General features: G+C 45.2%; 4 protein-coding genes across 12 annotated transcripts; all 4 read right to left on the reverse strand.

The window, feature by feature from the left end:
• Positions 1 to 5,229: 5,229 nt before the first annotated feature.
• LOC117193771 lies at positions 5,230 to 9,927 on the reverse strand. Of its 2 annotated transcripts, XM_033398498.1 has the most exons (3): positions 9,791 to 9,927; positions 5,366 to 5,648; positions 5,230 to 5,269 (listed from the first exon to the last, which is right to left on the reverse strand). In XM_033398498.1, exons 1-3 carry the CDS (start codon positions 9,845 to 9,847, stop codon positions 5,244 to 5,246), a joined length of 366 nt encoding a protein of 121 aa, XP_033254389.1. In that variant the 5' UTR covers positions 9,848 to 9,927; the 3' UTR covers positions 5,230 to 5,243. The 2 variants fall into 2 exon arrangements, 1 of the variants encoding a protein (XP_033254389.1); XR_004474686.1 differs by lacking the exons at positions 5,230 to 5,269; positions 5,366 to 5,648 and adding an exon at positions 9,711 to 9,728.
• Positions 9,928 to 35,234: 25,307 nt separating this feature from the next.
• LOC117194132 lies at positions 35,235 to 36,825 on the reverse strand. Of its 4 annotated transcripts, XM_033398780.1 has the most exons (5): positions 36,751 to 36,825; positions 36,062 to 36,105; positions 35,834 to 35,979; positions 35,694 to 35,776; positions 35,235 to 35,636 (listed from the first exon to the last, which is right to left on the reverse strand). In XM_033398780.1, the coding sequence occupies exons 3-5, from the start codon at positions 35,943 to 35,945 to the stop codon at positions 35,385 to 35,387; spliced, it is 447 nt and encodes a 148-aa protein (XP_033254671.1). In that variant the 5' UTR covers positions 35,946 to 35,979; positions 36,062 to 36,105; positions 36,751 to 36,825; the 3' UTR covers positions 35,235 to 35,384. The 4 variants fall into 4 exon arrangements, 3 of the variants coding, with proteins under 3 accessions (XP_033254671.1, XP_033254672.1, XP_033254673.1); XR_004474748.1 differs by lacking the exons at positions 36,062 to 36,105; positions 36,751 to 36,825 and having other exon boundaries at positions 35,235 to 35,434; positions 35,492 to 35,643; positions 35,834 to 36,029; XM_033398781.1 differs by lacking the exons at positions 36,062 to 36,105; positions 36,751 to 36,825 and having other exon boundaries at positions 35,235 to 35,434; positions 35,492 to 35,636; positions 35,834 to 36,031.
• On the reverse strand, positions 36,183 to 36,974 carry LOC117194133. The gene is made up of 4 exons (XM_033398783.1): positions 36,751 to 36,974; positions 36,598 to 36,686; positions 36,402 to 36,534; positions 36,183 to 36,341 (listed from the first exon to the last, which is right to left on the reverse strand). The coding sequence occupies exons 1-4, from the start codon at positions 36,872 to 36,874 to the stop codon at positions 36,271 to 36,273; spliced, it is 417 nt and encodes a 138-aa protein (XP_033254674.1). The 5' UTR covers positions 36,875 to 36,974; the 3' UTR covers positions 36,183 to 36,270.
• Positions 36,975 to 41,252: 4,278 nt separating this feature from the next.
• On the reverse strand, positions 41,253 to 42,187 carry LOC117192970. 5 transcript variants are annotated; one of them, XM_033397690.1, is made up of 4 exons: positions 42,088 to 42,187; positions 41,860 to 42,005; positions 41,720 to 41,802; positions 41,253 to 41,661 (listed from the first exon to the last, which is right to left on the reverse strand). In XM_033397690.1, the coding sequence occupies exons 2-4, from the start codon at positions 41,969 to 41,971 to the stop codon at positions 41,410 to 41,412; spliced, it is 447 nt and encodes a 148-aa protein (XP_033253581.1). In that variant the 5' UTR covers positions 41,972 to 42,005; positions 42,088 to 42,187; the 3' UTR covers positions 41,253 to 41,409. The 5 variants fall into 5 exon arrangements, 4 of the variants coding, with proteins under 4 accessions (XP_033253581.1, XP_033253582.1, XP_033253580.1 ...); XM_033397691.1 differs by lacking the exon at positions 42,088 to 42,187 and having other exon boundaries at positions 41,253 to 41,459; positions 41,517 to 41,661; positions 41,860 to 42,057; XR_004474470.1 differs by lacking the exon at positions 42,088 to 42,187 and having other exon boundaries at positions 41,254 to 41,459; positions 41,517 to 41,668; positions 41,860 to 42,053.
• Positions 42,188 to 62,082: the final 19,895 nt, after the last annotated feature.

The following is a 62,082-nucleotide window of genomic DNA, read 5'->3' on the forward strand; positions in this document are numbered from 1 at the left end:
GATACGTCAAGCTCTCGGATTTTATGGCAATGTTCAAATCGGTGATTGAAGCGGATGCGGATCTCAGTGACATCGAGAAATTCCAGCACCTTCGCTCTTGCCTCGCTGATGCGGCTTTGTATTCGGTTCGATCGTTAGAGCTCTCCAGTGCCAATTATCGTGCGGCTCTGGATATACTTAATAAACGCTTTAATAACAAAAGACTTGTTTTCCAGGCACACATCAAGAAGATTCTTGGGCTAAAGAGGGTAGACTCGGCCTTCTGCTAAAAGGCTTCGGGAGTTTTCGGATGCAGTCAATTTACACATGCGAGCGTTGCAGACATTGGGAACTGCTGAGGAGATTTCAGGATTCATGGTCATCAACATGCTGCTGCAGAAGTTGGATTCGAAGACGCAAACCAAATGGGAGGAGCACACATCGTCGGATGCTATACCTACCGCAGAGGAATTCTTCGAATTCTTGCAGCAACGCTGCCAGAAAATGGAGCGGTTGGAATATGCTACAGCGACACACGCTAGTAGCGATCAGGTGGGAAAAAACCATTCCTATACGCAGGTTAAGAAAACGTTTGTAGCTTCCAACTCTTCCGCCGACCCGTCTGTATGCGTCTTTTGCCACTCAGCGGGCCATGGAATATACTCGTGCAAGATATTCGGAAATCTCTCACCGTTGCTGCGCCACAAAGAAGTGAAGAAGCTTTCCCTATGCTTCAATTGCCTAAAGCCGGGGCACCGGACCCGCGCATGCAATAGTGGAAAATGTCGAGTATGCGGCGGTAGGCATCATAGTTTGTTGCACTTCGATAGTATACAGCCCACAACACAAGGCTGCCCAGGTATTACTCCTCCCGATCTGGCTGTTCAACCGGACACTCTTTCCGTTGCTCAAAATTCTGCTAGCAGCTCGTCTCTACCTTCGTCCTACCTCCCTTCCTGCCCAAGGTCTTCACTCTGATGTCGTGCTTCTGGCTACAGCCGTGGTTCTCGTAAGGAATCGGTCTGGCGTTTTAGTTCCTTGTCGTGCCATCTTAGATTCAGGATCGCAGCTGCATCTCGTCACATCCAGGTTCGCCCAGCAGCTTCAGCTTAGGAGAACTCAATCGTCTGCACTTGTGTCTGGGCTGGGCGATACCAGCGTTTCTACTGAGGGATCCACCATAAGCATTTGTATGCATTCTCGCACCTCTGCTTACACAACTACACTTACTGCTCTCATCGCCCCCACGATTACCGATTCTCAACCAAGTATGACAGTAAATGTATCCGATTGGCGTATTCCATCTAACATTCAGCTTGCTGATCCTGCATTTTTCAATCCTCAACGGGTTGATCTTCTCATTGGTGCGAGCGTTTTTTATGATCTCCTCTGCGTAGGGCAAATCAACCTCCCCGATGGACTGCCTCTTCTGCAGAAGACCCGGCTTGGGTGGATCGTATCTGGCGGTAGACAGAAGGTATCAAGCTCGGCGCTTTTGGCTACGCACAATTGTCCAGATTCGATAGCTGAGATGGAAGCAAGGTTGGATAAGGTTCGTCTGCCGCTAAATAACAATACTGATCGTTTAGGAGAATCTTATGCTCAGGCTTATCGACGGTTCATCAGTCTGGAGCGAAAACTGGAGCGTAATCCTACACTCAAGGAGCGGTATTCCGCCTTTATGAGGGAGTACATTGATTTGCATCATATGCACCAAGTCAACCCTGATTCCCGTAGCCTCTGCAAATATTTCTTGCCTCATCACTGTGTCCTAAATTAGGACAGTACGACGACAAAACTCCGTGTCGTTTTCGATGGATCCGCAGCTACATCAACTGGATATTCTCTAAATGATGTGATGATGACAGGCCCTGTTATTCAGCCTGCATTGTTAAACATATTGATTCGCTTTCGATTCGCTTTCTCGGCTTAGCGTGGGACCCTGCTTCGGATCAGCAGCTTTTTGCCTTGTCCGCACTCGACACAAACTCAAAGCCATCAAAGCGGTCGGTTTTATCTACGATTGCGCGGTTCTACGACCCTCTTGGATTGATAAATCCAGTCATTGTCAGGTGCAAAATCTTCCTTCAGCAGCTTTGGAGAGAAAATTTGGATTGGGATGAAAGCCTACCCTCAGCGTTGCATTTAACTTGGATGGACTTGAGAAATAGTTTGGCAAGCATTTCTCGGATCTCATTTCCTCGCTTGGTTCTTCGTTCTAGTGTGGCTACAGAAGTTCACGGATTCTGTGATGCCAGCTTAGAAGCATATGGCGCTTGCGTGTATGTCGTGTCCAGGGAAGCCCAGTCTTCGAGCCACGTTTTGTGCTCAAAGTCGCGAGTGGCGCCGCTAAAGACTATATCGATTCCTAAGCTGGAATTAAGTGGAGCCCATTTGCTTGCGAAAATCATTCAGAATGTAAAGGACATGGGAATCTTTACAGGTCGGTTCTATTGCTGGTCGGATTCGTCAACAGCATTATCTTGGATTAGGGACGAGCCAGCTAAACTTCAAGTTTTCGTGGCAAATCGAGTGGCATCAATTCAGGAGTTGACGGCAGCCATGGAATGGCGCTATGTTCCCACATCTTTAAATCCTGCTGATATTCTCTCGAGAGGCTCGCTTCCCAACCATCTTATCCAGTCAGAGCTATGGTTTCACGGCCCATCCTTTTTGCTAGGCTCCAAGGATAAGTGGCCTGTATCTCCATCTAACAACATAGCAACTTTGGAGCTTCGCAAGAGAGGATTGCTAATCACGTCTCCACATGCCGATCTCACGTCCGGATGCAAATTTGCGAATTCATTCTTTCGCATGCAGCGCACATTCGCCTACATGCATAAATTTATACATCGTCTTAGGCATCCAGGACTCACCGTTTCTGATATTCGGCAAGGAACGCATCTTCTAATTCGACACATTCAGCTGGCAAATTTGTGGATGGACATAAAGGAGATTCGGCGCAATGGTCAAGTCATGAAATCCAGTTCTATTAGTTCGCTCAACCCGTTCATCGATCATTCTGGACTACTTAGAGTTGGAGGTCGTCTTGGCAACTCATCGCTAGGATTTGACGCTCAGCACCCGCTCATTCTGCCAAAGGGACATTCCATTACCTTTGCGCTGATAAGATATTATCATGAAAGAAACCTCCATGCCGGACCTCGCGCCTTGCTATCCAAAATTCGGCTGGAATATTGGCCCATTGGAGGTGTTAAGGCAGTGTCAAGGGTCGTCAGCAGATGTGTGAGATGCTTCAGGACTAGGCCGCGCATGGTCGAACATATCATGGGAGACCTACCTAAGGAACGTTTGGAAGGATCTCGAGCTTTTGAAGTCACTGGAGTAGATTACTGTGGACCTTTTTTCTACCGATCAGAAATCCGCACGAGGCCTCCGATCAAGTGCTGCATTAGCGTATTCATCTGTTTCACTTCTAAGGCTATACACATGGAGCTCGTAAAGGATTTGACCACCGCATCGTTTCTAGGCGCACTAAAGCGTTTTACTTCCACTCGAGGAAGGCCAAGTCAAATTTGGTCGGACAATGCGACAAACTTCGTTAGGGCCAAGAACGAGCTTCTGGAGCTAAAGAAGCTTTGTCTGAGCGAACCGCATATGAAGGAGGTCCGCGTTTCATCCCACCTCGCTCTCCGCATTTTGGTGGGTTGTGGGAAGCGGCCGTGAAGACCGCAAAATATCACCTGTACCGCTCAGTTGGACCATCTGTGCTTAGCTTCGACGAGCTGCGCACTCTGATCTGTCAGATCACTGCAATTGTTAACTCTCGCCCTTTGCTCTCGCTTTCAGAAAATCCTGATGATTTAGACGTTTTGACTCCTGCTCATCTGCTTTTAGGCGGCCCCCATGAGCAAATCCTCGAGCCTGACGTAACGAAGCTGAACTACAATCGTCTGGATGGCTGGCAGCGGGTCACCCAACTACAGCAAATATTTTGGAGCCGTTGGCGCGAAGAGTATCTCACTCTTTTGCAAGAGCGCGCGAAGTGGCGTACCCCCGCGCAAAACATCTGCAAGAACGACCTCGTTCTGGTGAAGGACGAAAATCTTCCTCCAATGCGTTGGCCACTGGCTAGAGTGGTCGATGTCGTTTTGGGCAAGGACGGAGTGTGACGCGTCGCTGACCTGAAGACATCCTCAGGAAACATCAGGAGGGCCGTCACTCGGCTATGTTTGCTGCCCCTTAAGGAATCTGTTGAGAGACTAGCTCCCAACGGGGGGAGTATGTTCGGGCCAGCCGCTGAAGAATAACCGTAACTTTAACATTATTATTGTATGAGCAGAGAGAGCCGCCTATGTTGTAAAACGTTGACGTTCTGCAGAGCTGCTGCGCTCTCCCGCTAAAGGGGCTCTCTGCCGCCGCCACTTCCGCAACTACTTTGATCTGCTGCCGCCACTTCGGCAATCACTTTGATCTAACTCCGTCGTCTATAGTTTAGTTCTATGCTAACCCCTCTGCGCATTGGTTGCATATCGATCTCGCATAAGGTTTATCTGGCAATAGCAAGCAATCGGCTTCCGCTAAGCCACCAAGATTAAATACGTATTATAAAGTTTAACCCGAAATCTCTTTTCATTTTTGAAACACATAGGTGCCAAAAAAGCTTGGCATCTCAAACAGTAAGACTGCCGTTCAAATCAGATCCCAGTATTTTAGGCAACTCCTTTGAAGTGGCTAAACGGCGGTTTTTATCGCTTGAAAAAAGCGATAAACTCGATAACTCGTGACCCCGAGTTACAGAAAATGTACTTGGAGTTCATGGAAGAGTACCTCTCCTTGGGTCACATGTCTACCACAGACAACACAATCCCCAAGACTCCACATTATTTCATTCCACATCAGTGTGTGTTGAGGCCCCAAAGCACGTCGACCAAGCTCCGCGTCGTGTTCGATGCGTCTTGTAAAACGTCCTCTCAGGTGGCCTTGAACGACATATTGATGGTCGGTCCTACGGTACAGGATGAGCTGTATTCGACATTGCTCCGATTCAGACTACACAGGTACGCCTTGACAGCCGATGTCAAGAAGATGTATCGCCAAGTCTGGGTCGCTGATGCGGATAGACAATTCCAGCTCATAGTGTGGAGAAGAGACCCGTCTGAGTCCTTGAGAATATACCAGCTCAACACCGTAACATATGGGACTGCACCAGCCCCATTTTTGGCTATTCGGTGTTTGAAGAGGTTGAGTGAGTCTGCAAAACTCTCATTCCCTAAAGCTGCTGAAGTTATTGACTCCGACTTCTATGTCGATGACATGTTGACTGGTGCTGGTTGCGTAGAGGAGTTAAAGACAATTAAGTCTGATGTGGCTCAGGTTCTTCAAACCGCTGGGTGTGATATGAACAAATGGTTTTCGAACTCACCTGAGGTCACCGCATCCGAGAGCACAGTTAAACCGATAACGATCTCGGACTCAGAGTCAACTAAGGCGTTAGGAATATCGTGGCTGCCACACGAAGACGTCTTTAAGTTCCAAATTGCCACGTCAGTTATGGGTCTCCGAGCGACAAAACGGAACATATTATCGGTGACATCAAAGCTGTTTGACCCCCTTGGCTTGTTAAGTCCTTTAGTAATTAAGCGAAAGATCCTACTGCAGGAGATTTGGCTCAACAAGCTAAATTGGGATGAGTCAATTCCAATGAACTTGGAAACAGCATGGAACTTATTAAAAGAATCCTTGGGTCAGTTGGAGAAGATTACCATACCTCGATTTGTGCATACTGATCCCATGTCACCGATTCAAGTACATGCCTTTGCCGACGCATACATGAGAGCTTATGGAGCCTGCGTCTATATCCGTAGAAGGACTGCAGAAGGTTTCAAGGTCTCTTTGTTGACTGCAAAGTCGAAAGTAGCGCCACTCAAGACGAAAACGCTCCCAAGGCTTGAGTTATGTGCCGCTCACCTTCTAGCAGACCTTTGTCACCGAATCAAATCACTGCTCAAGGTTCCAATTGAGAAAATGATATTCTGGTCAGATTCAGAAGTTACTCTTCATTGGATCAGATCCCACCCTTCGTCGTTGTCAACATTCGTTGCGAACCGAGTAGCAGAGATTCAAGAGTGGTCAAGTGAAGCTACGTGGCGGCATGTGCCAACAAAACAAAACCCAGCAGACATAGTTTCGAGAGGTTGTGACGTAGAGGAAATCGTGCAGTCGATCTGGTTTGGTGGACCAGAGTTCTTAAAGTTTGAAGAAGAGAGCTGGCCCAGAAATCCACACTTCGAGCTTTCCGAAGAAGAGATACAGATGGAAAGTCGGAAGAAATCGGTCGGACTGACCGTCGCGGCCAAGCCAAATTATTAAGTGGATGTAATCGAGGGATACTCGTCACACCTCAAACTGCTAAGAGTGTTCGTTTTCGTGTTCCGCTTCATCCGAAAATGCAAAGACAAAAGTCTCAACTTTGGAAAAATTCCGTCATCCGTAGAATACGACGAGGCGTTTCTAAAAATAGTCGAAATACCCAGAAAAATGAGTCTCAAGAAGATATTGAAAGGGTTCGTAAAGGCACCAAGTTAGGCCCCAGTCTTCAGCGCTTGAATCCCTTCATCCATGAAGAGGCTGGGACATGGTGCTCTTTTTCGTTGTTGCAAGTTGGGGGGCGACTAGTTAACGCTCCTATGTCATATAATGCCAAGTTTCCCTTGTTATTGACAAAACGCTCGCAGTTTGTGCAGACATACGTTCACTATCTGCATCAAACGAATTTTCATGCCAGCCCAAGAGCACTCGTGAGTATCCTTAGACAGCGCATTTGGATAGTGAATGCTCAGGCGGTCTGCAGGGCGACAGTTAGTCTCCGATTTGACGACTAATTCCTTCTTGTTGGCATTCCAAAGGTTCGTCGGTCGTCGAGGATGTCCGCAACGCGTGAACTGCGACAACGCGACAAATTTCGTCGGAGCAAGCCGCCACTTCAGCGAACTGCGTAGGAAGATAGAGGCGGAAGCGGACGCGATACGCGAATTTTCGTCAAGAAGCGGGTGCGAGTTTGCCTTCATACCGCCTCGAGCACCGCACATGGGCGGACTTTGGGAGGCCGGTGTGAAGTCTGCCAAGGGCTTACTCCTACGGGCAGTCGGAAGCGCTCTCCTCACCGCAGAGGAGCTGGAGACCGTGCTGGTCGGGATCGAGGCGGTACTCAACTCGCGCCCGCTAGGACCCCTAAGCCCAGACCCAAGCGACGGAGACGCGCTGACTCCCGGGCACCTGCTGACAGGCGGGCCGGTCATCGCACCCCCAGCACCCAGGACCCCGGACCAGGAGGGTCTGAGCTCCTTAAAGCGATGGCGGCTTGTCTCGTCAGCCAGGCAAATGTTCTGGCAGCGATGGTCCCGGGAGTATGTGCTGGGATTGCAAATAAGATGCAAGTGGCACCAGGAGGAGCCAAACATAAAGGAAGGCGACCTCGTAATCGTCGCCGAGGACAACCTGCCCCCTCAACAGTGGCTCCTCGGAAGGGTGGTCGGAACAACCGCCGGGCAGGACGGAAGGGTCAGAGTGGTCGACCTAAGGACGAGCAGCGGAGCCACGTTCAGGAGGCCAATCCACAAGTTGGCGCTTCTGCCTCTGGTTTGAAGCCTTCCAGGCCTTCAACGGGGCCGGTGTAGCGCCATTTGGCTAATAATAATTGTTATTAGGATAGGATTAGGATAATCCATGAAAACGAACGCACACACTCCTTTTTTTCGTCGTATTAAAATTCAAAATTGCAGTCACCCAAGTTGTTTCGGTATCTTTATTTAGAAAAACTATTCTAAAATTTCAAAGACCTATGACGGAAACAGACTTAGAAAGATGGCCCTCCCCAGACCACCCAAATTTGGCTAACGCCGCATTATGTTACGTAGACAGCTGGTAGGTATACACATATACGAAAAGAATCCCCAAATCCTGTTTTAAATAGTCACCAAACGCTGTCGGAAGCAAGTGGAGAGTTCAAACCCACGCCCACGATATCAGCTCCCCGGCTCATTTACATATTCAATCATGAGACTTTTAAAAACGATCTTCATGAACCACGAGCTGGCAGCGAGAAGGATGTAAAAGCGCTGCGCAAGACATTCGAGAAACTCCAGTGCCAGATAATAGAAATAAAGGATCCTACATTGGCTGCGGTAAAGGAGAAAATAAGTGAAAGTGAGTAGTGCCGAGAACCACTCAAATTCCAATATCGTAATAATTAAACGAGGGGGAACGTTGTGAGTTGCTGTGGACACCGCAACTCTACAGTTATACCCGATACTAAGTCAGTATGGCTCTCCTCCGGCAGACGCCGCTAATATTAAACGACACGACAAAGAGTGCGTGCGAGAGAGACAGAAAATCAGTCTGAGAGTGACGTCGGGCGCTGCTTAGCCACTGCAAATTGATTTGTTCCTTTTGGCTATAGAAATTATCTGATCTAAACCAGATTCAGCAATCTGATAGATATGGTCGTTATCTATGATTCTGCGTTTTTAGTTTTCTCGAATGTGCAATATTGTGGATGCAACAGCTTTTCGTCCTTTGTGGGGGCGGAAGGGGGTGGGGCGAAATTCTGAGATATACGTTTTATAGTGAGATCTAACAGAAGTGCGGATACCAAATTTGGTTACTCTATCCTTAATAGTCACTGAGATTTGTGGATGCCCCAGATTTTCGTCCTTTGCGGGGGCGGAAGAGGGTGTGGCGAAATTTGGACACGAAACGGTCAAGGTCCGATATCACAGGAGTGTGGATACCAAATTTGGTTGCTCTGGCTCTTATAGGTTCTGAGATCCTTGAACTCATATTTTGCAATTGGCAAAACCGAACATGAAACCTGTGTATTAGAGAGAGACAGAGCGAGAAAGAATGAAATTGTTTTCTTGATTCTGGCTATAATAATTATACGATCTGGTTGAGATTTTACACTCTAGAACATATAGTCATTTTCTACGATTCTGCGTTTTTGGTTTTATCGTATCTTTAAAAATGTGGATGCCACAGATTTTCGTCCTTTGTGGGGGCGGAAGTGGGCGGGGCGAAGTTTTGAAATATTTTTGTAGCAGTGACATTTCACAGAAATCTGGATCCAAAACATCGTTGCTCTAGCTCTAATAGTCTTTTAGCAAGAACATGTATCGCCAAGTCTGGGTCGCTGATGCGGATAGACAATTCCAGCTCATAGTGTGGAGAAGAGACCCGTCTGAGTTCTTGAGAATATACCAGCTCAACACCGTAACATATGGGACTGGACCAGCCCCATTTTTGGCTATTCGGTGTTTGAAGAGGTTGAGTGAGTCTGCAAAACTCTCATTCCCTAAAGCTGCTGAAGTTATTGACTCCGACTTCTATGTCGATGACATGTTGACTGGTGCTAGTTGCGTAGAGGAGTTAAAGATAATTAAGTCTGATGTGGCTCAGGTTCTTCAAACCGCTGGGTTTGAATTGACTAAATGGTTTTCGAACTCGCCTGAGGTCACCGCATCCGAGAGCACAGTTAAACCGATAACGATCTCGGACTCAGAGTCAACTAAGGCGTTAGGAATATCGTGGCTGCCACACGAACACGTCTTTAAGTTCCAAATTGCCACGTCAGTTATGGGTCTCCGAGCGACAAAACGGAACATATTATCGGTGACATCAAAGCTCTTTGACCCCCTTGGCTTGTTAAGTCCTTTAGTAATTAAGGGAAAGATCCTACTGCAGGAGCTTTGGCTCAACAAGCTAGATTGGGATGAGTCAATTCCAATGAACTTGGAAACAGCATGGAACTTATTAAAAGAATCCTTGTGTCAGTTGGAGAAGATTACCATACCTCGATTTGTGCATACTGATCCCATGTCACCGATTCACCGAGCCTTTGCCGACGCATCCATGAGAGCTTATGGAGCCTGCGTCTATATCCGTAGAAAGACTGCAGAAGGTTTCAAGGTCTCTTTGTTGACTGCAAAGTCGAAAGTAGTGCCACTCAAGACGAAAACGCTCCCAAGGCTTGAGCTATGTGCCGCTCACCTTCTAGCAGACCTTTGTCACCGAATCAAATCACTGCTCAAGGTTCCAATTGAGAAAATGATATTCTGGTCAGATTCAGAAGTTACTCTTCATTGGATCAGATCCCACCCTTCGTCGTTGTCAACATTCGTTGCGAACCGAGTAGCAGAGATTCAAGAGTGGTCAAGTGAAGCTACGTGGCGGCATGTGCCAACAAAACAAAACCCAGCAGACATAGTTTCGAGAGGTTGTGACGTAGAGGAAATCGTGCAGTCGATCTGGTTTGGTGGACCAGAGTTCTTAAAGTTTGAAGAAGAGAGCTGGCCCAGAAATCCACACTTCGAGCTTTCCGAAGAAGAGATACAGATGGAAAGTCGGAAGAAATCGGTCGGACTGACCGTCGCGGCCAAGCCAAATTATTTAGTGGATGTAATCGAGGGATACTCGTCACACCTCAAACTGCTTAGAGTGTTCGTTTTCGTGTTCCGCTTCATCCGAAAATGAAAAGACAAAAGTCTCAACTTTGGAAAAATTCCGTCTTCCGTAGAATACGACGAGGCGTTTCTAAAAATAGTCGAAATACCCAGAAAAATGAGTCTCAAGAAGATATTGAAAGGGTTCGTAAAGGCACCAAGTTAGGCCCCAGTCTTCAGCGCTTGAATCCCTTCATCCATGAAGAGGCTGGGACATGGTGCTCTTTTTCGTTGTTGCGAGTTGGGGGGCGACTAGTTAACGCTCCTATGTCATATAATGCCAAGTTTCCCTTGTTATTGACAAAACGCTCGCAGTTTGTGCAGACATACGTTCGCTATCTGCATCAAACGAATTTTCATGCCGGCCCACGAGCACTCGTTAGTATCCTTAGACAGCGCATTTGGATAGTGAATGCTCAGGCGGTCTGCAGGGCGACAGTTAGGTCGTGTATTCGTTGCTTTAAATTCAAGCCGCTACTCCAGACCCAAATGATGGGCAACTTACCCGCAGACCGGCTCCGTGCTCTCCGCCCATTTTCAGTATGTGGCGTTGATTTTTGTGGCCCAGTCTATACGACTCTGAAAATTCGTGGAAGGCCCCCTTATAAGTCCTACATAGCGTTATTTGTCTGTTTTGCGTCCAAGGCGGTTCATTTAGAAATTGTCTCCGATTTGACGACTAATTCCTTCTTGTTGGCATTCCAAAGGTTCGTCGGTCGTCGAGGATGTCCGCAACGCGTGAACTGCGACAACGCGACAAATTTCGTCGGAGCAAGTCGCCACTTCAGCGAACTGCGGAGGAAGATAGAGGCGGAAGCGGACGCGATACGCGAATTTGCGTCAAGAAGCGGGTGCGAGTTTGCCTTCATACCGCCTCGAGCACCGCACATGGGCGGACTTTGGGAGGCCGGTGTGAAGTCTGCCAAGGGCCTACTCCTACGGGCAGTCGGAAGCGCTCTCCTCACCGCAGAGGAGCTGGAGACCGTGCTGGTCGGGATCGAGGCGGTACTCAACTCGCGCCCGCTAGGACCCCTAAGCCCAGACCCAAGCGACGGAGACGCGCTGACTCCCGGGCATCTGCTGACAGGCGGGCCGCTCATCGCACCCCCAGCACCCAGGACCTTAGACCAGGAGGGTCTGAGCTGCTTAAAGCGATGGCGGCTTGTCTCGTCAGCCAGGCAAATGTTCTGGCAGCGATGGTCCCGGGAGTATGTGCTGGGATTGCAAATAAGATGCAAGTGGCACCAGGAGGAGCCAAACATAAAGGAAGGCGACCTCGTAATCGTCGCCGAGGACAACCTGCCCCCTCAACAGTGGCTCCTCGGAAGGGTGGTCGGAACAACCGCCGGGCAGGACGGAAGGGTCAGAGTGGTCGAACTAAGGACGAGCAGCGGAGCCACGTTCAGGAGGCCAATCCACAAGTTGGCGCTTCTGCCTCTGGTTTGAAGCCTTCCAGGCCTTCAACGGGGCCGGTGTAGCGCCATTTAGCTTATAATAATTGTTATTAGGATAGTATTTCATGATATCTAGTGTAAGTTAGGCTAGGGCAAAGCGGGAGCGCAATAAAAGCTCGCTCTCTCGCTCTTGGCGAATTCGCCCCGCTTTGCCACCGTAGGTAAGGTAGGCACAGAAGAAATTGTTTTAATATATGAAGGAAGTCGAGAAAAATTCATTTTTTCGTCGTATTAAAATTCAAAATTGCAGTCACCCAAGTTGTTTCGGTATTTTTATTTAGAACGAGGGGGAACGTTGTGAGTTGCTGCGGACACCGCAACTCTACGGTTATACCCGATACTAAGTCAGTATAACTCTCCTCCGGCACACGCCGCTAATATTAAACGACACGACAAAGAGTGCGTGCGAGAGAGACAGAAAATCAGTCTGAGCGTGACGTCGGGCGCTGCGTAGCCACTGCAAATTGATTTGTTCCTATTGGCTATAAAAATGATCTGATCTGATCCAGATTCAGCAATCTGATAGATATGGTCATTATCTATGATTCTGAGTTTTTAGTTTTCTCGAATGTGCAATATTGTGGATGCAACAGATTTTCGTCCTTTGTGTGAGCGAAAGGGTGTGGGGCGAAATTTTGAAATATTTTTGTAGCAGTGACATATCACAGAAGTCTGGATCCAAAACATCGTTGCTCTAGCTCTTATAGTCTTTGAGCACTAGGCGCTGAAGGGGACGGACAGACGGACAGACGGACAGACATGGCTCAATCGACTCGGCTATTGATGCTGATCAAGAATATATATACTTTATGGGGTCGGAAAAGATTCCTTCTGGACGTTACACACATCCACTTTTACCACAAATCTAATATACCCCAATACTCATTTTGAGTATCGGGTATAAAAAATATTCTAAAATTTCAAAGACCTATGACGGAAACAGACTTAGAAAGATGGCCCTCCCCAGACCACGCAAATTTGGCGAACGCCGCATGATGTTACGTAGACAGCTGGTAGGTATACACATATACGAAAAGAATCCCCAAATCCTGTTTTAAATAGTCACCAAACGCTGTCGGAAGCAAGTGGAGAGTTCAAAGCCACGCCCACGATATCAGCTCCCCGGCTCATTTACATATTCAATCATGAGACTTTTAAAAACGATCTTCATGAACCACGAGCTGGCAGCGAGAAGGATGTACAAGCGCTGCGCAAGACATTCAAAAAACTCCAGTGCCAGATAACAGAAATAAAGGATCCTACATTGGCTGCGGTAAAGGAGAAAATAAGTGAAAGTCAGTAGTGCCGAGAACCACTCAAATTCCAATATCGTAATAATTAAACGAGGGGGAACGTTGTCCGATAACGATCTCGGACTCAGAGTCAACTAAGGCGTTAGGAATATCGTGGCTGCCACACGAAGACGTCTTTAAGTTCCAAATTGCCACGTCAGTTATGGGTCTCCGAGCGACAAAACGGATCATATTATCGGTGACATCAAAGCTGTTTGATCCCCTTGGCTTGTTAAGTCCTTTAGTAATTAAGGGAAAGATCCTACTGCAGGAGCTTTGGCTCAACAAGCTAGATTGGGATGAGTCAATTCCAATGAACTTGGAAACAGCATGGAACTTATTAAAAGAATCCTTGGGTCAGTTGGAGAAGATTACCATACCACGATTTGTGCATACTGATCCCATGTCACCGATTCAAGTACATGCCTTTGCCGACGCATCCATGAGAGCTTATGGAGCCTGCGTCTATATCCGTAGAAAGACTGCAGAAGGTTTCAAGGTCTCTTTGTTGACTGCAAAGTCGAAAGTAGCGCCACTCAAGACGAAAACGCTCTCAAGGCTTGAGTTATGTGCCGCTCACCTTCTAGCAGACCTTTGTCACCGAATCAAATCACTGCTCAAGGTTCCAATTGAGAAAATGAAATTCTGGTCAGATTCAGAAGTTACTCTTCATTGGATCAGATCCCACCCTTCGTCGTTGTCAACATTCGTTGCGAACCGAGTAGCAGAGATTCAAGAGTGGTCAAGTGAAGCTACGTGGCGGCATGTGCCAACAAAACAAAACCCAGCAGACATAGTTTCGAGAGGTTGTGACGTAGAGAAAATCGTGCAGTCGATCTGGTTTGGTGGACCAGAGTTCTTAAAGTTTGAAGAAGAGAGCTGGCCCAGAAATCCACACTTCGAGCTTTCCGAAGAAGAGATACAGATGGAAAGTCGGAAGAAATCGGTCGGACTGACCGTCGCGGCCAAGCCAAATTATTTAGTGGATGTAATCGAGGGATACTCGTCACACCTCAAACTGCTAAGAGTGTTCGTTTTCGTGTTCCGCTTCATCCGAAAATGCAAAGACAAAAGTCTCAACTTTGGAAAAATTCCGTCATCCGTAGAATACGACGAGGCGTTTCTAAAAATAGTCGAAATACCCAGAAAAATGAGTCTCAAGAAGATATTTAAAGGGTTCGTAAAGGCACCAAGTTAGGCCCCAGTCTTCAGCGCTTGAATCCCTTCATCCATGAAGAGGCTGGGACATGGTGCTCTTTTTCGTTGTTGCAAGTTGGGGGGCGACTAGTTAACGCTCCTATGTAATATAATGCGAAGTTTCCCTTGTTATTGACAAAACGCTCGCAGTTTGTGCAGACATACGTTCGCTATCTGCATCAAACGAATTTTCATGCCGGCCCACGAGCACTCGTTAGTATCCTTAGACAGCGCATTTGGATAGTGAATGCTCAGGCGGTCTGCAGGGCGACAGTTAGGTCGTGTATTCGTTGCTTTAAATGCAAGCCGCTACTCCAGACCCAAATGATGGGCAACTTACCCGCAGACCGGCTCCGTGCTCTCCGCCCATTTTCAGTATGTGGCGTTGATTTTTGTGGCCCAGTCTATACGACTCTGAAAATTCGTGGAAGGCCCCCTTATAAGTCCTACATAGCGTTATTTGTCTGTTTTGCGTCCAAGGCGGTTCATTTAGAAATTGTCTCCGATTTGACGACTAATTCCTTCTTGTTGGCATTCCAAAGGTTCGTCGGTCGTCGAGGATGTCCGCAACGCGTGAACTGCGACAACGCGACAAATTTCGTCGGATCAAGTCGCCACTTCAGCGAACTGCGGAGGAAGATAGAGGCGGAAGCGGACGCGATACGCGAATTTGCGTCAAGAAGCGGGTGCAAGTTTGCCTTCATACCGCCTCGAGCACTGCACATGGGCGGACTTTGGGAGGCCGGTGTGAAGTCTGCCAAGGGCCTACTCCTACGGGCAGTCGGAAGCGCTCTCCTCACCGCAGAGGAGCTGGAGACCGTGCTGGTCGGGATCGAGGCGGTACTCAACTCGCGCCCGCTAGGACCCCTAAGCCCAGACCCAAGCGACGGAGACGCGCTGACTCCCGGGCACCTGCTGACAGGCGGGCCGGTCATCGCACCCCCAGCACCCAGGACCCCGGACCAGGAGGCTCTGAGCTGCTTAAAGCGATGGCGGCTTGTCTCGTCAGCCAGGCAAATGTTCTGTCAGCGATGGTCCCGGGAGTATGTGCTGGGATTGCAAATAAGATGCAAGTGGCACCAGGAGGAGCCAAACATAAAGGAAGGCGACCTCGTAGTCGTCGCCGAGGACAACCTGCCCCCTCAACAGTGGCTCCTCGGAAGGGTGGTCGGAACAACCGCCGGGCAGGACGGAAGGGTCAGAGTGGTCGACCTAAGGACGAGCAGCGGAGCCACGTTCAGGAGGCCAATCCACAAGTTGGCGCTTCTGCCACTGGTTTGAAGCCTTCCAGGCCTTCAACGGGGCCGGTGTAGCGCCATTTGGCTAATAATAATTGTTATTAGGATAGTGTTTCATGAAATCTAGTGTAAGTTAGGCTAGGGCAAAGCGGAAGCGCAATAAAAGCTCGCTCTCTCGCTCTTGGCGAATTCGCCCCGCTTTGCCACCGTAGGTAAGGTAGGCACAGAAGAAATTGTTTTAATATATGAAGGAAGTCGAGAAAAATCCATGAAAACGAACGCACACACTCCTTTTTTTCGTCGTATTAAAATTCAAAATTGCAGTCTCCCAAGTTGTTTCGGTATCTTTATTTAGAAAAACTATTCTAAAATTTCAAAGACCTATGACGGAAACAGACTTAAAAAGATGGCCCTCCCCAGACCACCCAAATTTGGTGAACGCCGCATGATGTTACGTAGACAGCTGGTAGGTATACACATATACGAAAAGAATCCCCAAATCCTGTTTTAAATAGTCACCAAACACTGTCGGAAGCAAGTGGAGAGTTCAAACCCACGCCCACGATATCAGCTCCCCGGCTCATTTACATATTCAATCATGAGACTTTTAAAAACGATCTTCATGAACCACGAGCTGGCAGCGAGAAGGATGTACAAGCGCTGCGCAAGACATTCGAGAAACTCCAGTGCCAGATAATAGAAATAAAGGATTCTACATTGGCTGCGGTAAAGGAGAAAATAAGTGAAAGTGAGTAGTGCCGAGAACCACTCAAATTCCAATGTCGTAATAATTAAACGAGGGGGAACGTTGTGAGTTGCTGTGGACACCGCAACTCTACAGTTATACCCGATACTAAGTCAGTATGGCTCTCCTCCGGCAGACGCCGCTAATATTAAACGACACGACAAAGAGTGCGTGCGAGAGAGACAGAAAATCAGTCTGAGAATGACGTCGGGCGCTGCGTAGCCACTGCAAATTGATTTGTTCCTTTTGGCTATAGAAATTATCTGATCTAAACCAGATTCAGCAATCTGATAGATATGGTCGTTATCTATGATTCTGCGTTTTTAGTTTTCTCGAATGTGCAATATTGTGGATGCAACAGATTTTCGTCCTTTGTGGGGGCGGAAGGGGGTGGGGCGAAATTCTGAGATATACGTTTTATAGTGAGATCTAACAGAAGTGCGGATACCAAATTTGGTTACTCTATCCTTAATAGTCACTGAGATTTGTGGATGCCCCAGATTTTCGTCCTTTGCGGGGGCGGAAAGGGGTGTGGCGAAATTTGGACACGAAACGGTCAAGGTCCGATATCACAGGAGTGTGGATACCAAATTTGGTTGCTCTGGCTCTTATAGGTTCTGAGATCCTTGAACTCATATTTTGCAATTGGCAAAACCGAACATGAAACCTGTGTGTTAGAGAGAGACAGAGCGAGAAAGAATGAAATTGTTTTCTTGATTCTGGCTATAATAATTATACGATCTGGTTGAGATTTTACGCTCTAGAACATATAGTCATCTTCTACGATTCTGCGTTTTTGGTTTTATCGTATCTTTAAAAATGTGGATGCCACAGATTTTCGTTTTTTGTGGGGGCGGAAGTGGGCGGGGCGAAGTTTTGAAATATTTTTGTAGCAGTGACATTTCACAGAAGTCTGGATCCAAAACATCGTTGCTCTAGCTCTAATAGTCTTTGAGCAAGAAGATGTATCGCCAAGTCTGGGTCGCTGATGCGGATAGACAATTCCAGCTCATAGTGTGGAGAAGAGACCCGTCTGAGTCCTTGAGAATATACCAGCTCAACACCGTAACATATGGGACTGGACCAGCCCCATTTTTGGCTATTCGGTGTTTGAAGAGGTTGAGTGAGTCTGCAAAACTCTCATTCCCTAAAGCTGCTGAAGTTATTGACTCTGACTTCTATGTCGATGACATGTTGACTGGTGCTGGTTGCGTAGAGGAGTTAAAGACAATTAAGTCTGATGTGGCTCAGGTTCTTCAAACCGCTGGGTTTGAATTGACTAAATGGTTTTCGAACTCACCTGAGGTCACCGCATCCGAGAGCACAGTTAAACCGATAACGATCTCGGACTCAGAGTCAACTAAGGCGTTAGGAATATCGTGGCTGCCACACGAAGACGTCTTTAAGTTCCAAATTGCCACGTCAGTTATGGGTCTCCGAGCGACAAAACGGAACATATTATCGGTGACATCAAAGCTCTTTGACCCCCTTGGCTTGTTAAGTCGTTTAGTAATTAAGGGAAAGATCCTACTGCAGGAGCTTTGGCTCAACAAGCTAGATTGGGATGAGTCAATTTCAATGAACTTGGAAACAGCATGGAACTTATTAAAAGAATCCTTGGGTCAGTTGGAGAAGATTACCATACCTCGATTTGTGCATACTGATCCCATGTCACCGATTCAAGTACATGCCTTTGCCGACGCATCCATGAGAGCTTATGGAGCCTGCGTCTATATCCGTAGAAAGACTGCAGAAGGTTTCAAGGTCTCTTTGTTGACTGCAAAGTCGAAAGTAGCGCCACTCAAGACGAAAACGCTCCCAAGGCTTGAGTTATGTGCCGCTCACCTTCTAGCAGACCTTTGTCACCGAATCAAATCACTGCTCAAGGTTCCAATTGAGAAAATGATATTCTGGTCAGATTCAGAAGTTACTCTTCATTGGATCAGATCCCACCCTTCGTCGTTGTCAACATTCGTTGCGAACCGAGTAGCAGAGATTCAAGATTGGTCAAGTGAAGCTACGTGGCGGCATGTGCCAACAAAACAAAACCCAGCAGACATAGTTTCGAGAGGTTGTGACGTAGAGGAAATCGTGCAGTCGATCTCGTTTGGTGGACCAGAGTTCTTAAAGTTTGAAGAAGAGAGCTGGCCCAGAAATCCACACTTCGAGCTTTCCGAAGAAGAGATACAGATGGAAAGTTGGAAGAAATCGGTCGGACTGACCGTCGCGGCCAAGCCAAATTATTTAGTGGATGTAATCGAGGGATACTCGTCACACCTCAAACTGCTTAGAGTGTTCGTTTTCGTGTTCCGCTTCATCCGAAAATGCAAAGACAAAAGTCTCAACTTTGGAAAAATTCCGTCATCCGTAGAATACGACGAGGCGTTTCTAAAAATAGTCGAAATAACCCAGAAAAATGAGTCTCAAGAAGATATTGAAAGGGTTCGTAAAGGCACCAAGTTAGGCCCCAGTCTTCAGCGCTTGAATCCCTTAATCCATGAAGAGGCTGGGACATGGTGCTCTTTTTCGTTGTTGCGAGTTGGGGGCGACTAGTTAACGCTCCTATGTCATATAATGCCAAGTTTCCCTTGTTATTGACAAAACGCTCGCAGTTTGTGCAGACATACGTTCGCTATCTGCATCAAACGAATTTTCATGCCGGCCCACGAGCACTCGTTAGTATCCTTAGACAGCGCATTTGGATAGTGAATGCTCAGGCGGTCTGCAGGGCGACAGTTAGGTCGTGTATTCGTTGCTTTAAATGCAAGCCGCTACTCCAGACCCAAATGATGGGCAACTTACCCGCAGACCGGCTGCGTGCTCTCCGCCCATTTTCAGTATGTGGCGTTGATTTTTGTGGCCCAGTCTATACGACTCTGAAAATTCGTGGAAGGCCCCCTTATAAGTCCTACATAGCGTTATTTGTCTGTTTTGCGTCCAAGGCGGTTCATTTAGAAATTGTCTCCGATTTGACGACTAATTCCTTCTTGTTGGCATTCCAAAGGTTCGTCGGTCGTCGAGGATGTCCGCAACGCGTGAACTGCGACAACGCGACAAATTTCGTCGGAGCAAGTCGCCACTTCAGCGAACTGCGGAGGAAGATAGAGGCGGAAGCGGACGCGATACGCGAATTTGCGTCAAGAAGCGGGTGCGAGTTTGCCTTCATACCGCCTCGAGCACCGCACATGGGCGGACTTTGGGAGGCCGGTGTGAAGTCTGCCAAGGGCCTACTCCTACGGGCAGTCGGAAGCGCTCTCCTCACCGCAGAGGAGCTGGAGACCGTGCTGGTCGGGATCGAGGCGGTACTCAACTCGCGCCCGCTAGGACCCCTAAGCCCAGACCCAAGCGACGGAGACGCGCTGACTCCCGGGCATCTGCTGACAGGCGGGCCGCTCATCGCACCCCCAGCACCCAGGACCTCAGACCAGGAGGGTCTGAGCTGCTTAAAGCGATGGCGGCTTGTCTCGTCAGCCAGGCAAATGTTCTGGCAGCGATGGTCCGGGAGCATGTGCTGGGATTGCAAATAAGATGCAAGTGGCATCAGGAGGAGCCAAACATAAAGGAAGGCGACCTCGTAATCGTCGCCGAGGACAACCTGCCCCCTCAACAGTGGCTCCTCGGAAGGGTGGTCGGAACAACCGCCGGGCAGGACGGAAGGGTCAGAGTGGTCGACCTAAGGACGAGGAGCGGAGCCACGTTCAGGAGGCCAATCCACAAGTTGGCGCTTCTGCCTCTGGTTTGAAGCCTTCCAGGCCTTCAACGGGGCCGGTGTAGCGCCATTTGGCTAATAATAATTGGTATTAGGATAGTATTTCATGAAATCTAGTGTAAGTTAGGCTAGGGCAAAGCGGGAGCGCAATAAAAGCTCGCTCTCTCGCTCTTGGCGAATTCGCCCCTCTTTGCCACCGTAGGTAAGGTAGGCACAGAAGAAATTGTTTTAATATATGAAGGAAGTCGAGAAAAATCCATGAAAACGAACGCACGCACTCCTTTTTTTCGTCGTATTAAAATTCAAAAATGCAGTCACCCAAGTTGTTTTGGTATCTTTATTTTGAACGAGGGGGAACGCTGTGAGTTGCTGCGGACACCGCAACTCTACAGTTATACCCGATACTAAGTCAGTATGGCTCTCTTCCGGCAGACGCCGCTAATATTAAACGACACGACAAGGAGTGCGTGCGAGAGAGACAGAAAATCAGTCTGAGCGTGACGTCGGGTGCTGCGTAGCCAGTGCAAACTGATTTGTTCCTATTGGCTATAAAAATGATCTGATCTGATCCAGATTCAGCAATCTGATAGATATGGTCATTATCTATGATTCTGCGTTTTTAGTTTTCTCGAATGTGCAATATTGTGGATGCAACAGATTTTCGTCCTTTGTGGGGGCGGAAGGGGGTGGGGCCAAATTCTGAGATATACGTTTTATAGTGAGATCTAACAGAAGTGCGGATACCAAATTTGGTTACTCTATCCTTAATAGTCTCTGAGATTTGTGGATGCCCCAGATCTTCGTCCTTTGCGGGGGCGGAAGGGGGTGTGGCGAAATTTGGACACGAAACGGTCAAGGTCCGATATCACAGGAGTGTGGATACCAAATTTGGTTGCTCTGGCTCTTATAGGTTCTGAGATCCTTGAACTCATCTTTTGCAATTGACAAAACCGACCATGAAACTTGTGTGTTAGACAGAGACAGAGCGAGAAAGAATGAAATTGTTTTCTTGATTCTGGCTATAATAATTATACGATCTGGTTGAGATTTTACACTCTAGAACATATAGTCATCTTCTACGATTCTGCGTTTTTGGTTTTATCGTATCTTTAAAAATGTGGATGCCACAGATTTTCGTTCTTTGTGGGGGCGGAAGTGGGCGGGGCGAAGTTTTGAAATATTTTTGTAGCAGTGACATTTCACAGAAGTCTGGATCCAAAACATCGTTGCTCTAGCTCTAATAGTCTTTGAGCAAGAAGATGTATCGCCAAGTCTGGGTCGCTGATGCGGATAGACAATTCCAGCTCATAGTGTGGAGAAGAGACCCGTCTGAGTCCTTGAGAATATACCAGCTCAACACCGTAACATATGGGACTGGACCAGCCCCATTTTTGGCTATTCGGTGTTTGAAGAGGTTGAGTGAGTCTGCAAAACTCTCATTCCCTAAAGCTGCTGAAGTTATTGACTCCGACTTCTATGTCGATGACATGTTGACTGGTGCTGGTTGCGTAGAGGAGTTAAAGACAATTAAGTCTGATGTGGCTCAGGTTCTTCAAACCGCTGGGTTTGAATTGACTAAATGGTTTTCGAACTCACCTGAGGTCACCGCATCCGAGAGCACAGTTAAACCGATAACGATCTCGGACTCAGAGTCAACTAAGGCGTTAGGAATATCGTGGCTGCCACACGAAGACGTCTTATAATGTTACGGGTACGGGCTGGTTAAATCTTGTTGGCAATGCAGCCTCAGCAGGAAAGGGAATAGGGGTTAGTGCACTATACTGCGCTCTGGGCTCAGCTCGCCGGATGGGGTCGGGGTCTTTCCTATCCCTATACTTCCTTGTTCTCGCCATATTATAAAAATTTAAGTGCACTGACACAGAATCTACTTTGATCAAAACAAAAAAGATCAAAACAAAAAAAAACAAATGTAATCAATCCCCGGTCGGCCTAGATGGCAAGAAGAAAGTCGGTAGTCACGTATTTAATTTAGTGATCCTAGGTGTAGGAGATCACTAGTTCCTCTATCCCCTTCCTACCTTCGGCAATGCGTGGAACGATGTTGGCATGGCCCCTAACGTAAATACCGCTGCATTATTACACTCGGTGCATCATTGGCATTATGTACTTAGACAGAATGGTTGTTATTTATTCCAAATTCATGTTAATTCAAAATAGTTCTATTAATCAAGATTCAAAAGATTCATATACAACAAAAGGTTCATTAACTTAAGAATATAAAATACAATTCATAGCAAAACTGAGCCTTTTTACTCACGAAGGTCAACATTTCCATTCAATACGAAATTAATGATCATTACCAAATTCAAACACTTTCTTTGACGAGCTCGTTGGGCCCAATGAACTGCTTCGGTAGCTGTGGAACAATATTAATTATATAAAAATAGTAAAGAATTAAAGAATGATATTTTGGCCGACATTGCCAGAGTGAATCAAGCCTTAACATTGAGTGGATTAGGAAAGGACTTAAGACATATGATAAAGAAATTAATTCTATAGGAAAGATATTCCTTAATATAACTGTATATGTTTATATGATTTTTCATTTAAAGTCAAATTTAATTGAAGTGCAAACACAAGAATGCAAGCAAAAGAAAAGAACAAGACAAAGCAAAGAGAATGTCGATGATCAAATTAATGCACGTTTATATGTGTGTGCATACGCACGCATATGTCCGAATTCTCTTCGAACGAAAGCTCGCTCTTGGCGTGTGTGCTATCACGCTCTCCCTTTCATTATGCTGCACCGCTGCTATACCCAGCTATTTCGCGGGTATGTTCGTACTCACGAATCGATGATCACATGTCCACGACCCAGGTCACCCTAAATTCCGATTCCTGATCTTGTATTCACATCTTCTGCACAATTTTAGCTGACATAAATTTCCAATTTCCTAGGCGTTGTCGATTCCGCATCAAGGATGTTGAGTTTCATCTCGCAAGATACGCTTATAGGGCATTCAAAGGTCGATACAGATCGTCCGTACAACGGAAACGCTGGTAATTCGAAGCGGCCAAAAATAAGACACTGGAGGTTGCGTGGGGGGGTTAGGCGTGAGAGCGCCAAAGCACGGCAGACCTCCAGTGACCAAGAGATTCTGTAATAGATTCGGAATTCAGTGAATGTACCAAACCTGCTTTCCTCTATAATCACCTTCTTTTTCTCTACGTAGCACTTTGCACTTTCACCACACAATATAGCTTGATCTTGCTTTTTAGTCGATTCTCCGCCGACTTGCAGTTATGTAATTTGGTATGTATTATGTAATACAGGGACACGTGAACTTCCACTAGAGTTTGCCACTATTGGCACAGGCACAACCGAAGTGTTTTGGGAGAAAAATGGAATTGATCCGCGTGTTCACCGTCGCTGTCGGCTTAAGCGGCATAGACGAGCTTTAACGGGACCCTTCCATGGAATTCGGTCTCGAGAGACGAAAAAGAACATTCGAGCAATTAAAGCTCCATATTCGAAGTAGCTGTTTTTAAAGCATTGGTGTTCGAACTAATCAAGTTGGCGCGTGATTTGAATCTGCTTTATATCTGGGAATTAGGGAATTTAATCTGGGTTTGCTTCACTGGCCACTACACTCTCCACCACCAGATTATGTCCCGCAGTGATCGACAGGGATCGTAATCGAAAAGAAAAGAAGGACAGTGAATTAGCGGGTTTGAATATCCTTTACGTGGTATACTCCCATTTTCTTTCCTTTCTCGTTCGATAATTCGTAATAAACAGGACTTAGCTTTTTCGTTACTGTTGCTGTCACAAACACCTGCGCTAATTTATGGCTGAATTGTTTAGACGCGTTGCTTTGGGAGAAATTGCGAACGTAAACCTGATCTCCGACGTTGAATTGTATGTTTCTACTCCTCAAATTGTATACCCTCGCGTTGGTTGCATGAGCCTTTGCATTGTTGACCTTTGCTGCATACCTTGCCAACTGCAGAGCATCGGGGTAATTAACTCTAGAATCATCTGATAGCAAGTTAAGTTTCCTGAGCAATTCGTAATCCTTGCCATTCAAAATCATGTTTTGCCCAAACGTAAGGAAGTAAGGAGAATATCCGGTGGTTGTATGTAGACTGGATCGAATAGCACCGTTAATCTCATTCAGTCGTTGATCCCAGGTAGTGTGATCTTTCCCCTCGTACGCACGGATCGCCGCCAAAACCGATCGGTTTAAGCGCTCGCTTGCATTCGCTTGAGGCGAATAAAAAGCGGTACAAATATGTTTAATTGAAAATCGAGTTAGAAAAGCCTCAAAGAATCCTGATCGAAATTGAGAACCATTGTCCGTTAAGATGGATTCCGGCACTCCAAACGTAAAGAAAATGGAATTTTCTAAGTACTCGCAAATCTTTCCGGAAGTGAATCGTTTCACTGGACAGAGGAAATGGAATTTTGTACAATGATCCACGATTATTAATAATCCGATATTCCCTGCCTTTGAACGAGGGTATGGACCTAACAGATCCATGTAGAGTCGTTGAATTGGTCTCTCTGATTGCATTGGGTTTCCCAATGGTGGTCGTAATACTATATTGGGACTTTTGGTCTGTTTACAAATGACACAATTATTCACATACTCTCGGATTTGAACCAACATCTTGAGCCAGAACAGGTATCTCTTAAGTTTTTCAACGGTTTTACCCATCCCGCCATGTGATGCGCTAGGAGAATCATGGGCTTGTTTGATAACACTACTGACTAGGCCAGAGGGTACCCATAATTTCCACGACTGGTGGTCAGATTCAGAATCTCCAATCGAAGCTTCGGTGCGTTTGTATACATAGCCATCTGTTATTTTTAAATCTGGAAGTTTCTCTTGGTTCTGCTGAATGCGTTCAATTAAATCCAGATATTCCAACGAAGTGAAATGCTCGGACTCTAAATCGATGATCGGCCCTAGATCTATAAACTCATCTACTGACGATTCATTTTGCCTTGACAGAGTGTCAGCAATAACATTTTGTGAACCCTTCCGGTGTTCAATGCGAAAATCAAAACCCTGTAACTGTATAGCCCATCGCGCGAGCCTTCCAGACAAATCCTTTTGTCGCATCAACCACTGCAATGCTGCATGGTCGGTTATTACTAAGAATTCCTGGCCTTCTATGTAAGCTCGAAATTGCTTAATTCCCTTAATAACTGCTAGACATTCTAGTTCTGTAACGGAATAATTCCGTTGAGCTTTGGATAACGTAACCGACATGTATCCAATTGGCATTTCGAAGCCTTCTTCATTCTCTTGAGCTAGGACGCACCCGAGACCAAAAGAACTAGCATCACACAATAAGATGAATTTCTTAGAAAAATCAGGAGTTCTGAGGATTGGAGCTGATGTTAATCTTCGTTTCAATTCTTCAAAAGCATTGGTTGCGGTTTCATTCCATATTAAGGAAGTATTCTGTTTCTTAAGCATCTCGGTCAATGGATAGCTCACGGAGGCATAATTCTCGACGAAACGTCGATACCATCCGGATAAACCGAGAAACCGTCGTAACTGCTTTACCGTTGTTGGAATTGGGAAGTCGTTGATTGCCTGAATCTTAAATGAATCAGTCTTGATCTGACCATCCGAAATTATGAAACCAAGATATTTAATCTCTCTCATGCAGAATTTAGATTTTCGAACGTTGATAGTGATATTCGCTTTTCTTAAGCATAGTGCGATTTCTTGCAAAAGAATCAAGTGCGAATCAAAGTCATCCGATAGAACAAGCAAGTCATCGAGATATACAAAAACTCGATTCCGTAAATGTGGGGGTATGACATGGTCCATTAAGCGGCATAAGGTCTGAGGTGCATTTGTCAGACCAAATGGCATGACCTTATATTGGTACAGTGGACGATTCGGAACGGTAAACGCAGTATACGGTCGTGATGGCTCGTCCAATGGTATTTGCCAGAAAGCATGTTTCATATCAAGACCAGTTATATACCGCGCTGGAGGTAAGCGGCTTAAGATCCCGTCAATATGTGGTAAGGGGTAAGCATCCTTCCTCGTGTATTTATTGATCTCGCGAGAGTCTAAACACAACCGAACCTTATCACCTTTTTGAACAAGAACACAATTACTACTCCAAGGACTGCAAGAAGGTTCTATGATATCGAGAGCTAACATGTTATCTACCTCAGCAAACATAAGGTTTTCGCGGACAGGGGAGATTGGCCAGTGTCTTTGTTTAATCGCCTTAGCATCACCTACGTCGATCGAGTGCGAAATAATGCTGGTTCTGCCCAATCCGTCTCGTTCGTACGAAGGAAAAATTTCGACGACACCTTGCAGTCTCTCCTTCTCTTTACTAGAAAGTTTGTGTAACTTGGGTGAGCTTTCCTCATCCTCCGTGGGACCTATATCTAACTCAGAGACACTTTCGCTCATGAGTCGATCAGCAAGTTTAAATTTCCTAAAAAAAGTCAATTCCTAAGTAAACCTCTTAGGTTAAGTTTGGTATGATAAAAAAATCTATACTTTCCGTGAGACTACGATATGTAATAGTCGTTGTGAAAATGCCCTCAACCGAGCATTTGGTTCCGCTGGCTGTTTTAACCCTTCCCGAACACTTACGTGATTTCGGATGGTTAAGGAGAGCACGGGCGGCATTGTTGCCAACGCAACTAACCGACGCTCCAGAATCTAACAAGGCGTTGTAAACCTTGTCTTCAATCGTGATGGGTGTGTACAGACGGTTATCTCCCGTACTGAATATGGAAGCAATTAAGCATTGTCGAGTGCTAACAACTGTTTTCCAAAATTTGCGTAATCGAAGGGTAGATCTTTTAGATTTTGTCGTAGTTGATATGGTACAAAGATCGTCAAATATCCTATTTCTAGCTTTCTTGTAATTTGACAGTCTTACATGTAAGGGTAAATATCTAGTTGGTCATTTATCCGATAAAAATCCTGAGTCCATAGCGGTTTTAGCTAAACCCTCATCTATAGTCTGACTGATGCTTTCGCTATGTTTTGGTACGGATGTGCCTACAGGGGGTTCGTTGACAAATCCCGCAGCCGGTTTTCCGAAGGATGGCACTTAGAGCAACGTGGCTTGTAAACATTCATGGTTCCACAACCGTAACAAAATATGCTTCTAGGTTCCACACAATCATCCCATCTATGCCCTATCTTATCACAATTCCAGCAGGACATCTTATTACGCATGATCGCTGATATTATTGGTTCAGGCTCCTCAAGGTGTTCCCTCTCCGGAGAGATCTCGGAGATGTTGCGCCGGTTTACAAAAGGCGTTTTGTAAGAAGGGTTTCGAAGTTCCGAATAAAATTGTTCGTGCTTTTTAACCTCTAAAAGTAATTTCTTTATCGAAGTGATATTCAAATGTAGTAACTCGTGATGAGGTGTACTTTTCGAATTGTCAATCAACAGCTTAACAAGGTCGCATTCTGGTAGGCTACGCTCGAGTCTATTCACCAACTCTTCTATACTATTCTGATAGGAATCAAAAGGTTCATTTTCCCCTTGCTTTCGTTTCGCGATTCTACGCCATATGTCGACATCAGTGGCAGCATCGTCATATTTATCCCTAAATGCCAGACAAAAAGTCTCCCACGCGAACTCTTCATGTTTACGATGGAACTGCCAGAACCAATCACCTGCTTTTGCGGATAACAATAAGTGCAAATGATCGCAAACCAGCTGGAAATTGTTTCCCAGGGTCTGTGCCGTCAAGGAACGTACCCGGTAAATAAATTCTGTGGCCGATAGACCGTCCTTACTACCGTCAAACTTTACTTTCCAGTTTTGAATAACATGTCCTACCTTTTCTGGTGAAATTGAAACTGAAGAGCGATTGCTAGTATTCCTTAAGTCTGCCTCTTGGCTTGCTCTACTCCTAACGTCTGCTGGTACATGCTGATAATTCGAAGCCTGCTCCGCAAGTCCCGATCTCAATTGAAACGAACTCAGCTGATGGCTCAATGCTGTCTCTATATGAGCGGTTAGCTTCTCCAACAACGACTTTTGTTGGGTGCCCATCATTGACCTTACCAAATTAACAATTTCACTTTTATCCATGGCGTTAGATGAATTCAGCGATTGGCTAGTTGGGTCTGTAGGGGTAGGATTTCCATCCCTTTGCTTAGATCTCGTTACTATATTTGACTTGGGAATAGCGCCTCTGCCTCTACCTCGAAATCTACTTCCACTTGGCCCTGGCGCATCGAGGGGAAATCCTTCAGTGTTCGAATCTCCTACCTCTGCAAGGTCCGCGTTAATTAATTCCGTCGCCAAATCAACATTTCCCCGAACTAACAATTCTGTAGTGCATAGTCCGCGACAGGTTGGACAACTCGGTGAACTCTTAAGCCAATCGGTCAAACAGGAATGGTGAAATTGATGTTGACACGGTGTCGTGGCAAACAATTGATCTTTCTCAAGTTTATCGTGGCAAATGCGACAATAGCCATGCTGATTTAATGCAGTTTCAAAGCTATTATCTTTACTGGCCATATTTCCTCTTAATTTAATTATTATTTTTTTTTTTTCAATCAGCAAAATATTTTCTGTCTTTTCCACAAATGCCAATTCTACATCGATGTGTAACTCCTCTCTTCTGCCTCTATGATTATTGAATTAAATGGATATTAAAGGTTCCTATTAGACTATGTTTGATACTCGTCGGGAACTCAAAGTTTCTCTAAGCCCCGCCATTCCAAGTACCGAACAAGTCATGTTCCTATAAAGTTGAAAGTGGTCGTGCGTCTGGTTGGGTCGATCAATACAAAATCCTGAATTGCAATCGCAAATTCCACAGCTCAGATACACGGCACTAACATCATTATTCTACTAAAATATTTTCTTCAGACATCTATACAGTTCACGCCGTCATTTCTTGGTAGACCAATCCCTACTCAGTCGAATTGAAATCTCCATTCCAAAAGCTGACTACACGTCTACACGATATACCGAATTTTCTAATTAACAGGCTAATGGATGTATTAACAGAGCTTAACCGTGAAGCACGAAGGTTACTCCAACCGTTCGGAATTATCCTCATCTGGAAATAATCGTATCTTTTCTACACTTTTCCGATTATAACACGTCGTTTCGTCTTCGGCCCCACGTTGGGCGCCATTTTATAATGTTACGGCTACGGGCTGGTTAAATCTTGTTGGCAATGCAGCCTCAGCAGGAAAGGGAATCGGGGTTAGTGCACTATACTGCGCTCTGGGCTCAGCTCGCCGGATGGGGTCGAGGTCTTTCCTATCCCTATACTTCCTTGTTCTCGCCATATTATAAAAATTTAAGTGCACTGACACAGAATCTACTTTGATCAAAACAAAAAAGATCAAAACAAAAAAAAACAAATGTAATCAATCCCCGGTCGGCCTAGATGGCAAGAAGGAATTCGGTAGTCACGTATTTAATTTAGTGATCCTAGGTGTAGGAGATCACTAGTTCCTCTATACCCTCCCTACCTTCGGCAATGCGTGGAACGATGTTGGCATGGCCCCTAACGTAAATACCGCTGCATTATTACACTCGATGCATCATTGGCATTATGTACTTAGACAGAATGGTTGTTATTTATTCCAAATTCATGTTAATTCAAAATAGTTCTATTAATCAAGATTCAAAAGATTCATATATAACAAAAGGTTCATTAACTTAAGAATATAAAATACAATTCATAGCAAAACTGAGCCTTTTTACTCACGAAGGTCAACATTTCCATTCAATACGAAATTAATGATCATTACCAAATTCAAACACTTTCCTTGACGAGCTCGTTGGGCCCAATGAACTACTTCGGTAGCTGTGGAACAATATTAATTATATAAAAATAGTAAAGAATTAAAGAATGATATTTTGGCCGACATTGCCAGAGTGAATCAAGCCTTAACATTGAGTGGATTAGGAAAGGACTTAAGACATATGATAAAGAAATTAATTCTATAGGAAAGATATTCCTTAATATAACTGTATATGTTTATATGATTTTTCATTTAAAGTCAAATTTAATTGAAGTGCAAACACAAGAATGCAAGCAAAAGAAAAGAACAAGACAAAGCAAAGAGAATGTCGATGATCAAATTAATGCACGTTTATATGTGTGTGCATACGCACGCATATGTCCGAATTCTCTTCGAACGAAAGCTCGCTCTTGGCGTGTGTGCTATCACGCTCTCCCTTTCATTACGCTGCACCGCTGCTATACCCAGCTATTTCGCGGGTATGTTCGTACTCACGAATCGATGATCACATGTCCACGACCCAGGTCACCCTAAATTCCGATTCCTGATCTTGTATTCACATCTTCTGCACAATTTTGGCTGACATAAATTTCCAATTTCCTAGGCGTTGTCGATTCCGCATCAAGGATGTTGAGTTTCATCTCGCAAGATACGCTTATAGGGCATTCAAAGGTCGATACAGATCGTCCGTACAACGGAAACGCTGGTAATTCGAAGCGGCCAAAAATAAGACACTGGAGGTTGCGTGGGGGGTTAGGCGTGAGAGCGCCAAAGCACGGCAGACCTCCAGTGACCAAGAGATTCTGTAATAGATTCGGAATTCAGTGAATGTACCAAACCTGCTTTACTCTATAATCACCTTCTTTTTCTCTACGTAGCACTTTGCACTTTCACCACACAATATAGCTTGATCTTGCTTTTTAGTCGATTCTCCGCCGACTTGCAGTTATGTAATTTGGTATGTATTATGTAATACAGGGACACGTGAGCTTCCACTAGAGTTTGCCACTATTGGCACAGGCACAACCGAAGTGTTTTGGGAGAAAAATGGAATTGATCCGCGTGTTCACCGTCGCTGTCGGCTTAAGCGGCATAGACGAGCTTTAACGGGACCCTTCCATGGAATTCGTTCTCGAGAGACGAAAAAGAACATTCGAGCAATTAAAGCTCCATATTCGAAGTAGCTGTTTTTAAAGCCTTGTGTTCGAACTAATCAAGTTGGCGCGTGATTTGAATCTGCTTTATATCTGGGAAATTATTAGGGAATTTAATCTGGGTTTGCTTCACTGGCCACTACAGTCTTTAAGTTCCAAATTGCCACGTCAGTTATGGGTCTCCGAGCGACAAAACGGAACATATTATCGGTGACATCAAAGCTGTTTGACCCCCTTGGCTTGTTAAGTCCTTTAGTAATTAAGGGAAAGATCCTACTGCAGGAGCTTTGGCTCAACAAGCTAGATTGGGATGAGTCAATTCCAATGAACTAGGAAACAGCATGGAACTTATTAAAAGAATCCTTGGGTCAGTTGGAGAAGATTACCATACCTCGATTTGTGCATACTGATCCCATGTCACCGATTCACCGAGCCTTTGCCGACGCATCCATGAGAGCTTATGGAGCCTGCGTCTATATCCGTAGAAAGACTGCAGAAGGTTTCAAGGTCTCTTTGTTGACTGCAAAGTCGAAAGTAGCGCCACTCAAGACGAAAACGCTCTCAAGGCTTGAGTTATGTGCCGCTCACCTTCTAGCAGACCTTTGTCACCGAATCAAATCACTGCTCAAGGTTCCAATTGAGAAAATGAAATTCTGGTCAGATTCAGAAGTTACTCTTCATTGGATCAGATCCCACCCTTCGTCGTTGTCAACATTCGTTGCGAACCGAGTAGCAGAGATTCAAGAGTGGTCAAGTGAAGCTACGTGGCGGCATGTGCCAACAAAACAAAACCCAGCAGACATAGTTTCGAGAGGTTGTGACGTAGAGGAAATCGTGCAGTCGATCTGGTTTGGTGGACCAGAGTTCTTAAAGTTTGAAGAAGAGAGCTGGCCTAGAAATCCACACTTCGAGCTTTCCGAAGAAGAGATACAGATGGAAAGTCGGAAGAAATCGGTCGGACTGACCGTCGCGGCCAAGCCAAATTATTTAGTGGATGTAATCGAGGGATACTCGTCACACCTCAAACTGCTAAGAGTGTTCGTTTTCGTGTTCCGCTTCATCCGAAAATGCAAAGACAAAAGTCTCAACTTTGGAAAAATTCCGTCATCCGTCATCATCAGTCTCAAGAAGATATTGAAAGGGTTCGTAAAGGCACCAAGTTAGGCCCCAGTCTTCAGCGCTTGAATCCCTTCATCCATGAAGAGGCTGGGACATGGTGCTCTTTTTCGTTGTTGCGAGTTGGGGGGCGACTAGTTAACGCTCCTATGTCATATAATGCCAAGTTTCCCTTGTTATTGACAAAACGCTCGCAGTTTGTGCAGACATACGTTCGCTATCTGCATCAAACGAATTTTCATGCCGGCCCACGAGCACTCGTGAGTATCCTTAGACTGCGCATTTGGATACTGAATGCTCAGGCGGTCTGCAGGGCGACAGTTAGGTCGTGTATTCGTTGCTTTAAATGCAAGCCGCTACCCGCAGACCGGCTCCGTGCTCTCCGCCCATTTTCAGTATGTGGCGTTGATTTTTGTGGCCCAGTCTATACGACTCTGAAAATTCGTGGAAGGCCCCCTTATAAGTCCTACATAGCGTTATTTGTCTGTTTTGCGTCCAAGGCGGTTCATTTAGAAATTGTCTCCGATTTGACGACTAATTCCTTCTTGTTGGCATTCCAAAGGTTCGTCGGTCGTCGGGGATGTCCGCAACGCGTGAACTGCGACAACGCGACAAATTTCGTCGGAGCAAGTCGCCACTTCAGCGAACTGCGGAGGAAGATAGTGGCGGAAGCGGACGCGATACGCGAATTTGCGTCAAGAAGCGGGTGCGAGTTTGCCTTCATACCGCCTCGAGCACCGCACATGGGCGGACTTTGGGAGGCCGGTGTGAAGTCTGCCAAGGGCTTACTCCTACGGGCAGTCGGAAGCGCTCTCCTCACCGCAGAGGAGCTGGAGACCGTGCTGGTCGGGATCGAGGCGGTACTCAACTCGCGCCCGCTAGGACCCCTAAGCCCAGACCCAAGCGACGGAGACGCGCTGACTCCCGGGCACCTGCTGACAGGCGAGCCGGTCATCGCACCCCCAGCACCCAGGACCCCGGACCAGGAGGGTCTGAGCTGCTTAAAGCGATGGCGGATTGTCTCGTCAGCCAGGCAAATGTTCTGGCAGCGATGGTCCCGGGAGTATGTGCTGGGATTGCAAATAAGATGCAAGTGGCACCAGGAGGAGCCAAACATAAAGGAAGGCGACCTCGTAATCGTCGCCGAGGACAACCTGCCCCCTCAACAGTGGCTCCTCGGAAGGGTGGTCGGAACAACCGCCGGGCAGGACGGAAGGGTCAGAGTGGTCGACCTAAGGACGAGCAGCGGAGCCACGTTCAGGAGGCCAATCCACAAGTTGGCGCTTCTGCCTCTGGTTTTAAGCCTTCCAGGCCTTCAACGGGGCCGGTGTAGCGCCATTTGGCTAATAATAATTGTTATTAGGATAGTGTTTCATGAAATCTAGTGTAAGTTAGGCTAGGGCAAAGCGGGAGCGCAATAAAAGCTCGCTCTCTCGCTCTTGGCGAATTCGCCCCGCTTTGCCACCGTAGGTAAGGTAGGCACAGAAGAAATTGTTTTAATATATGAAGGAAGTCGAGAAAAATCCATGAAAACGAACGCACACACTCCTTTTTTTCGTCGTATTAAAATTCAAAATTGCAGTCACCCAAGTTGTTTCGGTATCTTTATTTAGAAAAACTATTCTAAAATTTCAAAGACCTATGACGGAAACAGACTTAGAAAGATGGCCCTCCCCAGACCACCCAAATTTGGCGAACGCCGCATGATGTTACGTAGACAGCTGGTAGGTATACACATATACGAAAAGAATCCCCAAATCCTGTTTTAAATAGTCACCAAACGCTGTCGGAAGCAAGTGGAGAGTTCAAACCCACGCCCACGATATCAGCTCCCCGGCTCATTTACATATTCAATCATGAGACTTTTAAAAACGATCTTCATGAACCACGAGCTGGCAGCGAGAAGGATGTACAAGCGCTGCGCAAGACATTCGAGAAACTCCAGTGCCAGATAATAGAAATAAAGGATCCTACATTGGCTGCGGTAAAGGAGAAAATAAGTGAAAGTGAGTAGTGCCGAGAACCACTCAAATTCCAATATCGTAATAATTAAACGAGGGGGAACGTTGTGAGTTGCTGTGGACACCGCAACTCTACAGTTATACCCGATACTAAGTCAGTATGGCTCTCCTCCGGCAGACGCCGCTAATATTAAACGACACGACAAAGAGTGCGTGCGAGAGAGACAGAAAATCAGTCTGAGAGTGACGTCGGGCGCTGCGTAGCCACTGCAAATTGATTTGTTCCTTTTGGCTATACAAATTATCTGATCTAAACCAGATTCAGCAATCTGATAGATATGGTCGTTATCTATGATTCTGCGTTTTTAGTTTTCTCGAATGTGCAATATTGTGAATGCAACAGATTTTCGTCCTTTGTGGGGGCGGAAGGGGGTGGGGCGAAATTCTGAGATATACGTTTTATAGTGAGATCTAACAGAAGTGCGGATACCAAATTTGGTTACTCTATCCTTAATAGTCTCTCAGATTTTGAATATCCCCAGATTTTCGTCCTTTGCGGAGGCGGAAGGGGGTGTGGCGAAATTTGGACACGAAACGGTCAAGGTCCGATATCACAGGAGTGTGGATACCAAATTTGGTTGCTCTGGCTCTTATAGGTTCTGAGATCCTTGAACTCATATTTTGCAATTGGCAAAGCCGACCATGAAACCTGTGTGTTAGAGAAAGACAGAGCGAGAATGAATGAAATTGTTTTCTTGATTCTGGTTGAGATTTTACACTCTAGAACATATAGTCATCCTCTACGATTCTGCGTTTTTGGCTTTATCGTATCTTTAAAAATGTGGATGCCACAGATTTTCGTCCTTTGTGGGGGCGGAAGTGGGCGGGGCGAAGTTTTGCAATATTTTTGTAGCAGTGACATATCACAGAAGTCTGGATACAAAACATCGTTGCTCTAGCTCTTATAGTCTTTGAGCACTAGGCGCTGAAGGGGACGGACAGACGGACGGACGGACAGACGGGCGGACGGACAGACGGACAGACAGACATGGCTCAATCGACTCGGCTATTGATGCTGATCAAGAATATATATACTTTATGGGGTCGGAAACGATTCCTTCTGGACGTTACACACATCCACTTTTACCACAAATCTAATATACCCCAATACTCATTTTGAGTATCGGGTATAAAAAGTATTACTTTAGGTAGGCGCCTTCAGTGTGGATACCCATCAAGAAATTGCGGATCGTTATAATGAGATAATCACTGGGAATTTTAATTACTTAGCTTCGATTTAAAGATCAACATTAATAGATTATACATCAATCGTTACACGGTCACGTTTTTATAATGGGAGAAGACGACGAGCCAAAGTATATGCCAACAACTGGAAAACAGGAGGTATGTGAGCAGGAGCAGGTGCTCGAGAATAAAGGAAACCCACATGTATAAATATAATATATAATGGTAGGCAGTATAAACTGCCCCTTGGGTACCCAATCAAAGCAAATGTAGATGATATAGGCGATCAAGATGACATAGTTGGTCAGGCTGGTAATGAGGAAGAAGATCAGCAGAACGGATGATTTCTGGAGGCTGTGTGGAAAGAGGTAATACTAATGGTGTTATGCTAGAGCTGAACCTACGAGCAGAGCCCCGCCTATCAGGAAGACACAGCCCCGGCTGTGACAAATAGCCACCGCCTGCTCAATCCTATCGATGAAATGATCTGGAAAGAATGGGGATAGGTTTTACAGGGGTTGATTGACTCTGCCATTAAACTTACATTTTGCTCCAATGGTGGCGATGGTTAAGTTAATAACAAAGTCTAAACAGGCGATGATTATGCACGCCTTGCGTAGTGCAATGCAGTAGCAGCACCATTTTAAGCGTATCATTTGGAGATTGTTGTGCTATCGGCTGAGAAACAGACTATAGAATTTTCGTTATTTTTCTGACTGATAAGGTAAGGACGGGTATGATTGACAGGTGAATCACGTGCTAGAAATAGTACCTTCCGTCTACAGTTTATGTAGGGTTGTGCATCGTACATATCATCTATGGTACAGAAGAGGCAGAAACATGAATTAACAGACAAAAAAACACATTCTACATTGAAAGAAATATATATCGATAATATTTTCAATTTTGAATGCGCCTAAATTAAATTAAAGAAGACGTTAAAATTTGATATTGATGAGATAAGTGCTTGATCAAACCTCTCTAAATAAAGAGGGTCCCGCCCAGGGCCGCATAGAAGGAGTAGGCTACAAGCCAGCAGTACAAAGAGATCACTGTTTAGGGAAAAACGATTAATTGAGCCAGAGCCAGGGCCAGAGCCATGGAATACTTACAGAACAGTAAGAAATAGGTTATTAATACAAAGTACCAAACGGCAAGAATTACATCGGCTACGAACAGGGGGATCAGGTATAGGATCATTGCTAAGGTCATCAATATGTATGGGATCATGAATTTGGTGCTAAGCTAGAGAATGGAACCGATTCAGTCAGGCCATCTATCTGTTTCCTATGAAAGGATCTACCATACCTTAATGGAGCCGTAGACAATGCCCGCGCAACTAATCAAATGTACTATGAATAAGAAAATAGTCAGCTTGTGGCACAGATCGGGAGACCCTAGAGAAATGGTAATGGCAGAGTCAAGTTTACTTAACCTCTGATACTGTCCTGTGTAACTCACCCGTTCCGGCCATTATCATTATGAAGAAGCCTCCTAACACGTCAGCAATAGCATGGACTAGGCCTGATATGATCGCACCCAGACGCAAATCCACGAAGCAGCAACAATTCTGTAGATAGATCATTCTTCAGGCGGCTTTTTAGTATTGTATACTGAGAAAATCCTTAACTTTGATTTGTTGAGTTGAGTTCTGAAGTTTTGCGATTACTTAATGTGTGACAGTAATGATAGAGCATGTTATATCGAAAGAAGTTTTATTTGATGAGAAAACATGATTCAGAATTAACAAAAGTTTTGCGATATTTATCTAAAATTAGCGGTACTAGTAAGTAGTCTCTGCAGCTGGTTCGAGGGTGGGGGGGGGGGGGGGGGGGGGGGATGGGACATATTTCAACGTAGACCTCCAGCAATGACGATTGCAATGACCGTCCCTGGCCTATCAGCAGTAGCTGTACGAGTATGTTCGGATTTTCGGTTACGTATAAATAAATTACAAGTAAACAACGCAATCGGCAATTAATGCGTATACTTTTGGCAAATAGTATCGAAAAGAGGCCGGGAAGTCCAAGAGAGTCGACTCGGAGAGCGTAGAGTCTCTCCCTCGGTCTGGAGTACTCCCTGTGTTTGCCTTTGCAATTTCGTTTTCAGTATCCAAATATACAAAATGGGCACAATGCGCTCCGATGGCTTCGATGCGAATCATCGTCTCCCCTGCCCCTGCCCCTGCCCCGCTCATCGTCTTCTCATTTGTATGCATCGTGCGGCGCTGCAAGTGCGGATTCAGCTCGGACGCGTAACGGCGATTGGGAAGCCATCGAAAATATTATGCAAAGGGACCCAAGGGGCTTATGAAAACGTTGTCCGCCATCTGGGGGAAGCTGCACTCATATATAATGCCCGATTGACCTGTCACAATAGAGTCATTCGTGAACAAACTATCGACGAGAGATCAGCATGAAGCCCCAGATTGTCCTACTCTTCCTGGCCGCCAGCCTGGCTCTGGCTCTTGCCCGTCCGGAGCCGCCAAGGTCCCGCCTCCACCTGCCCCACAACAGGAATACGGTCCACCGCCACCGGCCCAACCTTTGCCTGTCTACGGTCCACCAGCAGCCTTCTACGGTCCACCCGCTGCCACCGCAGCCGAGACCATTGTGTAACGGTTGCGGTTGGACAATACCGATTCAAAACGAGGGGGAGCGTTGTGAGTTGCTGCGGACACCGCAACTCTACAGTTATACCCGATACTTAGTCAGTATGGCTCTCCTCCGGAAGACGCCGCTAATATTGAACGACACGACAAAGAGTGCGTGCGAGAGAGACAGAAAATCAGTCTGAGCGTGTCGTCGGGCGCTGCGTAGCCACTGCAAATTGATTTGTTCCTATTGGCGATAAAAATAATCTGATCTGATCCAGATTCAGCAATCTGATAGATATGGTCATTATCTATGATTCTGCGTTTTTAGTTTTTTCGAATGTGCAATATTGTGGATGCAACAGATTTTCGTCCTTTGTGTGGGCGGAAGGGGGTGGGGCGAAATTTTGAGATACACGTTTGATAGTAAGATCTAACAGAAGTGCATATACCAAATTTGGTTACTCTAGCCTTAATAGTCTCTGAGATTTTTGAATATCCCCAGATTTTCGTCCTTTGCGGGGGCGGAAGGGGGTGTGGCGAAATTTTAAACCAAACTTGTCTCGGTCCGATATATTAGGAGTGTGGATACCAAATTTGGTTGCTCTAGCTTTTGTAGTCTCTGAGATCTAGGCGCTAATGTTTTACTCTAAGCAAAGCCGCCTATGCTACGTGTGTGTTAGAGAGAGACAGGGCGAGAAAAAATGAAATTGTTTTCTTGATGCTGGCTATAATAATGATACGATCCAATTCAGATTCCGCAGTCTTAAAGATATGGTCATTCTCTACAATTCTACGTTTTTGGTTTTCTCATATCTTTAAAATTGTGGATGGGGGCGGAAGTGGGCGGGGCGAAGTTTTGAAATATTTTTGTAGCAGTGACATATCACAGAAGTCTGGATCCAAAACATCGTTGCTCTAGCTCTTATAGTCTTTGAGCACTAGGCGCTGAAGGGGACGGACAGACGGACAGACTGACAGACGGACAGACGGACAGACAGACAGACAGACAGGGCCCAATCGACTCGGCTATTGATGCTGATCAAGAATATATATACTTTATGGGGTCGGAAACGATTCCTTCTGGACGTTACACACATCCACTTTTACCACAAATCTAATATACCCCAATACTCATTTTGAGTATCGGGTATAATAGGTTATCGCTATGGTGCTCGGTTATCGCATGCAATAACCTTGGGCCAATTATCGCTGCGGGGCATAGTATAGTTGGGGTGGGTGCAAGCAAGCTCGAGGTAGGGAACAGCTGAGCTGAGCTGCCGTAAGTGCTGTGCAGCGCATCGCAACGGAGCTTTCGAAGCCGAGCTTTAAGATCGGTAAGCGCTTATTTAAGCAGTGCAAAAGCACCAGAACGTTCTCTTTCGAAAATTTGAATCTGTGCAGCCGGTGGCTATCTCTGCGTCGGTAGCAAATATATAACTAAATCGACCACGTGTAAGCCCAAAAGAAAAGAAAAGTAACCCAAATAAGTGCCACAAAGACAAACCGAACAGAAACGAGGGGGAACGTACTCATTTTGAGTATCGGGTATAATAAAACGGAACGGGGAAAATCCCACACGGTGGGCGCGCCGCAAAAATCGGGCGAAAATTAATAACCGTGCGCCGAGAAAACTGGCAAGAAACTACCCTGGCGAAAAGTGCATATTTGCCTCGCCTCGCCAGCAAGTGTTGTTCTTGTTGCAAACCCGTGCGTCCCGCAGCTCTGCCAGGAGAACCCAACGCTCGTGTCTCCGTGGAAAAATCCGAAAAACCGGTATTTTTTTTCCCTTTTGGAGTCGTTGAAGCATCCACCTGCCCGGCGACATAACCTCCACCGGCCATAACCCTTGCGCCATATCTAAAGTACGCGCATAGAGGGCATAAAGATCCCCCCCCCTCTATGCGTCGCTAACTCACTGTCTGTGACGGCCTAGAAGACGCCGCCACGGATCCGGACCCAGATTTCGTAGCATATTGTAGTTTTAATTGTAATTTTTTTTGGTTCCTTCTGAGCACTTATATGACTATGTAACTTTCCTTAACTCTGCGTCACAGTCCTACCTCGATAGTCGGGAATGTGAAAGTTCCCAAAACGGAATTTATTTTTGCGGGTTGGAGACCGAGAAACTTAATCATAAAGTAACAGACTACAAAAAAAACGAGGGGGAACGTTGTGAGTTGCTGTGGACACCGCAACTCTACAGTTATACCCGATACTAAGTCAGTATGGCTCTCCTCCGGCAGACGCCGCTAATATTAAACGACGACAAAGAGTGCGTGCGAGAGAGACAGAAAATCAGTCTGAGAGTGACGTCGGGCGCTGCGTAGCCACTGCAAATTGATTTGTTCCTTTTGGCTATAAAAATTATCTGATCTAAACCAGATTCAGCAATCTGATAGATATGGTCGTTATCTATGATTCTGCGTTTTTAGTTTTCTCGAATGTGCAATATTGTGAATGCAACAGATTTTCGTCCTTTGTGGGGGCGGAAGGGGGTGGGGCGAAATTCTGAGATATACGTTTTATAGTGAGATCTAACAGAAGTGCGGATACCAAATTTGGTTACTCTATCCTTAATAGTCTCTCAGATTTTTGAATATCCCCACATTTTCGTCCTTTGCGGGGGCGGAAGGGGGTGTGGCGAAATTTGGACACGAAACGGTCAAGGTCCGATATCACAGGAGTGTGGATACCAAATTTGGTTGCTCTGGCTCTTATAGGTTCTGAGATCCTTGAACTCATATTTTGCAATTGACAAAACCGACCATGAAACCTGTGTGTTAGGTTGCTCTGGCTCTTATAGGTTCTGAGATCCTTGAACTCATATTTTGCAATTGGCAAAGCCGACCATGAAACCTGTGTGTTAGAGAAAGACAGAGCGAGAATGAATGAAATTGTTTTCTTGATTCTGGCTATAATAATTATACGATCTGGTTGAGATTTTACACTCTAGAACATATAGTCATCCTCTACGATTCTGCGTTTTTGGCTTTATCGTATCTTTAAAAATGTGGATGCCACAGATTTTCGTTCTTTGTGGGGGCGGAAGTGGGCGGGGCGAAGTTTTGCAATATTTTTGTAGCAGTGACATATCACAGAAGTCTGGATACAAAACATCGTTGCTCTAGCTCTTATAGTCTTTGAGCACTAGGCGCTGAAGGGGACGGACAGACGGACAGACGGACGGACGGACAGACGGGCGGACGGACAGACGGACAGACAGACATGGCTCAATCGACTCGGCTATTGATGCTGATCAAGAATATATATACTTTATGGGGTCGGAAACGATTCCTTCTGGACGTTACACACATCCACTTTTACCACAAATCTAATATACCCCAATACTCATTTTGAGTATCGGGTATAAAAAGTATTACTTTAGGTAGGCGCCTTCAGTGTGGATACCCATCAAGAAATTGCGGATCGTTATAATGAGATAATCACTGGGAATTTTAATTACTTAGCTTCGATTTAAAGATCAACATTAAGAGATTATACATGAATCGTTACAGTATCGGCGGTCACGTTTTTATAATGGGAGAAGACGACGAGCCAAAGTATATGCCAACAACTGGAAAACAGGAGGTATGTGAGCAGGAGCAGGTGCTCGAGAATAAAGGAAACCCACATGTATAAATATAATATATAATGGTAGGCAGTATAAACTGCCCCTTGGGTACCCAATCAAAGCAAATGTAGATGATATAGGCGATCAAGATGACATAGTTGGTCAGGCTGGTAATGAGGAAGAAGATCAGCAGAACGGATGATTTCTGGAGGCTGTGTGGACGGACGGTAATACTAATGGTGTTATGCTAGAGCTGAACCTACGAGCAGAGCCCCGCCTATCAGGAAGACACAGCCAATGCAGTGACAAATAGCCACCGCCTGCTCAATCCTATCGATGAAATGATCTGGAAAGAATGGGGATAGGTTTTACAGGGGTTGATTGACTCTGCCATTAAACTTACATTTTGCGCCAATGGTGGCGATGGTTAAGTTAATAACAAAGTCTAAACAGGCGATGATTATGCACGCCTTGCGTAGTGCAATGCAGTAGCAGCACCATTTTAAGCGTATCATTTGGAGATTGTTGTGCTATCGGCTGAGAAACAGACTATAGAATTTTCGTTATTTTTCTGACTGATAAGGTAAGGACGGGTATGATTGACAGGTGAATCACGTGCTAGAAATAGTACCTTCCGTCTACAGTTTATGTAGGGTTGTGCATCGTACATATCATCTATGGTACAGAAGAGGCAGAAACATGAATTAACAGACAAAAAAACACATTCTACATTGAAAGAAATATATATCGATAATATTTTCAATTTTGAATGCGCCTAAACTAAATTAAAGACGAGGGGGAACGTTGTGAGTTGCTGCGGACACCGCAACTCTACGGTTATACCCGATACTAAGTCAGTATGGCTCTCCTCCGGCAGACGCCGCTTATATTAAACGACACGACAAAGAGTGCGTGCGAGAGAGACAGAAAATCAGTCTGAGCGTGACGTCGCGCGCTGCGTAGCCACTGCAAATTGATTTGTTCCTATTGACTATAAAAATGATCTGATCTGATCCAGATTCACCAATCTGATAGATATGGTCATTATCTATGATTCTGCATTTTTAGTTTTCTCGAATCTGCAATATTGTGGATGCAACAGATTTTCGTCTTTTGTGAGGGCGGAAGGGGGTGGGGCGAAATTCTGAGATATACGTTGTATAGTGAGATCTAACAGAAGTGCGGATACCAAATTTGGTTACTCTAGCGTTAATAGTCTCTGAGATTTGTGGATGCCCCAGATTTTCGTCCTTTGCGGGGGCGGAAGGGGGTGTGGCGAAATTTGGACACGAAACGGTCAAGGTCCGATATCACAGGAGTGTGGATACCAAATTTGGTTGCTCTGGCTCTTATAGGTTCTGAGATCCTTGAACTCATATTTTGCAATTGACAAAACCGACCATGAAACCTGTGTGTTAGAGAGAGACAGAGCGAGAAAGAATGAAATTGTTTTCTTGATTCTGGCTATAATCATTATACGATCTGGTTCAGAATTTGCATTGTAGAAGATATGGTCATCCTCACCGATTCTGCGTTTTTGGTTTTATCGTATCTTTAAAAATGTGGATGCCACAGATTTTCTTCCTTTGTGGGGGCGGGAGTGGGCGGGGCGAAGTTTTGAAATATTTTTGTAGCAGTGACATATCACAGAAGTCTGGATCCAAAACATCGTTGCTCTAGCTCTTATAGTCTTTGAGCACTAGGCGCTGAAGGGGACGGACGGACGGACGGACGGACGGACGGACGGACGGACGGACAGACGGACAGACAGACAGGGCTCAATCGACTCGGCTATTGATGCTGATCAAGAATATATATACTTTATGGGGTCGGAAACGATTCCTTCTGGACGTTACACACATCCACTTTTACCACAAATCCAATATACCCCAATACTCATTTTGAGTATCGGGTATAAAAACGAGGGGGAACGTTGTGAGTTGCTGCGGACACCGCAACTCTACGGTTATACCCGATACTAAGTCAGTATGGCTCTCCTCCGGCAGACGCCGCTAATATTAAACGGCACGACAAAGAGTGCGTGCGAGAGAGACAGAAAATCAGTCTGAGCGTGACGTCGGGCGCTGCGTAGCCACTGAAAATTGATTTCTTGCTTTTGGCTACAAAAATGATCCGATCTGATCCAGATTCAGCAATCTGATAGATATGGTCATTATCTATGATTCTGCGTTTTTAGTTTTCTCGAATGTGCAATATTGTAGATGCAACAGATTTTCGTCCTTTGTGTGGGCGGAAGGGGGTGAGGCGAAATTTTGAGATACACGTTTTATAGTAAGATCTAACAAAAGTGCATGTACCAAATTTGGTTACTCTAGCCTTAATAGTCTTTGAGATTTTTGAATATCCCCAGATTTTCGTCCTTTGCGGGGGCGGAAGGGGGTGTGGCGAAATTTAGAAACAAACTCGTCTCGGTCCGATATATTAGGAGTGTGGATACCAAATTTGGTTGCTCTAGCTTTTGTAGTCTCTGAGATCTAGGCGCTAATGTTTTACTCTAAGCAAAGCCGCCTATGCTACGTGTGTGTTAGAGAGAGACAGGGCGAGAAAAAATGAAATTGTTTTCTTGATGCTGGCTATAATAATGATACGATCCAATTCAGATTCCGCAGTCTTAAAGATATGGTCATTCTCTACAATTCAACGTTTTTTGTTTTCTCATATCTTTAAAATTGTGGATGCCACAGATTTTCGTCCTTTGTGGGGGTGGAAGTGGGCGGGGCGAAGTTTTGAAATATTTTTGTAGCAGTGACATATCACAGAAGTCTGGATCCAAAAACATCGTTGCTCTAGCTCTTATAGTCTTTGAGCACTAGGCGCTGAATGGGACTGACAGACGGACAGACGGACAGACGGACGGACGGACGGACGGACAGACGGACAGACAGACATGGCTCAATCGACTCGGCTATTGATGCTGATCAAGAATATATATACTTTATGGGGTCGGAAACGATTCCTTCTGGACGTTACACACATCCACTTTTACCACAAATCTAATATACCCCAATACTCATTTTGAGTATCGGGTATAACGAGGGGGAACGTTGTGAGTTGCTGCGGACACCGCAACTCTACAGTTATACCCGATCCTTAGTCAGTATGGCGCTCCTCCGGAAGACGCCGCTAATATTGAACGACACGACAAAGAGTGCGTGCGAGAGAGACAGAAAATCAGTCTGAGCGTGTCGTCGGGCGCTGCGTAGCCACTGCAAATTGATTTGTTCCTATTGGCTATAAAAATAATCTGATCTGATCCAGATTCAGCAATATGATAGATATGGTCATTATCTATGATTCTGCGTTTTTAGTTTTCTCGAATGTGCAATATTGTGGATGCAACAGATTTTCGTCCTTTGTGTGGGCGGAAGGGGGTGAGGCGAAATTTTGAGATACACGTTTTATAGTAAGATCTAACAAAAGTGCATATACCAAATTTGGTTACTCTAGCCTTAATAGTCTTTGAGATTTTTGAATATCCCCAGATTTTCGTCCTTTGCGGGGGCGGAAGGGGGTGTGGCGAAATTTAGAAACAAACTCGTCTCGGTCCGATATATTAGGAGTGTGGATACCAAATTTGGTTGCTCTAGCTTTTGTAGTCTCTGAGATCTAGGCGCTAATGTTTTACTCTAAGCAAAGCCGCCTATGCTACGTGTGTGTTAGAGAGAGACAGGGCGAGAAAAAATGAAATTGTTTTCTTGATGCTGGCTATAATAATGATACGATCCAATTCAGATTCCGCAGTCTTAAAGATATGGTCATTCTCTACAATTCAACGTTTTTGGTTTTCTCATATCTTTAAAATTGTGGATGCCACAGATTTTCGTCCTTTGTGGGGGTGGAAGTGGGCGGGGCGAAGTTTTGAAATATTTTTGTAGCAGTGACATATCACAGAAGTCTGGATCCAAATCATCGTTGCTCTAGCTCTTATAGTCCTTGAGCACTAGGCGCTGAAGGGGACGGACAGACGGACAGACGGACGGACGGACAGACGGACAGACAGACAGGGCCCAATCGACTCGGCTATTGATGCTGATCAAGAATATATATACTTTATGGGGTCGGAAACGATTCCTTCTGGACGTTACACACATCCACTTTTACCACAAATCTAATATACCCCAATACTCATTTTGAGTATCGGGTATAATAGGTTATCGCTATGGTGCTCGGTTATCGCATGCAATAACCTTGGGCCAATTATCGCTGCAGGGCATAGTATAGTTGGGGTGGGTGCAAGCAAGCTCGAGGTAGGGAACAGCTGAGCTGAGCTGCCGTAAGTGCTGTGCAGCGCATCGCAACGGAGCTTTCGAAGCCGAGCTTTAAGATCGGTAAGCGCTTATTTAAGCAGTGCAAAAGCACCAGAACGTTCTCTTTCGAAAATTTGAATCTGTGCAGCCGGTGGCTATCTCCGCGTCGGTAGCAAATATATAACTAAATCGACCACGTGTAAGCCCAAAAGAAGAGAAAAGTAACCCAAATAAGTGCCACAAAGACAAACCGAAAAGAAACGAGGGGGAACGTTGTGAGTTGCTGCGGACACCGCAACTCTACAGTTATACCCGATACTAAGTCAGTATGGCTCTCCTCCGGCAGACGCCGCTAATATTGAACGACACGACAAAGAGTGCGTGCGAGAGAGACAGAAAATCAGTCTAAGCGTGACGTCGGGCGCTGCGTAGCCACTGCAAATTGATTTGTTCTATTGGCTATAAAAATTATCTGATCTGATCCAGATTCAGCAATCTGATAGATATGGTCATTATCTATGATTCTGCGTTTTTAGTTTTCTCGAATGTGCATAATTGTGGATGCAACAGATTTTCGTCCTTTGTGTGGGCGGAAGGGGGTGGCGTGAAATTTTGAGATACACGTTTTATAGTTAGATCTAACAGGAGTGCGGATACCAAATTTGGTTACTCTAGCCTTAATAGTCTCTGAGATTTTTGAATATCCCCAGATTTTCGTCCTTTGCGGGGGCGGAAGGGGGTGTGGCGAAATTTTGAAACAAACTTGTCTCGGTCCGATATATTAGGAGTGTGGATACCAAATTTGGTTGCTCTAGCTTTTGTAGTCTCTGAGATCTAGGCGCTAATGTTTTACTCTAAGCAAAGCCGCCTATGCTACGTGTGTGTTAGAGAGAGACAGGGCGAGAAAAAATGAAATTGTTTTCTTGATGCTGGCTATAATAATGATACGATCCAATTCAGATTCCGCAGTCTTAAAGATATGGTCATTCTCTACAATTCTACGTTTTTGGTTTTCTCATATCTTTAAAATTGTGGATGGGGGCGGAAGTGGGCGGGGCGAAGTTTTGAAATATTTTTGTAGCAGTGACATATCACAGAAGTCTGGATCCAAAACATCGTTGCTCTAGCTCTTATAGTCTTTGAGCACTAGGCGCTGAAGGGGACGGACAGACGGACAGACTGACAGACGGACAGACGGACAGACGGACAGACAGACAGACAGACAGGGCCCAATCGACTCGGCTATTGATGCTGATCAAGAATATATATACTTTATGGGGTCGGAAACGATTCCTTCTGGACGTTACACACATCCACTTTTACCACAAATCTAATATACCCCAATACTCATTTTGAGTATCGGGTATAAAAACGAGGGGGAACGTTGTGAGTTGCTGCGGACACCGCAACTCTACGGTTATACCCGATACTAAGTCAGTATGGCTCTCCTCCGGCAGACGCCGCTAATATTAAACGACACGACAAAGAGTGCGTGCGAGAGAGACAGAAAATCAGTCTGAGCGTGACGTCGGGCGCTGCGTAGCCACTGCAAATTGATTTGTTCCTTTTGGCTATAAAAATTATCTGATCTAAACCAGATTCAGCAATCTGATAGATATGGTTGTTATCTATGATTCTGCGTTTTTAGTTTTCTCGAATGTGCAATATTGTGAATGCAACAGATTTTCGTCCTTTGTGTGGGCGGAAGGGGGTGGGGCGAAATTCTGAGATATACGTTTTATAGTGAGATCTAACGGAAGGGCGGATACCAAATTTGGTTACTCTATCCTTAATAGTCTCTCAGATTTTTGAATATCCCCAGATTTTCGTCCTTTGCGGGGGCGGAAGGGGGTGTGGCGAAATTTGGACACGAAACGGTCAAGGTCCGATATCACAGGAGTGTGGATACCAAATTTGGTTGCTCTGGCTCTTATAGGTTCTGAGATCCTTGAACTCATATTTTGCAATTGGCAAAGCCGACCATCAAACCTGTGTGTTAGAGAAAGACAGAGCGAGAATGAATGAAATTGTTTTCTTGATTCTGGCTATAATAATTATACGATCTGGTTGAGATTTTACACTCTAGAACATATAGTCATCCTCTACGATTCTGCGTTTTTGGCTTTATCGTATCTTTAAAAATGTGGATGCCACAGATTTTCGTCCTTTGTGGGGGCGGGAGTGGGCGGGACGAAGTTTTGAAATATTTTTGTAGCAGTGACATATCACAGAAGTCTGGATCCAAAACATCGTTGCTCTAGCTCTTATAGTCTTTGAGCACTAGGCGCTGAAGGGGACGGACGGACGGACGGACGGACGGACGGACGGACAGACGGACAGACAGACAGGGCTCAATCGACTCGGCTATTGATGCTGATCAAGAATATATATACTTTATGGGGTCGGAAACGATTCCTTCTGGACGTTACACACATCCACTTTTACCACAAATCTAATATACCCCAATACTCATTTTGAGTATCGGGTATAAAAACGAGGGGGAACGTTGTGAGTTGCTGCGGACACCGCAACTCTACAGTTATACCCGATACTAAGTCAGTATGGCTCTCCTCCGGCAGACGCCGCTAATATTGAACGACACGACAAAGAGTGCGTGCGAGAGAGACAGAAAATCAATCTAAGCGTGACGTCGGGGGCTGCGTAGCCACTGCAAATTGATTTGTTCTATTGGCTATAAAAATGATCTGATCTGATCCAGATTCAGCAATCTGATAGATATGGTCATTATCTATGATTCTGCGTTTTTAGTTTTCTCGAATGTGCATAATTGTGGATGCAACAGATTTTCGTCCTTTGTGTGGGCGGAAGGGGGTGGCGTGAAATTTTGAGATACACGTTTTATAGTTAGATCTAACAGGAGTGCGGATACCAAATTTGGTTACTCTAGCCTTAATAGTCTCTGAGATTTTTGAATATCCCCAGATTTTCGTCCTTTGCGGGGGCGGAAGGGGGTGTGGCGAAATTTTGAAACAAACTTGTCTCGGTCCGATATATTAGGAGTGTGGATACCAAATTTGGTTGCTCTAGCTTTTGTAGTCTCTGAGATCTAGGCGCTAATGTTTTACTCTAAGCAAAGCCGCCTATGCTACGTGTGTGTTAGAGAGAGACAGGGCGAGAAAAAATGAAATTGTTTTCTTGATGCTGGCTATAATAATGATACGATCCCATTCAGATTCCGCAGTCTTAAAGATATGGTCATTCTCTACAATTCTACGTTTTTGGTTTTCTCATATCTTTAAAATTGTGGATGGGGGCGGAAGTGAGCGGGGCGAAGTTTTGAAATATTTTTGTAGCAGTGACATATCACAGAAGTCTGGATCCAAAACATCGTTGCTCTAGCTCTTATAGTCTTTGAGCACTAGGCGCTGAAGGGGACGGACAGACGGACAGACTGACAGACGGACAGACGGACAGACAGACAGACAGACAGGGCCCAATCGACTCGGCTATTGATGCTGATCAAGAATATATATACTTTATGGGGTCGGAAACGATTCCTTCTGGACGTTACACACATCCACTTTTACCACAAATCTAATATACCCCAATACTCATTTTGAGTATCGGGTATAAAAACGAGGGGGAACGTTGTGAGTTGCTGCGGACACCGCAACTCTACGGTTATACCCGATACTAAGTCAGTATGGCTCTCCTCCGGCAGACGCCGCTAATATTAAACGACACGACAAAGAGTGCGTGCGAGAGAGACAGAAAATCAGTCTGAGCGTGACGTCGGGCGCTGCGTAGCCACTGCAAATTGATTTGTTCCTTTTGGCTATAAAAATTATCTGATCTAAACCAGATTCAGCAATCTGATAGATATGGTTGTTATCTATGATTCTGCGTTTTTAGTTTTCTCGAATGTGCAATATTGTGAATGCAACAGATTTTCGTCCTTTGTGGGGGCGGAAGGGGGTGGGGCGAAATTCTGAGATATACGTTTTATAGTGAGATCTAACAGAAGTGCGGATACCAAATTTGGTTACTCTATCCTTAATAGTCTCTCAGATTTTTGAATATCCCCAGATTTTCGTCCTTTGCGGGGGCGGAAGGGGGTGTGGCGAAATTTGGACACGAAACGGTCAAGGTCCGATATCACAGGAGTGTGGATACCAAATTTGGTTGCTCTGGCTCTTATAGGTTCTGAGATCCTTGAACTCATATTTTGCAATTGGCAAAGCCGACCATCAAACCTGTGTGTTAGAGAAAGACAGAGCGAGAATGAATGAAATTGTTTTCTTGATTCTGGCTATAATAATTATACGATCTGGTTGAGATTTTACACTCTAGAACATATAGTCATCCTCTACGATTCTGCGTTTTTGGCTTTATCGTATCTTTAAAAATGTGGATGCCACAGATTTTCGTCCTTTGTGGGGGCGGGAGTGGGCGGGGCGAAGTTTTGAAATATTTTTGTAGCAGTGACATATCACAGAAGTCTGGATCCAAAACATCGTTGCTCTAGCTCTTATAGTCTTTGAGCACTAGGCGCTGAAGGGGACGGACGGACGGACGGACGGACGGACGGACGGACAGACGGACAGACAGACAGGGCTCAATCGACTCGGCTATTGATGCTGATCAAGAATATATATACTTTATGGGGTCGGAAACGATTCCTTCTGGACGTTACACACATCCACTTTTATCACAAATCTAATATACCCCAATACTCATTTTGAGTATCGGGTATAAAAACGAGGGGGAACGTTGTGAGTTGCTGCGGACACCGCAACTCTACGGTTATACCCGATACTAAGTCAGCATGGCTCTCCTCCGGCAGACGCCGCTAATATTAAACGATACGACAAAGAGTGCGTGCGAGAGAGACAGAAAATCAGTCTGAGCGTGACGTCGGGCGCTGCGTAGCCACTGAAAATTGATTTCTTGCTTTTGGCTACAAAAATGATCCGATCTGATCCAGATTCAGCAATCTGATGGATATGGACATTATCTATGATTCTGCGTTTTTAGTTTTTTCGAATGTGCAATATTGTGGATGCAACAGATTTTCGTCCTTTGTGTGAGCGGAAGGAGGTGGGGCGAAATTTTGAGATACACGTTTTATAGTTAGATCTAACAGGAGTGCGGATACCAAATTTGGTTACTCTAGCCTTAATAGTCTCTGAGATGTTTGAATATCCCCAGATTTTCGTCCGAAAGGGGGTGTGGCGAATTTTTGAAACAAACTCGTCTCGGTCCGATATATTAGGAGTGTGGATACCAAATTTGGTTGCTCTAGCTTTTGTAGTCTCAGATCTAGGCGCCAATTTTTTACTCTAAGCAAACCCGCCTATGCTACGTGTGTGTTAGAGAGAGACAGGGCGAGAAAAAATGAAATTGTTTTCTTGATGCTGGCTATAATAATAATACGATCCAATTCAGATTCCGCAGTCTTAAAGATATGGTCATTCTCTTCGATTCTGCGTTTTTGGTTTTCTCATATCTTAAAAATTGTGGATGCCACAGATTTTCGTCCTTTGTGGGGGCGGAAGTGGGCGGGGCGAAGTTTTGAAATATTTTTGTAGCAGTGACATATCACAGAAGTCTGGATCCAAAACATCGTTGCTCTAGCTCTTATAGTCTTTGAGCACTAGGCGCTGAAGGGGACTGACAGACGGACAGACGGACAGACGGACGGACGGACGGACGGACAGACGGACAGACAGACATGGCTCAATCGACTCGGCTATTGATGCTGATCAAGAATATATATACTTTATGGGGTCGGAAACGATTCCTTCTGGACGTTACACACATCCACTTTTACCACAAATCTAATATACCCCAATACTCATTTTGAGTATCGGGTATAACGAGGGGGAACGTTGTGAGTTGCTGCGGACACCGCAACTCTACAGTTATACCCGATACTTAGTCAGTATGGCTCTCCTCCGGCAAACGCCGCTAATATTGAACGACACGACAAAGAGTGCGTGCGAGAGAGACAGAAAATCAGTCTGAGCGTGACGTCGGGCGCTGCGTAGCCAGTGCAAACTGATTTGTTCCTATTGGCTATAAAAATGATCTGATCTGATCCAGATTCAGCAATCTGATAGATATGGTCATTATCTATCTGCGTTTTTAGTTTTCTCGAATGTGCAATATTGTGGATGCAACAGATTTTCGTCCTTTGTGTGGGCGGAAGGGGGTGGGGCGAAATTTTGAAATATTTTTGTAGCAGTGACATATCACAGAAGTCTGGATCCAAAACATCGTTGCTCTAGCTCTTATAGTCTTTGAGCACTAGGCGCTGAAGGGGACGGACAGACGGACAGACGGACGGACGGACAGACAGACAGGGCTCAATCGACTCTGCTATTGATGCTGATCAAGAATATATATACTTTATGGGGTCGGAAACGATTCCTTCTGGACGTTACACACATCCGCTTTTACCACAAATCTAATATACCCCAATACTCATTTTGAGTATCGGGTATAACGAGGGGGAACGTTGTGAGTTGCTGCGGACACCGCAACTCTACGGTTATACCCGATACTAAGTCAGTATGGCTCTCCTCCGGCAGACGCCGCTAATATTAAACGACACGACAAAGAGTGCGTGCGAGAGAGACAGAAAATCAGTCTGAGCGTGACGTCGGGCGCTGCGTAGCCACTGCAAATTGATTTGTTCCTATTGGCTATACAAATGATCTGATCTGATCCAGATTCAGCAATCTGATAGATATGGTCATTATCTATGACTCTGCGTTTTTAGTTTTTTCGAATGTGCAATATTGTGGATGCAACAGATTTTCGTCTTTTGTGGGGGTGGAAGGGGGTGGGGCGAAATTTTGAGATATACCTTTTATAGTGAGATCTAACAGGAGTGCGGATACCAAATTTGGTTCCTCTAGCCTTAATAGTCTCTGAGATTTGTGAATATCCCCAGATTTTCGTCCTTTGCGGGGGCGGAAGGGGGTGTGGCGAAATTTTGAAACAAACTCGTCTCGGACCGATATATTAGGAGTGTGGATACCAAATTTGGTTGCTCTAGCTTTTGTAGTCTCAGATCTAGGCGCTAATGTTTTACTCTAAGCAAAGCCGCCTATGCTACGTGTGTGTTAGAGAGAGAGACAGGGCGAGAAAAAATGAAATTGTTTTCTTGATGCTGGCTATATTAATAATACGATCCAATTCAGATTCCGCAGTCTTAAAGATATGGTCATTCTCTACAACTCTACGTTTTTGGTTTTCTCATATCTTTAAAATTGTGGATGCAGCAGATTTTCGTCCTTTGTGGGGCGGAAGTGGGCGGGGCGAAGTTTTGAAATATATTTGTAGCAGTGACATATCACAGAAGTCTGGATCCAAAACATCGTTGCTCTAGCTCTTATAGTCTTTGAGCACTAGGCGCTGAAGGGGACGGACAGACGGACAGACGGACGGACGGACAGACAGACAGGGCTCAATCGACTCGGCTATTGATGCTGATCAAGAATATATATACTTTATGGGGTCGGAAACGATTCCTTCTGGACGTTACACACATCCACTTTTACCACAAATCTAATATACCCCAATACTCATTTTGAGTATCGGGTATAAAAACGAGGGGGAACGTTGTGAGTTGCTGCGCACACCGCAACTCTACGGTTATACCCGATACTAAGTCAGCATGGCTCTCCTCCGGCAGACGCCGCTAATATTAAACGATACGACAAAGAGTGCGTGCGAGAGAGACAGAAAATCAGTCTGAGCGTGACGTCGGGCGCTGCGTAGCCACTGAAAATTGATTTCTTGCTTTTGGCTACAAAAATGATCCGATCTGATCCAGATTCAGCAATCTGATGGATATGGACATTATCTATGATTCTGCGTTTTTAGTTTTTTCGAATGTGCAATATTGTGGATGCAACAGATTTTCGTCCTTTGTGTGAGCGGAAGGAGGTGGGGCGAAATTTTGAGATACACGTTTTATAGTTAGATCTAACAGGAGTGCGGATACCAAATTTGGTTACTCTAGCCTTAATAGTCTCTGAGATGTTTGAATATCCCCAGATTTTCGTCCGAAAGGGGGTGTGGCGAATTTTTGAAACAAACTCGTCTCGGTCCGATATATTAGGAGTGTGGATACCAAATTTGGTTGCTCTAGCTTTTGTAGTCTCAGATCTAGGCGCCAATGTTTTACTCTAAGCAAACCCGCCTATGCTACGTGTGTGTTAGAGAGAGACAGGGCGAGAAAAAATGAAATTGTTTTCTTGATGCTGGCTATAATAATAATACGATCCAATTCAGATTCCGCAGTCTTAAAGATATGGTCATTCTCTTCGATTCTGCGTTTTTGGTTTTCTCATATCTTAAAAATTGTGGATGCCACAGATTTTCGTCCTTTGTGGGGGTGGAAGTGGGCGGGGCGAAGTTTTGAAATATTTTTGTAGCAGTGACATATCACAGAAGTCTGGATCCAAAACATCGTTGCTCTAGCTCTTATAGTCTTTGAGCACTAGGCGCTGAAGGGGACTGACAGACGGACAGACGGACAGACGGACGGACGGACGGACGGACAGACGGACAGACAGACATGGCTCAATCGACTCGGCTATTGATGCTGATCAAGAATATATATACTTTATGGGGTCGGAAACGATTCCTTCTGGACGTTACACACATCCACTTTTACCACACATCTAATATACCCCAATACTCATTTTGAGTATCGGGTATAACGAGGGGAACGTTGTGAGTTGCTGCGGACACCGCAACTCTACAGTTATACCCGATACTTAGTCAGTATGGCTCTCCTCCGGCAAACGCCGCTAATATTGAACGACACGACAAAGAGTGCGTGCGAGAGAGACAGAAAATCAGTCTGAGCGTGACGTCGGGCGCTGCGTAGCCAGTGCAAACTGATTTGTTCCTATTGGCTATAAAAATGATCTGATCTGATCCAGATTCAGCAATCTGATAGATATGGTCATTATCTATGACTCTGCGTTTTTAGTTTTTTCGAATGTGCAATATTGTGGATGCAACAGATTTTCGTCTTTTGTGGGGTGGAAGGGGGTGGGGCGAAATTTTGAGATATACCTTTTATAGTGAGATCTAACAGGAGTGCGGATACCAAATTTGGTTACTCTAGCCTTAATAGTCTCTGAGATTTGTGAATATCCCCAGATTTTCGTCCTTTGCGGGGGCGGAAGGGGGTGTGGCGAAATTTTGAAACAAACTCGTCTCGGACCGATATATTAGGAGTGTGGATACCAAATTTGGTTGCTCTAGCTTTTGTAGTCTCAGATCTAGGCGCTAATGTTTTACTCTAAGCAAAGCCGCCTATGCTACGTGTGTGTTAGAGAGAGAGACAGGGCGAGAAAAAATGAAATTGTTTTCTTGATGCTGGCTATATTAATAATACGATCCAATTCAGATTCCGCAGTCTTAAAGATATGGTCATTCTCTACAACTCTACGTTTTTGGTTTTCTCATATCTTTAAAATTGTGGATGCAGCAGATTTTCGTCCTTTGTGGGGGCGGAAGTGGGCGGGGCGAAGTTTTGAAATATTTTTGTAGCAGTGACATATCACAGAAGTCTGGATCCAAAACATCGTTGCTTTAGCTCTTATAGTCTTTGAGCACTAGGCGCTGAAGGGGACGGACAGACGGACAGACGGACGGACGGACAGACAGACATGGCTCAATCGACTCGGCTATTGATGCTGATCAAGAATATATATACTTTATGGGGTCGGAAACGATTCCTTCTGGACGTTACACACATCCACTTTTACCACAAATCTAATATCCCCCAATACTCATTTTGAGTATCGGGTATAAAAAATAATAAAACGAGGGGGAACGTTGTGAGTTGCTGCGGACACCGCAACTCTACAGTTATACCCGATACTTAGTCAGTATGGCTCTCCTCCGGCAAACGCCGCTAATATTGAACGACACGACAAAGAGTGCGTGCGAGAGAGACAGAAAATCAGTCTGAGCGTGACGTCGGGCGCTGCGTAGCTAGTGCAAATTGATTTGTTTCTTTTGGCTATAAAAATGATCTGATCTGATCCAGATTCAGCAATCTGATAGATATGATCGTTATCTATGATTCTGCGTTTTTAGTTTTCTCGTATCCTCAATATTGTGGATGCAACAGATTTTCGTCCTTTGTGTGGGCGGAAGGGGGTGGGGCGAAATTTTGAGATAAACGTTTTATAGTAAGATCTAACAGGAGTGCGGATACCAAATTTGGTTACTCTAGCCTTAATAGTCTCTGAGATTTGTGAATATCCCCAGTTTTTCATCCTTTGCGGGGGCGGAAGGGGGTGTGGCGAAATTTTGAAACAAACTCGTCTCGGTCCGATATATTAGGAGTGTGGATACCAAATTTCGTTGCTCTAGCTTCTGTAGTCTCTGAGATCTAGGCGCTAATGTTTTACTCTAAGCAAAGCCGCTTATGCTACGTGTGTGTTAGAGAGAGACAGGGCGAGAAAAAATGAAATTGTTTTCTTGATGCTGGCTATAATAATAATCCGGTCCAATTCAGATTCCGCAGTCTTAAAGATATGGTCATTCTCTTCGATTCTGCGTTTTTGGTTTTCTCATATCTTAAAAATTGTGGATGCCACAGATTTTCGTCCTTTGTGGGGCGGAAGTGGGCGGGCGAAGTTTTGAAATATTTTTGTAGCAGTGACATATCACAGAAGTCTGGATCCAAAACATCGTTGCTCTAGCTCTTATAGTCTTTGAGCACTAGGCGCTGAAGGGGACTGACAGACGGACAGACGGACAGACGGACGGACGGACGGACGGACAGACGGACAGACAGACATGGCTCAATCGACTCGGCTATTGATGCTGATCAAGAATATATATACTTTATGGGGTCGGAAACGATTCCTTCTGGACGTTACACACATCCACTTTTACCACAAATCTAATATACCCCAATACTCATTTTGAGTATCGGGTATAACGAGGGGGAACGTTGTGAGTTGCTGCGGACACCGCAACTCTACAGTTATACCCGATACTTAGTCAGTATGGCTCTCCTCCGGCAAACGCCGCTAATATTGAACGACACGACAAAGAGTGCGTGCGAGAGAGACAGAAAATCAGTCTGAGCGTGACGTCGGGCGCTGCGTAGCCAGTGCAAACTGATTTGTTCCTATTGGCTATAAAAATGATCTGATCTGATCCAGATTCAGCAATCTGATAGATATGGTCATTATCTATCTGCGTTTTTAGTTTTCTCGAATGTGCAATATTGTGGATGCAACAGATTTTCGTCCTTTGTGTGGGCGGAAGGGGGTGGGGCGAAATTTTGAAATATTTTTGTAGCAGTGACATATCACAGAAGTCTGGATCCAAAACATCGTTGCTCTAGCTCTTATAGTCTTTGAGCACTAGGCGCTGAAGGGGACGGACAGACGGACAGACGGACGGACGGACAGACAGACAGGGCTCAATCGACTCGGCTATTGATGCTGATCAAGAATATATATACTTTATGGGGTCGGAAACGATTCCTTCTGGACGTTACACACATCCGCTTTTACCACAAATCTAATATACCCCAATACTCATTTTGAGTATCGGGTATAACGAGGGGGAACGTTGTGAGTTGCTGCGGACACCGCAACTCTACGGTTATACCCGATACTAAGTCAGTATGGCTCTCCTCCGGCAGACGCCGCTAATATTAAACGACACGACAAAGAGAGCGTGCGAGGGAGACAGAAAATCAGTCTGAGCGTGACGTCGGGCGCCGCGTAGTCACTGCAAATTGATTTGTTCCTATTGGCTATAAAAATGATCTGATCTGATCCAGATTCAGCAATCTGATAGATATGGTCATTATCTATGACTCTGCGTTTTTAGTTTTTTCGAATGTGCAATATTGTGGATGCAACAGATTTTCGTCTTTTGTGTGGGCGGAAGGGGGTGGGGCGAAATTTTGAAACAAACTCGTCTCGGTCCGATATATTAGGAGTGTGGATACCAAATTTCGTTGCTCTAGCTTCTGTAGTCTCTGAGATCTAGGCGCTAATGTTTTACTCTAAGCAAAGCCGCTTATGCTACGTGTGTGTTAGAGAGAGACAGGGCGAGAAAAAATGAAATTGTTTTCTTGATGCTGGCTATAATAATAATCCGGTCCAATTCAGATTCCGCAGTCTTAAAGATATGGTCATTCTCTACAACTCTACGTTTTTGGTTTTCTCATATCTTTTAAATTGTGGGTGCCACAGATTTTCATCCTTTGTGGGGGCGGAAGTGGGCTGGGCGAAGTTTTGAAATATTTTTGTAGCAGTGACATATCACAGAAGTCTGGATCCAAAACATCGTTGCTCTAGCTCTTATAGTCTTTGAGCACTAGGCGCTGAAGGGGACGGACAGACGGACAGACGGACGGCCGGACAGACAGACAGGGCTTAATCGACTCGGCTATTGATGCTGATCAAGAATATATATACTTTATGGGGTCGGAAACGATTCCTTCTGGACGTTACACACATCCACTTTTACCACAAATCTAATATACCCCAATACTCATTTTGAGTATCGGGTATAAAAAATAATAAAACGAGGGGGAACGTTGTGAGTTGCTGCGGACACCGCAACTCTACAGTTATACCCGATACTTAGTCAGTATGGCTCTCCTCCGGCAAACGCCGCTAATATTGAACGACACGACAAAGAGTGCGTGCGAGAGAGACAGAAAATCAGTCTGAGCGTGACGTCGGGCGCTGCGTAGCTAGTGCAAATTGTTTTGTTTCTTTTGGCTATAAATATGATCATTATCTATGATTCTGCGTTTTTAGTTTTCTCGTATCCTCAATATTGTGGATGCAACAGATTTTCGTCTTTTGTGGGGGCGGAAGGGGTGGGGCGAAATTTTGAGATATACCTTTTATAGTGAGATCTAACAGGAGTGCGGATACCAAATTTGGTTACTCTAGCCTTAATAGTCTCTGAGATTTGTGAATATCCCCAGATTTTCGTCCTTTGCGGGGCGGAAGGGGGTGTGGCGAAATTTTGAAACAAACTCGTCGCGGTCCGATATATTAGGAGTGTGGATACCAAATTTGGTTGCTCTAGCTTTTGTAGTCTCAGATCTAGGCGCTAATGTTTTACTCTAAGCAAAGCCGCCTATGCTACGTGTGTGTTAGAGAGAGAGACAGGGCGAGAAAAAATGAAATTGTTTTCTTGATGCTGGCTATATTAATAATACGATCCAATTCAGATTCCGCAGTCTTAAAGATATGGTCATTCTCTACAACTCTACGTTTTTGGTTTTCTCATATCTTTAAAATTGTGGATGCAGCAGATTTTCGTCCTTTGTGGGGCGGAAGTGGGCGGGGCGAAGTTTTGAAATATTTTTGTAGCAGTGACATATCACAGAAGTCTGGATCCAAAACATCGTTGCTCTAGCTCTTATAGTCTTTGAGCACTAGGCGCTGAAGGGGACGGACAGACGGACAGACGGACGGACGGACAGACAGACAGGGCTCAATCGACTCGGCTATTGATGCTGATCAAGAATATATATACTTTATGGGGTCGGAAACGATTCCTTCTGGACGTTACACACATCCACTTTTACCACAAATCTAATATACCCCAATACTCATTTTGAGTATCGGGTATAAAAAATAATAAAACGAGGGGGAACGTTGTGAGTTGCTGCGGACACCGCAACTCTACAGTTATACCCGATACTTAGTCAGTATGGCTCTCCTCCGGCAAACGCCGCTAATATTGAACGACACGACAAAGAGTGCGTGCGAGAGAGACAGAAAATCAGTCTGAGCGTGACGTCGGGCGCTGCGTAGCTAGTGCAAATTGATTTGTTTCTTTTGGCTATAAAAATGATCTGATCTGATCCAGATTCAGCAATCTGATAGATATGATCGTTATCTATGATTCTGCGTTTTTAGTTCTCTCGTATCCTCAATATTGTGGATGCAACAGATTTTCGTCCTTTGTGTGGGCGGAAGGGGGTGGGGCGAAATTTTGAGATAAACGTTTTATAGTAAGATCTAACAGGAGTGCGGATACCAAATTTGGTTACTCTAGCCCTAATAGTCTCTGAGATTTTTGAATATCCCCAGATTTTCGTCCTTTGCGGGGCGGAAGGAAGTGTGGCGAAATTTTGAAACAAACTCGTCTCGGTCCGATATATTAGGAGTGTGGATACCAAATTTGGTTGCTCTAGCTTCTGTAGTCTCTGAGATCTAGGCGCTAATGTTTTACTCTAAGCAAAGCCGCTTATGCTACGTGTGTGTTAGAGAGAGACAGGGCGAGAAAAAATGAAATTGTTTTCTTGATGCTGGCTATAATAATAATCCGGTCCAATTCAGATTCCGCAGTCTTAAAGATATGGTCATTCTCTACAACTCTACGTTTTTGGTTTTCTCATATCTTTTAAATTGTGGGTGCCACAGATTTTCATCCTTTGTGGGGGCGGAAGTGGGCTGGGCGAAGTTTTGAAATATTTTTGTAGCAGTGACATATCACAGAAGTCTGGGTCCAGAGCATCGTTGCTCTAGCTCTTATAGGACGGACAGACGGACGGACGGACAGACGGTCAGACGGACAGACGGACAGACGGACAGACAGACATGGCTCAGTCGACTCGGCTATTGATGCTGATCAAGAATATATATACTTTATGGGGTCGGAAACGATTCCTTCTGGACGTTACACACATCCACTTTTACCACAAATCTAATATACCCCAATACTCATTTTGAGTATCGGGTATAAAAAATAATAAAACGAGTGGGAACGTTGTGAGTTGCTGCGGACACCGCAACTCTACAGTTATACCCGATACTTAGTCAGTATGGCTCTCCTCCGGCAAACGCCGCTAATATTGAACGACACGACAAAGAGTGCGTGCGAGAGAGACAGAAAATCAGTCTGAGCGTGACGTCGGGCGCTGCGTAGCCAGTGCAAATTGATTTGTTCCTTTTGGCTATAGAAATGATCTGATCTGATCCAGATTCAGCAATCTGATAGATATGGTCATTATCTTTCTCCGTTTTTAGTTTTCTCGAATGTGCAATATTGTGGATGCAACAGATTTTCGTCCTTTGTGTGGGCGGAAGGGGGTGGGGCGAAATTTTGAGATACACGTTTTATAGTTAGATCTAACAGGAGTGCGGATACCAAATTTGGTTACTCTAGCGTTAATAGTCTCTGAGATTTGTGAATATCCCCAGATTTTCATCCTTTGCGGGGGCGGAAGGGGGTGTGGCGAAATTTTGAAACAAACTCGTCTCGGTCCGATATATTAGGAGTGTGGATACCAAATTTGGTTGCTCTAGCTTTTGTAGTCTCTGAGATCTAGGCGCTAATGTTTTACTCTAAGCGAAGCCGCCTATGCTACGTGTGTGTTAGAGAGAGACAGGGCGAGAAAAAATGAAATTGTTTTCTTGATGCTGGCTATAATAATAATACGATCCAATTCAGATTCCGCAGTCTTAAAGATATGGTCATTCTCTTCGATTCTACGTTTTTGGTTTTCTCATATCTTTAAAATTGTGGATGCAGCAGATTTTCGTCCTTTGTGGGGGCGGAAGTGGGCGGGGCGAAGTTTTGAAATATTTTTGTAGCAGTGACATATCACAGAAGTCTGGATCCAAAACATCGTTGCTCTAGCTCTTATAGTCTTTGAGCACTAGGCGCTGAAGGGGACGGACAGACGGACAGACGGACGGACGGACAGACAGACAGGGCTCAATCGACTCGGCTATTGATGCTGATCAAGAATATATATACTTTATGGGGTCGGAAACGATTCCTTCTGGACGTTACACACATCCACTTTTACCACAAATCTAATATACCCCAATACTCATTTTGAGTATCGGGTATAAAAAATAATAAAACGAGGGGGAACGTTGTGAGTTGCTGCGGACACCGCAACTCTACAGTTATACCCGATACTTAGTCAGTATGGCTCTCCTCCGGCAAACGCCGCTAATATTGAACGACACGACAAAGAGTGCGTGCGAGAGAGACAGAAAATCAGTCTGAGCGTGACGTCGGGCGCTGCGTAGCTAGTGCAAATTGATTTGTTTCTTTTGGCTATAAAAATGATCTGATCTGATCCAGATTCAGCAATCTGATAGATATGATCGTTATCTATGATTCTGCGTTTTTAGTTTTCTCGTATCCTCAATATTGTGGATGCAACAGATTTTCGTCCTTAGTGGGGGCGGAAGGGGGTGGGGCGAAATTTTGAGATAAACGTTTTATAGTAAGATCTAACAGGAGTGCGGATACCAAATTTGGTTACTCTAGCCCTAATAGTCTCTGAGATTTTTGAATATCCCCAGATTTTCGTCCTTTGCGGGGCGGAAGGGGTGTGGCGAAATTTTGAAACAAAC

The sequence above is a fragment of the Drosophila miranda genome, assembly GCF_003369915.1.
Source record: "Drosophila miranda strain MSH22 chromosome Y unlocalized genomic scaffold, D.miranda_PacBio2.1 Contig_Y2_pilon, whole genome shotgun sequence".
NCBI lineage: Eukaryota > Metazoa > Arthropoda > Insecta > Diptera > Drosophilidae > Drosophila > Drosophila miranda.

What these genes read in the sequence shown, in the direction of transcription:
- LOC117194133 (XM_033398783.1), bottom strand. Translation starts at nt 36,874, where the DNA reads ATGATCTATCTACAGAATTGTTGCTGCTTCGTGGATTTGCGTCTGGGT. An exon ending in TTGTCTACGGCTCCATTAAG is followed by an intron (nt 36,535 to 36,597) that starts GTATGGTAGATC and finishes TCCATTCTCTAG; the next exon opens with CTTAGCACCAAATTCATGAT. An exon ending in AACCTATTTCTTACTGTTCT is followed by an intron (nt 36,342 to 36,401) that starts GTAAGTATTCCA and finishes TTCCCTAAACAG; the next exon opens with TGATCTCTTTGTACTGCTGG.
- LOC117192970 (XM_033397690.1), bottom strand. Translation starts at nt 41,971, where the DNA reads ATGATACGCTTAAAATGGTGCTGCTACTGCATTGCACTACGCAAGGCG. An exon ending in CGCCACCATTGGCGCAAAAT is followed by an intron (nt 41,803 to 41,859) that starts GTAAGTTTAATG and finishes CATTCTTTCCAG; the next exon opens with ATCATTTCATCGATAGGATT. An exon ending in TGATAGGCGGGGCTCTGCTC is followed by an intron (nt 41,662 to 41,719) that starts GTAGGTTCAGCT and finishes CACAGCCTCCAG; the next exon opens with AAATCATCCGTTCTGCTGAT.
- LOC117193771 (XM_033398498.1), bottom strand. Translation starts at nt 9,847, where the DNA reads ATGCGTCGGCAAAGGCTCGGTGAATCGGTGACATGGGATCAGTATGCA. An exon ending in ATCAGTATGCACAAATCGAG is followed by an intron (nt 5,649 to 9,790) that starts GTATGGTAATCT and finishes GCTGTTTCCAAG; the next exon opens with TTCATTGGAATTGACTCATC. An exon ending in CTCGGATGCGGTGACCTCAG is followed by an intron (nt 5,270 to 5,365) that starts GTGAGTTCGAAA and finishes CTACGCAACCAG; the next exon opens with CACCAGTCAACATGTCATCG.
- LOC117194132 (XM_033398780.1), bottom strand. Translation starts at nt 35,945, where the DNA reads ATGATACGCTTAAAATGGTGCTGCTACTGCATTGCACTACGCAAGGCG. An exon ending in CGCCACCATTGGAGCAAAAT is followed by an intron (nt 35,777 to 35,833) that starts GTAAGTTTAATG and finishes CATTCTTTCCAG; the next exon opens with ATCATTTCATCGATAGGATT. An exon ending in TGATAGGCGGGGCTCTGCTC is followed by an intron (nt 35,637 to 35,693) that starts GTAGGTTCAGCT and finishes CACAGCCTCCAG; the next exon opens with AAATCATCCGTTCTGCTGAT.